The 72,089-nt window shown below is 39.3% G+C and overlaps 1 protein-coding gene across 4 annotated transcripts; it reads right to left on the bottom strand.

Annotated features, from left to right (window-relative positions):
* Positions 1-5,915: 5,915 nt before the first annotated feature.
* Positions 5,916-39,754, bottom strand: LOC106988798 (nuclear RNA export factor 2-like). 4 transcript variants are annotated; one of them, XM_053201468.1, is made up of 22 exons: positions 39,647-39,754; positions 38,424-38,521; positions 15,464-15,647; positions 15,078-15,231; positions 14,707-14,790; positions 14,482-14,586; positions 14,282-14,362; positions 14,092-14,161; positions 13,856-13,944; positions 13,628-13,735; positions 13,343-13,452; positions 11,380-11,416; positions 10,912-10,980; positions 10,771-10,826; positions 10,538-10,645; positions 10,354-10,412; positions 10,126-10,241; positions 9,991-10,033; positions 9,356-9,428; positions 8,664-8,846; positions 6,316-6,376; positions 5,916-6,176 (listed from the first exon to the last, which is right to left on the bottom strand). In XM_053201468.1, the coding sequence occupies exons 2-22, from the start codon at positions 38,491-38,493 to the stop codon at positions 6,132-6,134; spliced, it is 1,905 nt and encodes a 634-aa protein (XP_053057443.1). In that variant the 5' UTR covers positions 38,494-38,521; positions 39,647-39,754; the 3' UTR covers positions 5,916-6,131. The 4 variants fall into 4 exon arrangements, with proteins under 4 accessions (XP_053057443.1, XP_053057442.1, XP_026909629.1 ...); XM_053201467.1 differs by lacking the exon at positions 39,647-39,754 and adding an exon at positions 39,376-39,598; XM_027053828.2 differs by lacking the exons at positions 38,424-38,521; positions 39,647-39,754 and adding an exon at positions 18,314-18,393.
* Positions 39,755-72,089: the final 32,335 nt, after the last annotated feature.

A 72,089-nucleotide genomic window follows, 5' to 3' on the forward strand; every position in this document is an offset into this window, starting at 1 on the left:
AGATGTATATATGGCTTGATTTCTATAGGTCTAAGATATTCATTTTTACCACTATGCAATATTACACTGTAAGAATGAATCACAATGCATTTTTTTGTACCACTTTTGATGGACATTTTCTTTTTTCCTATAGTTTTCTCTCACAAACAATGCTGAAATGAACATTATTATAAATGAAGCCATGTGCTCACTTGCCAGATATTCTCTAGTTTCTTACTACTCAAAATGTGATCCATGCAGTAGCAGTTTCAGCATTACGTGGTGTATTAGTTAGGGTTTTTCAGACAGAGTCAATAGCATATGTGTGTGCATGCATGTGTGTATGAGTATACATTTTTTATTTTATTCTTTCAGTTTGAGACATTATTGACATACAGAACTGTAAAGTTTTTTTTTTTAATTTTTTTTTTCAACGTTTATTTATTTTTTTGGGACAGAGAGAGACAGAGCATGAATGGGGGAGGGGCAGAGAGAGAGGGAGACACAGAATCGGAAACAGGCTCCAGGCTCTGAGCCATCAGCCCAGAGCCTGACGCGGGGCTCGAACTCCCGGACCGCGAGATCGTGACCTGGCTGAAGTCGGACACTTAACCGACTGCGCCACCCAGGCGCCCCCAGAACTGTAAAGTTTAAGGTATGCAACATAATGACTTGACATATATATTGTGAAATGATTACTACAATAAGTTTACTTAACATCCATCCTGTCACACAGATATTGTAAAAAGAAAAAAAATGTTTTTTTTCTTGTAATGAAAACTTTGAGGATTTGCTCTCTTAGCAACTTCCAAATATACCATACAGCAGTGTTAACTATAGTCATCATGTTGTACATTATATGGCCACTACTTTTTAATGTTATAACTTGAAGTTTGTACCTTTTTTTCACTTTCATCCAATATTCCACCCCTTACCCCCACCCCCGGCTTCTGGAAACCACAAATCTGATCTTTTTTCTATGAGTTTGTTTGTGGTTTTTTTTCACATATAATTGAAGTCATACGGTATTTGTCTTTCTCTGTCTGACTTATTTCACTTAGAATAATGACTTCAAGGTATATCCATGTTGTCTCAAATGGCAGAGTTTCTTCTTTTTTATGGTTATACACACCACCAAGAGTAGACAAGTGTACACTAGCATTTATATTTCTTTGTCTTTTTGATGATAGCTATTCTAACATGTATGAGGTGATATATTGTGGTTTTGATTTGGATTTCTCTAAGTTCCTTTTCATGTATCTGTTGGCCACTTCTATCTTCTTTGGGAAAATGTCTATTTAGGCCTTTGCTCATTTTTTAATTGGATCGCTTGTTGTTATTGAGTTGCAAATGTATTTTATGTATTTTGGATACCCCTTATCATATATATGATTTGTAAAATTTTCTCCCATTGCATAGGTTGACTTTTTGTTTTGTTATTTATGTGTGTGTGTGTGTGTGTGTGTGTGCAGAAGCTTCTTAGTTTGACGTAGTTCCACTTGCTTATTTTTTATATTGTTGCTTGCCCTTAAGGTGTCATACCCAAGACATCATGGCCAAGACTCATGTCAAGAAGCTTTCTCCCTATGTTTACTTCTAGGAGTTTTATGGTTTTAGTCTTACAAAACTTATAGTAAAAGAGAGAAGTCTAGTTTTATTCTTTTATATGTGAATATCTAATTTTCCCAGCACCATTTATTGAAGAGATAGCTTATTCTCCATTGTGTATTCTTGGTTTGCTTGTCAAATATTGGTTGACTGTATATACTTGGGTTTATTTCTGGGCTCTCAATTCTGTTCTATTGGACTATGTGTCTGTTTTCATGCCAAATACCATATAGTTTTTATTGCTATAGCTTTGTGCTATAGCTTAAAATCAGGAAATGTATATCTCCCAGTTTGTTCTTCTTTCTTAGGATTGCTTTGGTTATTTAGCATCTTTTGTGGTTCCATATAAAGTTGAGGATTGTTTTTTCCATTTCCCTCACAAAAAATGCCATTAGAATCTTGATAGGGATAGCATTGAATATATGGCTTTGGGTAGTATGGACATTTTTACAATATTCTTTCCATCCATGAAACAGGATACCTTTACAATTATTTGTGTTTTCTTTGATTTCTTAAATCAGTGTTTGTAGTTTTCAGTGTAATGATCTTTCCCCTCCTTGGTTAAATTTATTCCTAAGTTTAATTGCTTTTGGTGCTACTGTAAATGGCATTGTTTTATATCTTTTTCAGAGAATTCACTGTTGGTGTATAGAAATGCTACTGAATTTTGTATGTTAATTTTGTATACTACCACTACTGAATTCATTGATTAGATCTAACAGCTTTGGGTGAAATCTTTAAGATTATCTCTGTATAAAATAATATCTTCAACGTTTATTTATTTTTGGGACAGAGAGAGACAGAGCATGAATGGGGGAGGGGCAGAGAGAGAGGGAGACACAGAATCGGAAACAGGCTCCAGGCTCTGAGCCATCAGCCCAGAGCCCCACGCGGGGCTCGAACTCACGGACCGCGAGATCGTGACCTGGCTGAAGTCGGACGCTTAACCGACTGCGCCACCCAGGTGCCCCTAAAATAATATCTTCAAATAGAGATAAATTCACTTATTTCTTTCCATTTTATGCCTTTTATTTCTTTTTAACACCTAATTTCTCTGGCAAGGACTTCTGTGCTATGTTGAGTAGAAGTGGTCAAAGTGGTCACTTTTGTGTTATACTTAATCTTTGAGAAAAAGGTTTTAACCTTTCACCTTTGAGAATTATGTTAGCTGTGGGCTTGTCATATATGGCCTTTGTTATGTTAAGTTCTTTCTATAACTAATTTGTTGTGAGTTTTTATCATGAATAGATGTTGGATTTTGTTAAATGCTTTTTCTGCATCTATTAAATTATCACATAATTTTTTCTTTTGTTCTACTGATGTGATGTATCACATTTACTGATTTACATATGTTGAACCATCTTTGCATCTCAGCGATAAATCCCATTTGATTATGGTGAATTATCCCTTAATGTGTTGCTGGAATTGGTTTGCTAATATTTTATTGATATTTTTTGCATCCAAATTCATCAAGGATATTGGCCTGCAGTTTTCTCTTCTGGTAGTGCCCTTTTCTAGTTTTGATATAAAAGTAATGCTGGCCTCATAAAATGAATTTGGGAGTGTTCTTTCATCTTCATTTTTTTGGAAGGGTTTGAGAAGGATTGACATTATTTTTTCCATAACTGGTAAAATTCACCAGTGAAGCCATCTGGTCCTGAACTTTTCTTCATTGGGAGATTTTTTTTCATGCTCATTCAATCTTCTTACTAGTAATTGGTCTGTTGAAATTTTTTTTAATTTCTTCCTAATTCCATCTTAGTAGGTTGTATGTTTCCAAGAATTTTTCCATTTCTTCTGGGTTGTCCAGTTTGTTGGTGTATAGTTGTTCATTCTTTGTTTTTAGTTAAGGAGTTCGCTGATGGTATTGTGGAACCTGACAAGCCCCAAAACTGCAAGAGAGGCTGGAAGGCTGGAGACCTAGGGAAGAGCTGCAGTTCAAGTTTGAAGATGGTTCCTTGGCAGAATTCCCTCTTCCTTCAAGGTCAGTCTTTTCTCAGGGCTTTCAAATGATTCGATGTGACCTACCCACATAATGAAGAGTAACCTGCTTTTCTCAAAGCCTACTGATTTAAATATTAATCTAATACCTATCCTCACAGAAAAATCCAGAATAATGTTTGACCAAATATGTGGGTACCACAGTCTAGGTAAGTTGACACATAAAATTAGCCATCACAGCTGGGATCCTGTTAAAACTGCAAAATTTCAGACCCTGACACAGACACTTGCCTTTCCTAACCCCTCCCCCCCCCCAAAATCATGCCATCTTACCATTACTACCTTTCTTTGATGCAAGTTAGGGTGCTACACACAGCACTTCTCCCTGCTTTATTTTATACTGCTGGGGTGTGGGACAGTGTCTAATTTTGCATGATCTAGGTCTAAGACTTCTGCTCTTGGATATAGTCACTGAAGGGGTGATGTGATCACATCCAATGACTGACTTTATCCAGCACAGAGGTTATAGGGTGATAGAAATAAGGAGCAGTGCCTGAAGATAAATTTTGTGATCATTAAAAAATGGTAACATTAAGGCCTTATACGGAGGCGAATAGAATCCATATTTAGGACGATTAAGCAGAAGTTATACACTAGAGCTAGGGGTGGACTTCCCAGGCATGGATCCTAGAGATGAGGGTATTAGTTCAAAGCAAGATCTGGGACAAAGTGTTGGAAGCAGAGTAACAAACTGGCATCAGAAGGATTTTTAGTGAAGGCACAGAAGTTACTTGGAGATAGAAAAAGTCATCATCAAGGCTGCTCTTCCTGGAGTTCCTGCAGCTGCTTCTGGGGTTCCTTTCCCACAGAGGCTTCTAGGTCATGATAGGGTACAGTGAGGGTTCCACCAGCCATCTCCAGCAGCAGCCTTTGTGATAAGTGCATCTTGGAGTTGTCCATAAACTTGATGCCTTTGTACCAAGGGACCAAAGGAATTGGGAGGATTGGCAGAAGAATGAGTGACTGGAGGACCATGGCATCTGAGTTAGCTAGGGGATGAGGCCAAGGATGTGGAAACCTAATGATGTATATATAATGATGTGGAGAGAATAAGTAAAGGGGCCATGAGATAGGTACCATGGTCCCTGCCCATGAGGGAACTCAGACAACTTGGAGAGCCTAATTTGAGTGAGATACTGAAATTTCTTGCTAACATGTGAGGCTGCCTCTGTTCCTCACAATGTGGCTGGAAGGTGTGCACTGCAGTCTCTGTCTTTGCACTTCTTGTCTTTGATCACTGAGACACTACATGGAATAACATGGAATTACTCCTTATGTAATAGCAATTATTCTCTTAGTTCACATTTCCAAGAAATTCACACACCACTATATGGGTTCCTCCTGTAAATGTACATAAAGAACTGTAAAGTGGAAGTGGTAGGAAATAACTTGTGTGAGACCTGATAATAGAGGCATAATTTGTAAACTGGTGGTACCTCACCTGTGTCATCACTTATAGGATGGCAACTTGAAATTTGTTACTGTTATTATTTTAATTTCAAAAATTTCAAAAATGCCTGCTGGTGGTCTAAAGTCCAAATGTTACAGAAGCATGGAAAATAAATTGTACAAGTGTCCCTTTCAACTCTTGCCTGCAATTCTGAACTTCCAATTGCCAGTCGTTGAGAAAGGTCCTACAGAACTGGCCATAATGTGAGATTCTATGCTACTGTTGTCTGTCTGGAATGAAGCAAAATGTCTGAATCCCCTCCCCACCCCAAGTACATGGATATAGAGCACCCTTGTCAGCTGTCTGAGAAATTAACTGGGGAGACAGTCTGACTCTCCCTCACTCTCAGGTGCTGAAGTGAGATCCCTCCTACAGTGCACTTTCAGAAAGGATGAGGGGGCAGTAGAGTGGATGGATGAGAAGACAAATGCAAGCATGGTGAGAGGTGTGAAAAGGCCCATTTCCCATTCACCTGTGTGCAAATCATAAAACTGTTGATGGTGTGCCTTTGAATGCATTCAAATGATCAGGAATAAGAAGTAAAATAGGTGAGTCCTCATCTTCCTTCCTTCCACAGCCCTCACTAGCCAGTAGGCAACCTTTGCAAAGCCCCTGTTGTTCCAGGTCACATGGCTGCTTCTGCATGCCTCCAGGTAGAGCATCTGATTGAACCACACTGTTTCCAAAGACCAATCCCTGAAAGCAGTGCGTGTCCCTTCTCATCAGAATTTATTGACACACTACCTATGAAGTCAAGCCTGGTGTACCTGCAAGGGGCCGCCAGTGTGAATAATGTGGAGGAGAGGGCAGGGCTTTTCAGTCCTGGACCCATTGCCTCATGCTTGGGGTAGGGGAAGAGCAATCTAGGACACACATACAACATGCAGCATCACTCTTTATTATGAAGATAAACAGAAATCACGAGTGGGGGAAATACACAGAACAACTAATACTTCAGGTGGTTATGTCACCTGGCCTGCTAGTTAAAGATAACTTTGGTTTCATGGTTAGCCTGGCCTCCATCCCCAGCCATGAACATGACCTTAGGCTGGAGTAAAGACAACCAAGATGATGCGGACATCCAAGGCTTCTTCTAGGTGATTTGCTTGAAGGCGTCCTCTGGGATCTTTCCCTCATTCTGAAGGGAAGGAGTTGGGACATCAGAAGAGCCAGATCCCAGAGTTTCATTCCCAGGCTACCCAGCCTCCACCTTCTTGGCCTTCCTGAAGGCCCAGAAACACCCATCTGTAACCAACCTAATGGATCCCAGACCTCACCTTGAGCATAGTGAAGACCTGACCAGCTCTGGTGTAGTTCCACTCATTGTCCTGAAGGCACCTGGAGTGGGAGAACAGATGACCTCCATTAGTACCACAGTACAGAGACGCTGACCATGCGATGCTAAATATATGCCACCTTTTTGCTGGTATTCATGTACCACCAGTATGAGCACTATGTGTAATGGTGAAGAAAGACCTAGTGAAAATGTCTATCACATTGACACAAAATGCCATGCCCACTAGACTTCAAAACAGAAAATTAGAGCTCTCCAAAGAACAAGGGAGTTTAATATATGTTGATAAAGAAAAACATTCAAGTAGATAAATGGAAATTTATTAAAAGTACAAGTTTCCAATCATTTTTTATTGAGATATAATGTACATACCATTGTGTTATTATTTTCGTGTACATACCATTTTAAAGTGTACAATTGTTTTCTTAGTATATCCACAAGATTGCTCAACCATCACCACTATTTAATTCCCAAATAATTTTATCACCTCAAAAAGAAACTCCCTAGACATTAGACATGGCTCCCTATTCCTCCCCTTTCCCCAGGCCCTGGAAACCACTAATCTGCTTTTGGTCCCTGTGGATTTGCCTATGCTGGACATTTCATAGAGATGGAATCATACACTATGTGACCTTTTGAGGCTGGCTTCTTTCTCTTAGCATAATGTTTTCAAGGTTCATCCATGTCATGGCATACATCAGAACTGTATTCTTTTCTATGACTGAATGATATTCTACCATATGAATGTACCAGCTTCGTTTATCCATTTACCAGCTAAAGGGCATTTGGGTTGTTTCCACTTTTTGGCTATTATAGATAATGCTGCTATTAACATTCCTGTACAAGTTTTAGAGTGAACATACCTTTATTTCTCTTGGTGTATACTTAACAGTGGGATTCCTGGTTTATATGGTAACTTCATTTAACATTTTAAGGAACTGCCAAAATGTTTTCCCTAACCACTGCTCCATTTTACACTCATACTTGTAATATATGAGAGTTCTAATTTACTCACATCCTCACCTATGCTGATCTTCCATTTCAGTGACTAAAGCCATCTTCATGACTGTGAAGTGGTATCTCATTGTTTTTGATTTGCATTCCCTAATGACTAATGATGTTAGGCATGTTTTCATGTACTTGTTGCCCATTTATTTGTATATCTTAAGATAAATTTTCATCAAACAATTTCCCCATTTTTAAATTGGGTTGTCTTCCTATCATTGAATTGTTAGTCTTTCAGGTATGCTCGATAGTAGACCTTATCACATATGAGATTTGCAAATATTTTCTACCATTCTGTAGGTTGTATTTATATTTTCTCAGCAGTGTCCTTTGATGCATGAAGGCTTTTAATTTTGATAAAGTCTAATTTATTTGTCTGTTTTTTATTTGGTTGCTTGTGTTTTCGTGTCATATATGAGACCATTATCTATTTTAAGTTCATGAAGGTTATACACTTATATTTTATTCTAAGAGTTTTTATAGTTACAGATCTTACATTAAATCTTTAATCAATTTGAGTTGATATGCGTGGTATGGGTCAAATTTATTTTATTTTATTTTATTTTATTTTATTTTATTTTATTTTATTTTTTTGCATGTGGATATCCAGGTGTCTCAGCATTATTTGTTGGGAAGATTTTTTTTTCTTCATTAATTTTTTTTTGGCACTTAGCTGGAAATCAATTGACTATAAATGTCAGGGTTTATTTCTGGAGTCTTAATTCTATTACATTGACCTATATGTCTACCCAAATTTTAGTACCATGCAATCTTGATTATAATACCTTACCAATGAATTTCAAAATTGTGAGGATTGGGAATTCTGAGTCTTCCAACTTTATTCTTCACTTTAAATATTGTTTTGGCTATTCTGAATTCATTGCATTTTAATGTGAATTTTAGGGTCACTTTATCAATTTCTGGAAAGCAGCAAACTGGGATTTTGATACGAATTATGTTGAATATGTACACCACCTTAAGTAGTATTTCTATCTTAAAAAGGTTTTCAATTCATGAACATAGCATGTCTATTCATTTTTTAGGTCTTCAGTTTATTCCAACATATTTGAATGAACTTGTGTACCGATATTCTAATAGTTTCTTAGTGAATTACCTAGGATTTTCCATATGCAAGGTCTTGTCATAGGAACATTATAATGTTTTAAAAGTTTTTAATATATATCATCATAAAATTAGGATACTTTATTCATAGGCCTTCTTTTTTGGGGAAGCAAAATATCCAAATACTTATTTTTCAAATTGCTTATGCATTCCTATTATTTATTCTCCCAGCTCCCTCTTATTCCCCTGTATACCCAATCTCACTTCTGAGACCACTCGGGTTTCATCCCAGACTGAGTGGAGAAAGCCTGCACCATTTCCTGCTGCTCCTTGGAGAGGATGAACACAGAGCTGGAAGTGGATGAGGACACTGGGATGGAGGACATACTCTGAGTCTCATTTGGGCTGGCATCTCTCACAAACAGCTCGTCATTCACGATGCATAGACTGGAGGAAAAATGGACCCTCAGACAACTGACAAATGGACAATCCCACACCCCTAACAATGACCCTGCTGCCACTGTCTCTCAGCAACCAGATTCCTTCCATACCCCTAACTGTGCCTGTCCCATAGCTTCCCTGGGTGGTAACTCTAGCCCTCCCACAGATGCACCTGTGGAGAGTTTGTCTACTAGCTTCACTAGATTTGTAAGTTTAAACCCAATGCATTTATTATGCAAAAACAGTCCAAGGGGCAGGATAGTCTAATACCATTTTCAGAGGAAGACGCTGTTTCACTGAAGGATTATGTGATTTGGCCAAGGTCACTCACCTAGTGAATGTTGGGGTCAGGAAAATAACACAATGCTTTGACTCCAGAGCCCACGCTCTTAACCACTAGGCAAGAATAATACTTTCCACAATACTGACAAAACCTCAAGGACATACAGTGCTACATTCCCAAACCCCTGAATCTCAGCTGAATGGGGTGTTTCTACACACAACACAGCACTCACCTGGAATTGTTGGTAGGTGTAGCAATAAAGGTGCGGGTGAAGGCACGAACAGAACCCTGAGACCTTCCTTCCACTTCAACAACAAACAACAAGCAACTGTTCAGTTCATTAGAACTGAACATGCTTCACATGCTTACATAGCATTCCCCAGTCAGAGTTTAACCTGATATTCATGTTGAAGGGTACAATTGTTCTATGAAAGTCAGGATGCCGGGAATGGGGAGGGCAATACGAACAGTCTGCTCCCAGTGACACAGACCTTTTTATGTGCTAGGCCCTGTGTAAATAACTTTATGAATTCATTTGATGCATTTTCACAGGCACACAAAAGATGGGTGTTATTAGCCCCATTTTGAAAATGAGGAAACTTGGAAGCTTAATTAATGGGCCCTCCTTCTCCGAGTGAGGATCTGGGATGAGAGCCATCAAGCTACATAGCCTGTGCCCCTAACACCTGAGATCTGCAGGGCAGATGGGCATGGACCCATGTCAGATCAGGATGGTTTGGGAGCTGAGTGAGTGGAGGCAAGAGAACACTGCAATATGAAGAGAAGTGGAAAGAAAGTTGAGAGGGAGCCCAACCAGAGGGAAGGGAGCAGTGGGGAATCTGCAGAAGGGGTCCAACATATACTCACCTTCCTTGAACACCCCATTGACAGAGAAGCAGAGCATCATCTCCTAAAAAGGAATAACCCAGGTGCTAAGTCACCTAAACTTCCTACCCAGCTGTGGCTTTCTAGAGCTGCCCTTGGGAGGAAGCCGGTGCTCACCGTATGGAACCACATGTCCACCACGAAGGAGCTGATGTCATGCTGAGTTTTGGGCAGTGTGCTGAGGGAGCACACAATGTCATGTTTTGTATGCTTCAGCAGCTGAATACGCAGATCTATAGGGGGGAAGAGAAACAAGTGAAGGTCAGGGGCTGCCACACCTTGTGCCTTATGATTACCCCCTCACCCCCCCCTTTCTCTGCACAATCTTCCCCATCAAACACGCACAGGGGTCCTTGATCTTCTTCATATTCCTGCTTTCCTTGAAGTACTTGCATAAGCTGCTTCTAGGGAGACAAAGAGGAAGAGGAGGTGATAGATAGTCTGGCCAGTGTGGGTGTTTCCAGGAGCTGTCCTTCATCCACCGGGGAGTCACACAACCCAGGATCAGAGTCTGAGCTTTTCTACTCACGGGGCTGGGTCTTTGGGGTTGAAGGGAATGGTCAGGGAGAAGCAGGCCTTGTAGTGGTAAGCACAGAGGAGACCTTGGCGGTCTTCAGAATCATAGATCAAATAGTACCTGTGGGGAAGCAATGAGGATAGTATATCTCTGGGGTCTGGACCTCAAATGAGACTTGAGAACCCCCATGAACAGACCTTTCTCAGCATCCAGTCCCCATTTCTTGTGGTCTCTAAAGTACTTACTGCTGAAGAAATTGCAGGATTAGACTCTTTAGTTTCTCAGATCCTCTGGAGCTTTCCTGTAATTAAAAGACATTTGAGACTATGTAGATGATAAAGCCTCCCTTGTAATACCCCAAATGTTGTTTGATCCTACTTCCTCACCTTGCTGGACTTTATTAAGTATGGGGCATCAGTGTCAATGATAATTGCAGGGGGTAACGTCTGGCCATCCTGGAGAAGGGAAGAGGAAGTCAGCAGTGGAGACCAGGGAGGTGGCCCTGGATACTTAGGGAAAAGGATGAGCCCAGGAGAGGATGAGGGTCAGAAGACAGGTGTGAAAGGGCACTAGAAATGCCCTTTCTTGCCAGGGGCAAGATTACAATGGGTGTCTTCATCATGGGGTCCTGGAAGTCTCTACTATTATATGCAACAATGTGTGTGTGTGTGTGTGTGTGTGTGTGTGTGTGTACATTTTTTCCAGGAAGAATATCCTTATCTTTTTCAGGAGTCCATGTTTCCTAGTGCATAAAGGTCATGGATACATGCAATCTAGACAAGACCAATGAGTTTGAGGGCAGATATGGAGATGATCAATGTTAGTAAGAGACAATGATGAGTGTAGGCACTTACCAGATGTAACAACTTGGGGAAACATTCCCTGATGGCACTGTCCAAGACCAAAAATAGAAAGAAGTGGTTGATAGCCTGGGGTTGCAATTCTTCATTTGTGTGAAAACACTGATGCCATAAACAAAGACCAATATGTTCTGCCCATCCAGAAGCCCTTTTTCCCATTTCAGCCTCTGATTTCAAGAGGTTTAGGTCCACTACTCTGCTGAGCACTAAATGTCTTCCATATGGACTCTCTGAAGGTAGAGAGTCCTCTATCTTATCTCTCTCTATCTAATCTATCTTATCTTATCTCTATCTTATCTCTCTCCACAGCTTCACATTCATATTCCCTACTGCTCTTCTTCCCTCCATCACTTTCTCTCTCTCTGTCTTGCTCTCTCTCTCCCTCTCTCTCCTCTCTTACCTACCTGCTGGGTATCTCCCACCTACACTGTCCTGACTCCCATCTCCAGTGCCACCAGGAGCAACATTTGGATCCCAGCCTCTGGGGCTCCCTTCCCCTCCCTGCCTCCCTTCCTTCCTCCAGGTCTCCACTGAAGACTCCAGACAGAAGAGGGAATGAGGTGGGAACCCATGGCTCTGCTACCTCACTAGGGGCCCAGCATTCTGCAGGATCATGACACCTCCCAGGGATGTCCCAGAATGCCAGGGCAGAGAGGTGAGTGAGGCGAGACCCAGGAGGCAGGGAAGGAGGGGGAGGGGGTGGGGGTTCAAGAAAGAAGAGGGAGTAAGGGGAGGAGGGGAAAGGTGAGAGAGACATAGGGGAGTAGTGACAAAGGAGGAAGAGAAAGCAAAGCAAAGTGAAAGGAAAAAAAGCTCCATTATGTTGGTGGGGGCCAGGGAGGAAGAGAGAAGAAGCGGGGAATGGCTCTGTAGCTGCAGCCCTCTCCTTCATCTGCCCTGGCTGGCCCTGGCACCTGAGGTAGGAATGGAAAACATGCAGGTGTTAGGCTGGGGGCCCATTGGATGCTGGTTGAAACTTTGTCACCTGTGTGAGCTCAGCTGGAGCTGGGTATGGGAAACGAGGCAGATACAGGGGAAGGAGGCCTTCCCCAGAAGGAGCAGGGGTCAAGCCCCAGCTCACCATGGGCCTGAGGGTCCATGTCCCCCTCTAATTGTCACTGCCTTCCCTCCTGATGGCCCCTGTGCACCTGTGCCTGTCTCAGTAGATTCCTTGCCTGTGGAATTATACCCATGTCAGGCTACCCAGGGCTCTTCTGAACGACCAGATGGGATGATGTGACATATGTGGGAGGTGGATAGGGGGCAGTGCCTCTGAGAGGCCTGTCCTTCTGTCTTCTCAAGCACTTCTGCCCTCTGCCTTCCATTCCTACCTTGGGAAGCCCTCTGTTCACTGGCAGTGGTCCAGTTCTTGCCCCTTGACTCAGGGAACCCTAGTTTCTCCCAAAGAAGGTTCAGCTCCTGGCATATGGCCAGAGAAATAGATGTAATGAGAGAAGCCATCCAGGGCCTTGAGGCACAAAGCCACCATGGAAACCTGGGACAGATGGGGAGACATTTCGTTTAAGAGAAGGAAAGCCCTTCTCAGAACAGTTGAAGAAAGCCCCATACCAACACAGAGGCAGGGAGGCCTGTCTCAGCATGAGGCTCAGGGCTGGAGGACCCTACTTAGTCCAGGTCACCAGCATCTGTTTCAAGGCTGCTTACCCCTGGTCCTGGTGAGGAGGGGGAGACCTGCTTCTTGGAGCACATCATAGGTGGGTATCAGAGAAAGCTAAGTGCAAAGTCAGAAACAGATGCCAGAGCATGTAAAGAGGTGAGCAGGTCAGAGGGATAAAAGATCTTTAAGTGAAGGTGAGGGACACAGACAGAGAAGGCAAGGCTTGTGATACTCCCAGAGGACTAAGGATGCCACCACCAGCAGAGGGGCACTGTCAGGGATAGTTCAGGACCCCATGGGTGAAGTTATCCAAGAAGGGTGACAGAGGTTCACACTGACCTTATGTAGGTGGACTGGTCTGGGAAGGTGTCGCACAAAGGGTTCCCTTCTAGCCAAAGCTCTTCAAGCTTCAGCCCTTTCATCTTGTTTAACTCCCACACCAAGGTCAGCTGAGAAATATGGGGAGGAAGCCGGGAAGGAGTCCCAGGGAAAGAGACACGGGGGCCCTTGCACCCCCAGCCCCCACCCTTCTACATAGGTACCTTCTCTTGCCTACTGTCATCACTCGGATGAGCACTACCACCCACCGTCACCCCCAACTTTGATCTGGCTCCCTCTTCCCACCTCATTTTTGGAGAGGTTCAGGATCTTGACTGTGGGGACCATCTGTATAATGTCAGACAGGCCATCCAGCTGGTATAGTTTGTTGTTGCTCAAGTTCAAGGACAACAGCTTTTGGTGAAGAAGAGTTAGAGTGACAGTTACTATCTAGGGCCTCAGAGACAAATCTGTCCTCCACCTCATAAGTTCCACCCCCTACTATTGATAACAGCACTGGGACTAAGGCCTTACCTCAGGGAAATTCTCTTCAATGATCTGCAGGGTGGCAGCCATGCAGTTTCTTCGATTCAGGATTATATCAATATCATGGCCCACCAAGTCTTCAGGAAGCCAAGAGGAGGCAAACAGAAGGCTGAGAGGGGTCCAGGGCCAGCATCAACACCTCCCCACGTTACCATTCCTCAGTCTCCCTCCCAGGCAGATCCCTGTGCCCTCACCTGCCCTAGCATTACTGCTATCAACTGTACCTGGGTCAAAGCGGAGACTCTGGAGGTCAAGAGCTTCATGGGAGACATCATAGCGTTTGTGCATGGTCAGCTGCAGAGAAAGGCAGAGAAAGCCACTCTGAGGCTCTGGTAGGGATAGGAAAATCGGGGGCTGGAGGAAGAGGAGGTGGGTCTGGGTGTGGGCATGCAATGGGCCTTGAGTCTGCATTACCTTTAGCTGCTTCATTTCTTCTGGCTTCAACTTATACCGCACAGAGTAGGGTACATTAGAGGGATTGACAAAGATCGATATCTGCAGGAAGGTGAGGTGCTCGGGTAAGCACCAATAACTCTGCTTCCAAAGAAGACCACCAGACCCTGGCCTGTCCTCCCACCCCGGGACTAGGTACAGGTAATGCCCTCAACACATACCTTTTGGCTCTCCTCATCACATATCTTGTAGCTGACATCTTTCAATGCAGAGGCAATGCCAGCATCCTGGACAAAGAACCGAGCTTGGTTTTTCACATAGTGAAACTACAGGAGAGGGAGGCAACAATAATTTTGAAGGATAGAGTCTACCTGCTCAGTGGGCTCCCCCCACCCCAGCCCCTCTTTCCCTGTGTCCACTCATATGTCTTCACCATCCTCTCTTACATCCACTGGAGTGAAAGGGACACTGCAATGGTCCTGGATTGACTTCACTAGCCATGTCTTCTCATACTTTCCCCCATAGGGAATCTAAAGATGAAAAGAAGGGATGGGAGTGAGGAGAGACAACACGGAATTAAAGCTGGAAAACAGACCCAACAGTGTTCTTTTCCAACTCTCTACTGAGCTGTACAGGACTTCTAAAGAAGGGACCACCAGCATTATTTCTTATTTTTGTGCAAAATACGGATTTTCTAAACCCTCTTTCTCTCCATTGGAAAACTCTCCTACAAATAATCGATGTAAAGTTGTTTAAAGTGGTATTCCTTTGATAAAGTTCCAGGATATTCTAGTGAAGATCTTGCCAGGACACTCACGGTGATCTTGAACCAGCTCCCTGGGGTTCCATCTTGTGTGTTCTCCCTCATTTCTCTCTTCAGAGGTTTTCTATCTCTCCACACAGTAACATGGATATGGCCTTCATTATGCCATTTCACTCTCCTCTTGTTCTGTTGGTTGCTATAGAAAGTGCTGCAGAAGGGAAGTGGAGAGGAGAATGGTGGCCATAAATGCTAAGAAAGTCTTCATTTATACACCCTTACCTCTCTGCCACCAGGACTACAAGTAGGATTGCTCAACCATTATTCCACTTTGAGCATTCTTCAATTTTCCAGTGAGAGAAGGAAAAGAAGAGCAAGTAGAGTGAAAGAGTTGCATAATCCCAGGGGTTGCTACATGCAAACCAGGCTGTATGGTCACTTACTGTCTTACTTGGGGGTACTCCTGGACATTCCTCATCATCACATTTCCATCATCCTCCTGGTGGTGTGAAAGCTGAGGCTCATATCCACCATGTTCATATTGGGGGTTACTCTTGCCAAAATTACCTCGCAAAGAACTCCAAACTCTCTGTCTTCCTTGAGGTGAGTTACCACCATCGTTGGATTCTAAAAGGGGGACAGAAATACAAGTTTGAAGATACACCAGTGGTCCACTTACCATGTACTATGTCTTAGGCTCACACCATAGTAGGGCAAGCAAAATGCCAACCTGCCCTAAGGGTCCAATCCCACAACCCCCAGAAAAGAAACTCCTCTGTTTGTCCAGACAGGAGAACCTTATTTTACAGATGGCACTATCAGGGGAGGAATCTTGGGGGAGGAGAAGGAGGTGACTGAGTAGGAGCAGGGGAAGAGGAAACTATATTGAACCCTTTAAAGAATGAAACAGGATTTATAAAAACAAACAAATAAAAACAATGTGTGATCCATGGGTTAGATTGCAAACCAGCCATACACCAGGAAGGCATCTGAATTGTGCCTTCTCTCAGGCTTAACACCCACACCAATACCACAGAGGCAATCTCTCTCATGCTTCCCAAATATAATCAGCCACCAAACTGATCCCGCTAACAATCAGCAAGCTGTTTCCTTTGCTGGTGTAGTACAAGCTTTAACGTCAAGAAAGACTGATGTAAACAGCCTCCTAAGTTGTCCCTCTCCCTCCAGCTTGCTGTCAACAATACTGAGTTTGAAACATCCAGAGTGAGCTTTCTTTTTGCCCAGCATGAAATGCCTTTCAGCTGAGAAGACAACTCTTTCTAAACTCAGCTCCTCTATAACAAGTATCTGAATGACAACGTGGAATAAGTCAACTACCATTTCCAAGTGTGTAGGGATTCTTTTTTTTTTCTATTATTGATTTCTAATTTAGGTCCATTATAGTCAGATAATGTATTCTGTGTGATTTCAATTCTTATAAAATTTGTGGAGGTTTGTTTGATGGTCTAGGAGATGATCTAGATTGATGAATGTTACATCGACATTGGGGGGGGAAATGCACTCTGCTGTCATTGGGTGGAGTGCTCTATTTATGTCATATAGATCCTGTTAATTTATTATGTTATTCAGATGTCCTATATCCTTGCTGGTTTTGTCTCTAGTAATTTTATACCTTGCTGAGTGGCGGGTGTTGAGGCCTCAACTATAATTATGTATGTGGTTATTTCTTCTTTCAGCTCTGTCAGGCTTTGCTTCATGTACTTTGAGGCTCTGTTGTTTGCTGCATATACTTTTAGGATCATGACTCCCCAGTGGATTGATCCTTTTATCATTATGTAACACCTCTTTCTGTCTCTTATCAATTTTCTTTGCTCTGATGCCTACTTTATTGGATAGCCACAGGTATACTTAGACTATGTTTTGGTGGTATTTCACCCTGTATTCACCCCTAGTTGTATTGATGTTCACCCCTCCCTCCACAAATACTCCCTGCCAACATATATCATTCACCACGTAAATTATAGATTTGGGAGTTTTCTGGCATCTACAGAAATATCAGTCCCAATTCCCTCTCCCACAGTGGATTCATTAAAGGTATTTTATTTGTACCATGTTAAACTCAAACACTGTACCAGCAGATAATAATACTAGTAGTTTGGGTGGGCAGTAGGGGGAGGATTAAGGTAACCAGACTGGTAGAAACCAGCTTCCTTTTGGATTCTAATATTTAAGGCTCTCTTGGTTTGTGTGTTGTACATTTTGTACCTCAATTACTCCATTCTGTCTCAGGGCACGATTATGAGTAAAAATCTGTTCACTGCTGATTGCTCCCTGATGTAGTGATTACGACCAGGCCTCAGATTTACTCCTCTGGGGAGTCATTGCTTTCACTCTGTGGCCTTGCTGTCAAGACAATCCTGCTACTCACAACCTTTGGGACTTTTCCTGTGTGGCACTGGAAGTGGAATTAAACATGGATAGAGCATTTGATCCAGAAATGCCAATGGCTCAGTCCTCAAAACTTGAAAGCAACCTGGAGTGCTCTCTCTCTCACACTCCATATCTAACAGATCAGGAAATTCTTTCACCCCCTCTCTCCAGTACATCCAGAATCTAGTCACTTCTTACCACCACCATTATTACCACCACCCTGGCCAAGACACCAACATCTATCTATCTCCTGGATTATACTGCCTTCCAGGTCCAGGTCACCAGCAGCAGAGCATAAGTCAAATCATTTGACTCCTCGCTCAAAACAATGTAACAATGGTTTGATGTCATCAACATGTTAAAAGACCATGAGTTCATAATGATACTAAACAATAACAACAACAAAGAGGAACCTTATTGATGACACTTGGAGAATGGCAGGAAACCAACTGGTTTTCCTGAAAATCCACCAATTAAAGGAAAAACTTAAATATTAAAAGGAGGAATAAGGGCCTGTGGTCAACGTATGGTGTATGGGGGCATCAGAGTCATTTTTGAGAAGTGACATTACTTCAGAAATAACATCGACAATGGGAAAGTGTAAAAGTGAGCTAGCTAACAGCTACAGCAATCCCCAGACTGACCAGTTAAGTTGGGTGCCTAAACAGGGACAGAGGCCTCCCTCATCAAGGTGATTCATACCAGAGCAATCTCGGGCATAGCCTTGTTTTGGGAATCTCACAGGAGAGTGGGCACGTGATTAAAAAGCCAGAGGGACCACGTGTACACACACGTGTGTGCACGCTCATATCCACTTACTGAAGGTTTTCATCTCAACACGATCCCTGTCTTGCCGTCGCTCTGTGAGAATCAAAGGCAATAACAGGAGTATCACAAATCACCTGGTAGCTCTCACCCAGGCTGCCTGAGTTACCCCTCAAGCTCCACCAAGCACCAACTGATCCTCCCTCCCATGGAGAAATGGTTGCGAGTATCATTTATGACATCATATGTATTCACATGGCTACTTCCTGTGTCAGTTTGGAATTCTGCCTACATCATTGCTAGGCCTCTGAGCACATGGCAATGGCATCCCTGCTATAGTATGTAAAGAACAGGATGAGAAGTAAATCAAAACTTGCCCTGAGGCAGCCAACATTTGCTCAGTGTTGGGCAGACTCATTAGATTTCTTTGACCTCCTCACAGAAACCCCATGATGACTGTATCTACAATTCCTTCTCAGACCACAAATGTTAGGCTCACAGGGGTTAAGTCCATTTCCCAGGATTTCTCAGTCAAGTTAGTGTCAGAACAGAGATTGTATCCTCACATTTTGGTCTGCCTCCTAAGTATTTGGTCGGCATCCTAAGTATTCCTCTAGCTACTATGCTGGTCCTAATTTAATGGTGAACTTTTGGGCCTCAAGGATAGATTTCTTTGAGCAGACAAGGGATGATGTTTTGTGAATAGGATCTAGTAACTCTTGCTTGGGGGTTGGGAGGGGGAGTGTCCAGGTGCCTTGGAACAAGTGGAGATATCTGTCTTGAACTAAATGGACAAATCTTTTTTAGATCACAGTTTTTACAGATTAGAAGTCACTTTGAGCTGTCAGTGTCTGGTATATAATGGGGCTTAATTAGTATTTGTTAAATGAATGTAGACAACAATGTAGATTTGGGATCAAGAAAGACACTTTGGAGAATCCATACATCTCAACCATTTCTACCCACATCTATTTATTCCATAAAAAATGGGCTGCAGAACTGTTTCATAACCTGTTTGTATAACTAACATCTTTTGAACTTTTCTTATGCAGAACCAGTATTTTTTCATTAGTGTACAGTTAGAAATAGAGCTAATTACCCCCCTCTTGATTAATGCTAAAACTACTGATTTTCTTAGGGAGGGTTTTGTAACTGGTGACAGAAATGAGGAGACGTTTCCCTTAAATCCAGCACAGATAGCTTCCTGAGTATGTGGTATGTGTAGTATGATTGTTCTGGACCTACATTCATGTCTGTGTGTGTTAAGCCTTTTGGTACCATTATCGTCCTTGTCTCAGAGAAAACTAAGAATGTGTGTGTGTGTGTGTGTGCGCGCACGTGTACATGGGCATGTGTTAATATTATCTGTTTTAAATTTGCATAATTAGATTACACATACATATATTTCATATCATGTTGGAAAATGCATTGCCACAGAAAACTGGACCCTAATGTACATTTTCTTTTCATGTATTATGCATTATATATGGCCAATTTTTCCTTCTTGTTTTTTTTTAAATCTTGTCATTTTAACATTTGAATTGATTTTCAAATTTAAAGTCTTAGATTTCTGTATACAAGGTATTCCTAATGGTGGAGGCCAAATAACCCAGTGTAGCATGGCTTGGGATTTAGGGTGGTTCCAAGATTTGAGTCCATGTTCTACAGCTTCCTAGAAGAAGCACATAAATATCTTAAATTATAAGAGACAATTTCCTACAGATATTTATACCAATATACTTCTCCACTAATAGTGCAGGAGAGTCTGATTTCCTAGAGTATGCTCAACCATTCAAAAGTCATTCTTACACTTTGACCCAGACATTTCACTTAAACTTTATCATACAAAATATTCTCTGCTGGAATATATGCTTATAATTATATGGCTGTGCTTTACAGGCTCTTTGACACAGAAAAACAATGGGACCAGAGAGTGGTTGATATTGACAGAAGAGGGGGTAGAAATGATTGTCCCTGGAATCAAGGGCAGATGGGAAGTAAGGGACATGGATACCCTACATGCAGAGCAAAAAAGCCAAGGGATGGATGTACGGGCCAGAAAGGTGAGGGTGATCATTGGTAAGAAAATGAAACACAACTGGAAAAAGCCTCTGAGGACCTGAATTCATCCTGGCAATATGCACCTCTCTGGAAACCTTCCTTTCTCTCCATGTATAACTTGTCTGTTACTTCATCTTCAAGCCAAACAGTTCCCACACAGAGAAATAGTTCCCACACAGACAGAGAAAGGAGAGATGGTACAGGGGAACAGCATGCAGTGATGAGTCTCTTGGACAGAAGGCTGGAGCTCAGGGAATGTTGTTCCCAGACACAACACCCATCATTGCCCACTGTACTTTTTGAGTCTTGTCCCAGTGCTCATTTCAGCCCTAACATGGAGTCACACATTACTGGTTTGGGGCATAGGATCTGAGGTCAAATTAATCAAGATTTGAATTGTGGTGCTAAATTCTATGGTCCAGGGAAAGTAACTTTGACTTCATGGTGACTCACCTTATTTTTTTTTCCTCTTACATTCAAAATAGTCACAGTTTTGCCTCATAAGATAATTGTGACAATTGAGTTAATATATGAAAATATATATAAAACACCTGGAGAAATGCCTGTGGCCCAATAAGCATGGTAAGTAAGTTAGCTACTACTATGTCATTACTGAGTACAAAATCTGGTATTTAGTAAAGGATGAATGTGTGTTATTTGCATTTATTGTTATTAGTCTTCTGGGAAATGAGAAAGAAAATGGAAGGGTGTATGGGAAAAGATTGTGGTGCCATCTATTAATGTATTTTACCAAGTAGCAACAGTAAAACGGGATAGCCCTGGTGAGAAATGATCTGACATACTGATTAAGAGAACCAAAGTAAAAAGCTTAGACTCTGAAACAGGCATACAAAAAGTTTTGAAGGGGGATTTACATTCCCAGTTTCTACATTTTTGCTAAAAATGTATTATTATTCGAAAAATGGTTCAGCTTTAAGTGTTAGGCTAAGTAAGTAAGATAGAATACTTCTGGAACCTTATATGACACTATATGAAAGAAAAAATATCAGGATATAAAACTGTATATTACAGAGTGATGTAAGAAACATGGCTGACCAGGAAGCTACAGGTCTTCCTTCTGCCACACAGACATTGAGTTAACAGCAATATACGAACCGGAATACCTTTGTAAGAACTCTGGAGATCAACTGAGAAGATACGGCATTCAGGCCATTATAAAACCAAGAAGGGATTTTTGCTAAAGGGGTAGGAAAATTCATGTTGTTTTGCAGTACTGTTCATGCCCATCTGCCTATGTGACAAACCATGAAACGACTGGGAGAAACTCCCCCTTATTCTCTTTCCTTCATTAGTATGGAAACAAAAGTAGACCATGTATCCAACATTCTGGCTTGTTAGGGGGATGATCCAGGACTAATTTCTGCTTTGTTTAGATTAGAAAACTTACTTGACTTGCATCAGAATTTAGAAAGTGCTGAAAACAGAGGTGAGCAGTAAGTTAGAGGTTCAGTTTCACAGGCAGATGATAGGGAGAGTAAAAGAGATCAGAAAAGTTATGAAAGGTCTTAGAGCTTTCAGCAAGGTTGACTTTAGTGAAGGTCATCCCCTGGATGAAGCCTGTATACAACAACTGGCAGAGATAGTTGTTTTTTCTAATGATCAAGTCTCAGGAAAAATTACAAGGCCTACAAAGAAACAGGGAAACATGGCCCAATTAAAAGAACAAAACTCCAGAAACTGACTCTAAAACAAAAAGCAGATCCATGAGCTGTCTGACAAAGACTTATAAAATAACTGTAAGAAAGATCCTCAATGAACTAACAGTGAAAACAGATAGACAATTTGATGAAACAGGAAAAAAATATCTGAACAAAATGAGATCATCAATAAAGTGATAAAAACTTAAAAAGCAGAAATTCTAAAGCTGAAAAATAGAAGAACAACTGAAAACTTTGTAAGAGGAGTTCAACAGTAGAATTGGTCAGGCAGATGAGATAATTAGTGAATATGAATACAGGTCATTTGAAATCAGTGAGTCAGAATAGCAAGAAGAAAAAAGAATAAAGAAAAGTAAGGAGAACACATGGGACTTATGATACATTATAAAGAAGAGCAATATGTGTAGGAGGGGAATCCAAGAAAGAAAAGAAAGGGACAGAGATCTCACTTGCAAAAATAATGGCCCCAAACTTCTCAAATCTGAGGAGAGAAAGGGACATGAAGATTCAAGAAGCTGAAGAAACTCAAATTAGGATGAATTCAAAAAGAATTACACTAAGATATATTATCAAATTGTCTAAAGTCAAAGACAATGAGAGAATCTTGTAAGCATCAAGAGAAAAGCAGTTCATCATGTGCAAGTGAACTTTTTATAATATTATCAGTTGATTTGTCAGCCAAAACTTTGTAAGCTAGAAGGGAATGAGATGATACATTATAAGTACTGAGGTAAATAAGAAAGGAATTGTCAACCAAGAATACTGTACCTGGAAAAATTGTCCTTCACAAGTGAAGGAGAAATTAAGACTTTCCAGATAAATGAAAGCTGAGGGAGTTCATTATCACTAGAATTGCTGTATAAGAAATGCTAAAAGGAGTCCAATTTAAAATGAAAAAAATAGTAGAAAGAAAATAGTAAGCTGTATGAAAATAATATGTTCTGCAGTAAAGTTTAATACATGCACAAATATAGTAACCTGTACTATTGTAACTTTGGTGCATTTCATGACAATAAGAATTTACATGACAAAAATATTTTTAAAAACCTACAAATCTATGTTAATTAATATAGAATATATAAAGATATGATGTGCAATCTCAATAGCATAAAGTAGGGAAGGTGGAGGTGTAAAGCAGTAAAATTTTTGTATGTAATTGAAGTTAAACTGTTACCAACTCAAAACAAATGCTATAACTTTAAGATGTCTTATGTAATTACAATGATAACCACAAGGAAAATACCTACAGAATATACACAAAAGCAAATGAGAAGGTAATCAAAGAATATCACTACAAAACATCAATTAAATACAGAGGAAGACAGTGAGAAATGAAAGTAGGGACAAAAAAGCTACAAGGCATACAGAAAACAATGAAGAAAATGGCAGTAGTAAGCCCTTCCCCATCAGTTATCACTTTAAATTTAAATGTATTTATTTCCCCAATCATAAGACACAGATAGGCTGAATGGATTGAAAAAAACATGATCCAACTATATGGTGTCTACAAGAGACTCACTTTGGATCTAAGGACATACATAAGTTGAAAGCAAAAGGATGGAAAAAGATATTCCATGAAAATGGTAACAAAAAGAGGGCAGCAATGACTATTCTAATACCAGAAAAAATATACATTAAGTCAAAAACTGTCAGAAGAGACAAGGAAAACATTATGTAATAATAAAAGGATTAATTCACCAAGAAACTATAACAGTTATAAATACTAAACTACAGACTCTCTAAATACATGAAGCAAACTGATAGAATTGAAGAGGGAAATAGCAACACAATAGTAGGAAACCTTACTACCTACCTTTCAATGATGGATACAACAGTCAGAGAAAAGATCAATAAGGAAATAGAGGACTTGAGCAACAGTATAGATTAATTGGGCCAAACGTATACAAAATGCTCCCCCAACAGCATACGTTCTTCACAAGTGCACATGGAACATTCTCCAGGATAGACTGCATGTAAGGCCATAAAATAAGTCTTAGCAAATTCAAGAAGACTGAAATAATACAAAGCATCTCTTTCAGACACAATGGAATGAAACTAGAGATCAATAGTATGAAAAGAACTGGAAAATACATGATTGTATTGAAATTAACACATTCATAAATAACCAATGGATCAAATAAGAAGTCACAAAGGAAATTAGAAAGTACTTTGAGACAAATTAAAATGAAAATACAACATTTCAAAGCTTATGGGATGCAGCATGAGCAGTGCTAAAAGGAAAGTTTATAGCTTTAAATGTGTACATTAAAAAGATGAATGATCCCAAATCAACAACATACTTTTATAGTTCAAGAAATTAGAAAAAGGGTAAGCTGAACCCAAAACTAGCAGAAAAAAGTAAATAAATAAAAGCAAGTAATAATGAAATAGAGAAAACAAAAACAATAGAGGGAGGAGGAGTTAAGATGGTGGAGATGTAGGGGGACCCTAGACTTGCCTCCTTCCTCAAACAAAGCTGTATTGAGGTCAGATTACTTGAAACACCCAGGAAATTGATCTATGGAGTGGCAGAAGGATCTCCACAGTGGGAGGGAGACAGCTTGGCAAGTGTGAGGTATGTGGATGTAAATTGGGGGAGAGGAAAACAGTGTTGCTGTGGAGTGGAGGGAACCCTTTCTGTAGAGGGACAAAAGGGAGAGAAGAAGGGAGGTGTTGAGATAGTGCTGCATCGAGTTAGCATAACAGGAAAACCTCCTGGGACCACGAAATGGGGAGCAAGAAGTACTGAAGTACTGAGGGTCCCAGTTCTTTTTTGCAAACAGCATCTGGAGCTCAATGAGGTTTGGGAAGCATGTGACTTTCTCCAGAGCAGAGCTGTGGTGCATGCCCCTGGAGAGCAGGGAGCTGGCTCTGGAGTGCACAGCATGGTGTAGAGATCTCCAGGTGGACTTGGAAAGAACAGTCCCCTTCCCAGAGTACTTTTTGGAAGGGGGTTTATTGCCTTCTCAAGGACAAAAGAGCCTGCAGGTGCCAAAGGCCTTCCATCAGAAGGGTGGCGAGGCTCTACTCCAGGGGAACGGGAACAGATCTATGCCATGCCGAGTCCTTTAAGACTTTGGATTTTGAATCCAGGCTGAGTGCCAAAGTAAAAGAACAGGAGAGTTGTGGCGCAGGGCAAACTAACTGTCCTTGCCATTCTGTGAGGACTGCCTGAACAGCAGGGGTTGAGATCCCCAGTCAGGGGAGAGATTGGGGTGGCACCATTTTCCCCCCAATACCAGCACAGTGGGACTTCAGAGAGCAACACAGCAGCCTCTAATGTAGGCGGAACCCACTTACACCAAACCTTGCTCCTCCATGCCTGGCAACTGCTTATTTACTGGTGCAAGACTGACTGAGCCAATGCAGCTAGCCTCTCCTCTAGACCAGCACAGCCAGCACCTCCCAGGCACCAACAGACAACTCTTTTTTTTCTTTTTATCCTCCTTTTTTTTTTCTTTTGGAATCAGGTGCATAGTTCCTTTTCTTTCCTTTTCTTTTTTCTTTTCTTTTCTTTTCTTTTCTTTTCTTTTCTTTTCTTTTCTTCTTTTCCTTGTCATTTACTTTTCTTTGTCATTTACTTTTCTCTTGTTTTTGGACCAGGCTTTTTTTATTGTTTTCTTTTTCTTTCTTTTCTGCTTTTTTTTTTTTTTTTTTTGCTTTTTGTTGCCTTTTTTTTCCTTTGGAATCAGCCTTATAGTTTTTTGATTATCTTTTTTTTTGTTCCCTTTATTTTTCTCTTTTTATGGAATCAGGCTTCCTGACTCCTTTTTTTCCAGGTTTAAATCAACAAATAAATCAAAGCACACCTAGTTATTTAACTAGCCAAATAATCCACCACTGGAAGCAAGGAGCAGCTCTGCAGAGAACTGACTCATGGTAAAGAGCAACCAAAATGCAACAGCAGAGGGCACACAGCATAAAAAAGAAACACTTCCTGAAATGCCAGGCCCTGGAGAACATATGACCATTTTTTAATATAGTTGTGCATTCAGGTACGGGAAACATAACAAGTTTTTAAAATATGAAAAGACGGAAACTTAGCCAAAATGACAAGACAGGAATTATCCCCAAAAGAAAGGTCAAGAAGAATTCACAGCCAGGGACTTGCTCAAAACAGATATAAGAAATATATCTGAACAAGAATTTAGAACAGCAGTCATAAGACTACTAGCTAGGCTTGAAAAAAAGCATAGAAGACACCAGAGAAACCCTTGCTGCAGAGATCAAAGACCTAAGAACTAGTCAGCATGAATTAAAAAATGATATAAGTGAGATGCAAAATAAACTGGATACAGTGACAGTGAGGATTGCAGAAGCAGAGGAGAGAATAGGTGAAATAGAATATAAAATTATGGAAAATAATGAAGGTGAAATAAGAGAGAAAAGAAATTACAAGAGCATGAGGGGAGACTTAGAGAACTAACTGATTCCATGAAATGAAACAATATCCATATCATAGCAGTATCAGAAGAGGAAGAGTGAGAAAAAGGGGCAGAAGGTTTATTTAAAGAAATTATAGCTCAGAACTTCCCTAGTCTGGGGAGGGACACAGGCCTCCAAGTACAAGAGGTACAGAGATCTCCCTTTAAAATCAACAAATAAAGGTCAACACCACAACATACAATAGTGACACTTGCAAAATACAAAGATAAAGAGAATTCTGAAAGCAGCTATGGAGAGAATGTTCTAAGTCTACAAGAGTAGACACATAAGGTTAGCCACAGACCTGTCCACTGAAACTTGGCAGGCCAGAAAGGAGTGGTAGAAAATATTCAACATGCTGAATGGGAAATATATGCAGCCAAGAATTCTTTATCCAGCAAAGTTGCCATTCAGAATAGAAGTAGAGATAAAGAGTTTCCCAGACAAACAAAAACTATAGGAGTTTGTGACCACTAAACCAGCCCTGCAAGAAATTCTAAGGGGGACTCTCTGAGTGGGGAAAAAAAGAAGACCAAAGCAACAAAGACTACAAAATATCAGAGAACATCATCAGAAATGCCAACTAGAGATAACACAATGGCACTAAATTCCTATATTTTAATAATAACTCTGAATGTAAATGGACTAAATGCTCCAATAAAAAGATATAGGGTAGGGGCACCTGGGTGGTTCAGTTGGTTGAGCGTCTGACTTTGGCTCAGGTCATAATCTCACAGTTTGTGGGTTTGAGCTCTGTGTCGGGCTCTGTGCTGACAGCTTGGAGCCTGGAACCTGCTTCGGATTCTGTCTCCCTCTCTCTGCCTCTTCCTTGCTCAATGCTCTCTGTCTCTCAGGGAATAAATAAACATTAAAAAAAAAGATATAGGGTATCAGAATGGATAAGAAAACAAGACCCATCTATCTGCTGCCTACAAGAGACTCATTTTAGACCTAATGATACCTGCAGATTGCAAGAGAGGGGATGGAGAACTGGAGGTCAAAAGAAAGCCAGAGTAGGAGATGCACCAACATGACAGAGAAGTCGTCCCTCAAACACAGCAGTGTTAAGGCCAGAGGACTTTGAATTCCAAGAGTCTGGCTGCAGAGTGACAGAGATGTCTCCAGGGACCCACGGGGACAACCTGGCAGGCTATAGGTGTTTGCAAATTGGGAGAGATAAAACGGGCTGCATAGGCATGGAGGGGAGGGATCCCCTTCTGTGAAGAGACAAAGGGAAGAGAAAGGGTGTGGAAGTGTAGGACTGTATTTGGACAAGAGAAAAACCACGGAGAGGGGATCAGAAAAAAAACGGAGAAAGATCCAATCTCTAACTGCAGGGCTTTCTTCAGACTGGGGACAGCTGTTCTGTGTGAGCACCTGGGGAGGAGGGGAGCCAGTCCTCTCCCCAGTTACTAGTCCAGAGGCACAGTCCGCAGTGGGAGAAAGCAATCCCCTCCCTTGAGTGCTGTGGGAAGAAGGTATGCAGGTTCAAAGGACAAAGGACCCTACCTGCGCCCTCTAGCCAGAGGCCATTTATCGGCTGGGCTAGCAGCACTCCCTTGGAACCGCATGTGTGCAGAGCGGAACCTGTTAAGACATCTGGGTTTGAATCCCAGATGAACTCCAGGGAGGTACCAGAGACTGTGGGTGGGGAAAAAAAAGAGCCCCGTAGACTGTGGGTGGGGAAAAAAAAGAGCCCCGGAGACTGTGGGTGGGGAAAAAAAAGAGCCCGCTCTCGCCCCTGAGGAGAGACTGGATTGTTGCCATTTTTCTCCCAATCACCAACAAGGTGGGGCTTCAGGGAAAGGAAAACATGTCCATAGTGGAGGCAGGACCTGCCTACACCAAACCGCACCCCTCCACACCTGGTAAATGTGTATCTACATGAATGAGATTGATGCTGACCATCCAGACAACCCCTCCTCCAGGTCACTGCTACCACGGGTTCCAAGGCACCCAGCGGTTTTGCATTTTCTGATTTAATTCTTGGGCAATTCTTATTTTATATACAATACATATTAATATTAATATTAATATATATAAGTATATATTAATATTAATATATAAGTATATATTAATATTAATATATAAGTATATATTAATATTAATATATATAAGTATATATTAATATATATCTTCCTTTTCTCCTTCTTATTTCTTCCCTTCTCTAGTCGGGTCATTCCGGCTGTTGGTTTGTTTCAGCAGACATATTTAATCTTTTCTCTTTATACCTGTTCTCTATCTCCTTCTTTATTTTCCTCTCTCTCTCTGGATTAAGCTGTATAGTTTCTCTGCCTGATCATTTTTCTTTTCTTTTCTTTTTCCTTCCTCTGTCATTTCTCTCTTTGTATGGGATATGGTCTTTTCCACCACTGCCTCCACCTTTTTTCTTTTGTAAGAAAATATTTTTTCCAAGGATACTTCAATGAACAAATCAAAGAGGACCTGGTGGAGGGTCCAAAACATCACTACGAGTAGGGAGATAAAGCAATCAGAGTCACAACAACAGACAGCATGCAACACACTCCAAAACACAGCTCCTGAAGGGCCAGGCCCTGGACAGCATATGATCTCTCCTTAATACAGTAGTGCTCACAGGTGCAGGACACATAACAAGCTTTTAAAACACATAAGGGACAGAAAACTAGCCAAGATGATGAAATGGAAAAATTCTCCTCAAAAGAAATTCCAGGAAGAAATGACAGCTAAGGAATTTCTCAAAACAGATATAAACAATATATTTGATCAAAATTTAGAATAATAGTCATAAGATTAATCACTGGGCTTGATAAAAAGCATAGAGTAGAGCAGAGAATCTATTGCTGCAGATATCAAGGAACTAAACAATAGTTATGATGAATTAAGAAATTCCGTAAATGAGGTACAAAATAAACTAGAAGTGGTGACAGTGACGATTGAAGAAGCAGAGGGGAAATTAAGTGAAATAGAAGATAAAATTATGGAAAAAGATGGAGCTGAGAAAAAGAGAGATAAAAAAATTCCAGACCACGAGGGAAGAATTAGAGAACTTAGTGGTTCAATGAAACATAATAATATCCATCTCATAGGAGTTCCAGAAGAAGAGAAAGAAAGCAGCAAATTATAGCTAAGAACTTCCCCAATCTGGGTAAGGAAACAGACAAGGAAATCCAGGAGGCACAGAGAACTCCCTTCAGATGTAACAGGAATCAATCTTCAGCATGACATATCATAATGAAACTGGCAAAATACAAAGATAAAGAGAGAATTCTGAAAGCAGCTAGGGACAAATGGGACTTAACCTACAAGGGTAGACACATAAGGGTTGTAGCAGACCTATCTACTGAAACTTGGCAAGCCAGAAGGAAGTGGCAAGAAATATTCAATGTGCTGAATAGGAAAAATATGCAGCCAAGAATCCTTTATCCAGCAAGGTTGTTATTCAGAATAGAAGGAGAGATAAAAGTTTTCTCAGACAAATAAAAACTGAAGGAGTTCATCACCACTAAACCAGCCCTAAAAGAGATCCTAAGGGTGTATCTGTGAGTGGAATGTTGCAAAGACTACAAAGGAGCAGAGACATCACCACAAGCATGAAACGTACAGATAACACAATACCACTAAATCCATATCTTTCAATAATAACGCTGAGTGTAAATGTACTAAATGCTCCAATCAAAAGATATAGGGTATCAGAATGGATAAAAACCAAGATCCATCTATTTATTTGCTGCCTACAAGACACCCATTTTAGACCTGAGGACACCTTCAGATTGAAAGTTAGGGTATGCTACTGGAAGTCAAAAGAAAGCTGGAATAGCCATAGTTTTATCAGACAAACTAGATTTTAAACTAAATGTTGTAACAAGAGATGAAGAAGGGTATTATATCATAATTAACAGGGTCTATCCATCAAGAAGAGCTAACAATTATAAATGTTTATGCATCCAATTTGAAAGCACCCAAATATATAAAATAATTAATCACAAACATAAGCAATAGTATTGATAAGAATACGGCAATTGCAGGTGACTTTAATATTCCACTTACAACAATGGACAGATCATCTAAGCAGAAAATAAATAAAGAAACAATGGCCCTGAATGATACACTGGACCAGATGGACTTGACAGATATATTCAGAACTTTTCATCCTAAAGCAGAAGAATACACATTCTTCTCGAGTGCACATGGAACATTCTCCAAGATAGATCACATACTGAGTCACAAAACAGCCCTCAATAAATATAAAAGAATTGAAATCATACCATGCACATTTTCAGATCACAACGGTATGAAACTTGAAATCAACCACAAGAAAAAATCTGGAAAGCCCTCAAATACATGCAGGTTAAAGAACATCCTACTGAAGAATGAAGGGATTAACCAGAAAATTAAAGGAGAAATTAAAAAATGCATGGAAGCAAATGAAAATGAAAACATGACAGTCCAAACCCTTTAGGATGTTGCAAAGGCAGTCCTAAGAGGAAAGTACATTGCAATTCAGACCTATCTCAAGAAGCAAGAAAGGTCCCAAATACAAAATCTAACCTTACCCCTAAAGGAGCTAGAAAAGGACCAGCAAATAAAGCCCAAATCCAGCAAAAGAAGGGAAATAATAAAGATTATGGCAGAAATAAACAATACCAGAACAAAATTAAAAACCCCAGTAGAACAGATTAATGAACCTAAAAGCTGGTCTTTTGAAAAAACAAACAAAATTGATAAACCCAAAAAAACAAATAATCCAGTGAAGAAATGGGCAGAAGAAATGAACATTCTTCCAAAGAAGACATCCAGATGGCTTAACAGACACATGAAAAGATGCTCAAAATCACTCATCATCAAGGAAATACAAATCAAAAACACAATGACATACCACCTCATATCTGTCAGAATGGCTAAAATTAACAACTCAGGAAACAACAGATGTTGGTGGATGCAGAGAAAGGGGAACACTTTTGCACTGTTGGTGGGAATACAGACTGGTGCAGCCACTGTGGAAAACAGTATGGAGGTTCCTCAAAAAATTAAAAATAGAGCTACCTTACAATCCAGCAATTGCTCGACTAGGTATTTATCTAAAGGATACAAAAATGCTGACTCATAGGAGCACATGCACCCCAATGTTTATAGCAGCATTATCAACAATAAATAGGAAACTATGGAAAGAGTCCAAATGTCCATCAACTGATGACATGGATGTCATGGATGTCTGTGGAGATTATATGTATATATAATCACACACAATGGAATACTACTTGATGAAAAAGAACAAATATTGCCATTTGCAACAATGTGGATGGAAAACCATAATTATTATGCTAAGTGAAGTAAATCAGTCAGAGAAAGACAAATATATGTTTTCATTCATATGTGGAATTTAAGAAACAGAATAGATGAACATAGAGGAAGGGAAAGAAAAATAAGATAAAAACAGAGGGGGAGGCAAACCATAAGAGACTCTTAAATACAGAGAACAAACTGAAGGTTGCTGGATGGGAGGCAGGTGGGGGGGATAGGCTAATGAGTGATGGGCATTAAGGAGGACACCTGTTGGGATGAGCACTGGGTGTGATACATAAGAGATGAATCACTGGGTTCTACTCCTGAAGCAAAGACTACATTGTAGGTTAACTAACTTTAATTTAAATTTAAAAAAGCCCCACAATGAGATATTTGTATATACCTATTAAAATGGTGATAATAAAAAGTACCATGTGCTCAGAAATTCCAGAGCAACCAGAACTCTCCTACACTGTTCGTGAAATGCAAAATGGTACAGTCACCCTGGAAAACAGTTTAGCAGTTTCCTAGGAAGTTACACATACGCTTACCATATGACACAGCAATCCCACTCCTGAGTGTTTACCTCAGAGAGAAAAAAACTTAGGTACAAATTAAAAGGAGCTACTCATAATCACTAAAACATAAATGTCCTCCAATGAGCAAATAGATAAACTATGGTTACTTTATAGAATACATGATAAGTGGGGGAAAAAACTATTGATACATGTAACAATTTGTATAAATCTCAAAGGCATTTTGCTAAGTGAAAGAAGCCAGTCTCAAAAGGTTAAATGCTATATAATTCCATTTAAATAACATTCTCAAAGAAAATTATAATGATAAAGAATCAGTAGTTGCCAGGCATTGGGGTTTGGGACGGCATGACTATAGACTTACAGCATGAGGGAGGTTTTTGGAGTGACAGAATTGTTTTGTATCCAGTGGAGATGGTTATAAAATCTACACATGGGTTAAAATTTGTAGAACTGTACACCAAAAAATAAACTCAATGTATTATTCTTTTAAATAATAAAAGAAAAGAAAAAAATTGATAACTTCTTGCCATACTTCTCAAAAAGAAAAGAAAGAACCCAAATAGATAAAGTTACAAATGAAAGAGGGGAGATCACAACCAACACTACAGAAATACAATTATAAGAGAATACTATGAAGAATTATATGCCAACAAACTGGACAATGTGGAAGAAATGGACAGAGTCCTAGAAACTCACACACTACCAAAACTCAAACAGGAAGAAATAGAAAATTTGAACACGTCCATAACCACCAAAGAAATTGAATCAGTAATCAAAAATCTCCCAACAAACAAGAGTCCTGGGCCAGATGGCTTCCCAGGGGAATTCCACGAGACATTTAAAGGAGACTAAATACCTATTGTTCTCAAACTGTTCCAAAAAATAGAAATGGAAGGAAAGCTTCCAAACTCATTCTATGAAGCCAGCATTACCTTGATTCTCAAACCAAAGACCCCACTAAAAAGGAGAATTATAGGCCAATATCCCTGATCAACATGGCAACAAAAATTCTCAACAAGATACTAGCAAATTGAATTCAACAGTACATTAAAAGAATTATTCACCATGATCCTTTCTTGAGAAAAACAATAGAAAAAAATCAATGAAACTAAGTTGTTTTTTGAAAAGATAAAATTGACAAACCTTTAGATAAGACTCACTAAAAACATAAAGATTCCAATAACTAAAAAAAAGGAAAGGTGGACATTACAACTGATACTACAGAAATGAAAATAATTATAACAATATACTATGAACAATTGCATGCCAGTGAATTGGAAAGCTTAGAAGAAATGTATCCCTAGAAAAACACAAAATACCAAGACTGAATCATAACGATCATCTATATCTATATGTATATCTGTATCTATATCTATATACACAATGGAATACTAAGTGGTGATCAAAAAGAATGAAATCTTGCTATTTGCAGCAATATGGATGGAAATAGAGTGTATTATGCTAAGTGAAATAATCAGCCAGCCAAAGACAAATATAATATGGTTTCACTCATTTGTGGAATTTAAGAAACAAGAGATGAACATAGGGGAAAGGAAGGAAAAATAAGATAAAAACAGAGGGGGAAGCAAACCATAATAGACTCTTAAATACAGAGAACAAACAAGCAGTTTGCTTGGGAGGTGGGTGGAAGGATGGGCTAAATGGTGATGGGCACTAGGGACACACTTGAGATGAGCACTGGATGTTGGAGGAAATGATGGATCACTGGGTTCTACTCCTGGGACCAGTACTACACTGTATGTTAACTTGAATTTAAATTAAAAAAAGAAAATCTGAACAGATCAATAATGACCAAAGAGAGTGATTCAATTATCAAAAAATTCCCAATAAGGTAAAGCCCAGGACCAGAGGCCTTCACTAGAGAATTCTCTCAAATATTTAAAGAATGAATGCCAAATGAAACTTTTCAAAAATATTGATGAAGGAACACTTCTAAGTGTACTCTGTAAGACCAGCATTACCCTTATAATAAAGCCAGACTGACACTATAAGAAAACTATAGACCAATAACCCCTGGTGAATACTGGTGCAAAATCTTCAAAAAAATATGAACAAACCAAATTCAACAGCACATTAAAAGGTTTATACATTGGGGTCCCTGGGTGGCTCAGTCGGTTGGGCGTCCGACTTCGGCTCAGGTCATGATCTCACAGCTCGTGGGTGGGTGCGAGCCCCGCATCAGGCTCTGTGCTGACATCTTGGAGCCTGGAGACTGCTTCGGATTCTGTGTCTCCCTCCCTCTCTCCTCCTCCCCTGCTCACACTCTGTGTCTCTCTTTCTCTCTCAAAAATAAATAAACATTTAAAAAAGGTTTTAAAAAGTAAAAAAAAAAAACACATTTGACAAACTAGGAATAGAAGGAAACATCATTAATCAGCAGAGGGATGTAAATAAAAAACACAGTGAAATATCACCCATACCCATTAGGATGGCTACAAAAAAACACACACATAAAGTGTTAGCAAAGTATGTGAAGAAATAGGAACCCTTATGCACTATTGGTGGGAGTGCAAAAACAGTACAGCCTCTATGGAAAATAGTATGGAGATTCCTCAAAAAATTAAAAATAGAACTACAATATGACTCAGCAATCCCAATTCTGGGTGTATATATTCACAGAATTGAAAGCAGAGTCTCAAAGAGATATTTGCACACCCATGTTCATAGCATTATTCAGAAAAAGCCAAGAAATAGATGGTAAACTGTTCATTGATGGATCAATAGGTAAACAAATTCTGCTGTAAACAAATTCTGCTGTATACATACAGTAGAATATTATTCAGACTTAAAAAGGAAGGAAATCCTGTCACATGCTACAAGATGGATGAAACTTGACAACATTATGCTAAATTAAATAAGCTGGTCACAATAAGACAAATACTGTAGGATTCCACTCTTATGAGACATCTAGTCAAATTCATAGACATGGATAGTAGAATGGTAGTTACCAGGGGCTGGGGGAAGAGGGCAAAGAGTTTCAGTTTTGCAAGATAAAAAAGTTCTGGAGATCGGTTTCACAACAATGTGAGTACACTTAACAGTACTGAACTATACACTTAGAAATGGTTATGATGGTAAATTTTATGTTATGTGTTTTTTTACCAAAATTTAAAAAATGTACATCATATTACTCAGAAGTAAATATTAGTGGAAATTTATATTCTGATTTATAAATAAAAACTAAAGAAGTCAAGGTATAAGAACATAAGAATGTCAACTGCGTTTATAAATGGGTGGTTGGAATGTGGAATATTTATACTTTCATGTCCACGCTATACTTGTACATAAGGCTGGGTTTGGGTTTTGTCAGGTGCTTGGGGAGAAGCACTACTCCTGTTGACTCATTACACAGCACAATAGAAACAATTTATTATTTATAATCAGATCCCCCTTCCTTCTCTGTGATTAACAAGCTGCAACACTTTGGATGATTCACCCAATTTATCCTGATCCCAAACTACTTATATGTAAAAGTCAGCGATTAGAGTTAGCCACCACCTTGATCAAGATATAAAGCATATTCCACACTTTAAGAGGTTCCCAATTAGTCTCTTCATCTCTTAGCTCCATGTAAACCTTGACCTGCATTCTGTCACTATATATTAGTTTTGCCTGCTCTAGAATCTCATATAAATGGAATCATACATCCTGTATGCCTTTGTCTCTGGCTTCTTCAAGTCAGCATAATGTTTTTGAGATTCACCCATGTTTTTGTCTTTTTAATTGCTGAGTAATATCCCATTGTATGTACCTGTTTACCTTTGATATTGTTTTAAAGAGATATCAGGAAGAAGTCAAAGTATTTATATTAAATTAGCAATTTTTCTTGATCAGTTTTCTATTATTTTATAATGATATAATTTCTTTCTTTACCACTCCTTTATCTCTCTAAAAATATTATCTTCAGGTCCTGTTCAGCCTTTTCTATTTTTTTATTCCCTTAGTGAAAATAATTTAATTTACTGAATTTGTTCTGTCTCTTCCACCTTTACCTTGGATTGTGACTGTCTCCTGCAAAGAAAGCTTCACTGCCATTCTTCATTGTGCTTGTGGGTGCTTGGCTTTCACCTATACCTTGTTCTGGCCTTGCCACTGGTTTAGCTTCCTTCCTGACCCACCACTGGTGATCCCTGATTTCCCACTGTATTTTCCCATTTCCTTTCTTTTTTTAAAAAAGAGATTCTTCTCTTTTTCTTACATGGGAATTTTTACTTCATATCTCCAGCATAACTATGTATTTATTACTGTTTCCATGATATATGTATTTATTAATGTAACATTATTGTTCCAAAACCACAAATATATATTTTCAAATTAAATATTTTTAAATACTTGCACTCTCATCATTTAAATCATTCAGATAGTTCTGAACCTTGTTCACATGCTAAAGCCACTAGGGGAGATTGAAAAAACTTACTAGCACCAGGCTACACCTATAACACTTAAAGCAGAATTGGAATCAGACTAGGCAACTACATTTTTAAAACTCTCCACATGACTGCAGTGTGCAACCAAGATTGAAAACCACTGTGTTAAAGTATCAGTTTTTTGGTTTAGGCTTGCCAGAAGATCCTAAGAATGACTTCCATCTCATTTGCTGATCTTTCACTCAGTGATGTTTTGGAGACCTAGTGGTTCCATTAACATAGAGCAGGGAATTGGCAAACAGGTCCATGGACCAAACCTATCCTGTTGCCTGTTTCTGTGGGCCCTGTAAGCTAATAATGGCTTTTACATATTTCAGTGGTTGAAAAATCAGTTCCCACAACTAAGCCACACCATAAACAAATGGATTCCTGAGAAAAAAACCCTACAATCTTCCTGGGCTTAGCCAAAGGCACTTCCAACCACTTACCAGTTACTGTGCACTAGCTTTAAGAACACTTGCTCTAAGCCAGAGTTCAAGAAACTTTTCCTGGAAAGGATCAGTTCATAAATATTGAGGCTCTGCAGACTTTTCACTCTTTGATGGAGCTAGTCAAATCTGTTGCTGTTGGCCAAAAGCTGTGTTCTAATATAATTTTATGTATGCCATGGACATGTAGAATTTCAAATAATTTTCACATGTAATAAAATATTATTTTAAATTGAAGAAATAGAAAATAATAATATAAAGAGTATTCTTTTTTAAACTTCTTTAACGTTTTATCTTATTTTTTTGAGAGACAGAGAGAGACAGAGGACAAGCAGGGAGGGGCAGACAAAGAGGGAGACACAGAATCCAAAGCAGGCTCTAGGCTCTGAGTTGTCAGCACAGAGCCCGCCACAGGGCTCAAATCCATGAATGGGAGATCATGACCTGAGCCAAAGTCAGACACACAACTGACTGAGCCACCCAGGCATCCCTAAAGAGTATTCTTTTTTAATAGAAAGCAGATTCTTGACAAAAATGCACGAAAAGGCAAAATTACTATTCAATCCTAATTAGCTATAGAAATGCAAAAAATTAGAAATAATAGCAAACCAAATCCAGCAATGGCTAAAACACATAATACAACATTATAAAGTTGTGTTTATCCCAAGCTTGCAATGTCAGATTAACATTAGGAGATCCATAATATAATCCAACACATTAATAAGATAAAGGAGCAGGAAAAGGATAATCATCACAAAGATTTCAGGAAAAAAGGCATACCATAAAATCCAATAACCAATCAAGATTAAGCAACAACAATTCTCAGCTAGCCAGGAATAGAGAGATATTTCTTTAAACAGATAAAAGGTTTTTTTTAAACTAGAACAAACACCATACATGATAGTGAAACATTAAAAGCATTCCATATTAAATCAAGAGGCAAAGAACACTCATATAATCAGTTCTGTTCAACATCTTACTGAGTATCCTAGGCAGTGAGTGAGTGCAGTAACCAAAATAAATACATACACACATGTATACATAAATTATTAAATGTGTAATAGTGAAGAAACAAAACCATCTTCATAAAAGACTGAAGAGAATCTACAGAAAATTATAATAGAGATTAACCATGTTATTGGATGTAATACTAATATACACAAAAGAATTATAACAAACAGAAAATAATATTTCATTGTGAATATATCATTTACAATAGCAAAAAGATTTGGTTCTGTAAAATATAGTATGAATTGGCTCACTTTGCAACCCTTCCACTTGTAAACTCCATGATGTTCTGTTATAGCAGCCTGAATGGGCTAACACTACCTCTCTCTTTGATATTCAAATTGCATATTAGCATAGTTATCCTAAAAATATGACAATATAAAAATCTTTTTACCTTCATTTCTGTATGTCTCACATTTTTTTAATGGAAGAACACATTTTTGTTGTTGCTGTCTTTCAGACATAGTGTTTTGTAGATCAAACTTGGAAGTGCTGAAATGAGAGAAAAAATAAAGTGGATATACTATAATAAAAATATTACACGTGAAGATATTCTTTAACCATCTATCAAACCATACTTAAAAACACCATAAATGTAAACGCAATCCTTTATTTGCTGAATTCAACTCATTAACTAACACCTACATTGTCTTTATGAAATGTCTCACCTGTAATTTTACTTAATATGCTTTTCTAAAATAAATTGCTGTTTCCACATGAAGGAAACGAGGGAGGGAGAGGGTTTTCAAGGAGTCTAACAAGCAATGGATAGAAAATCAGGAGGAATATCAGAAGTTAATAGTGTCTGGTTAGATTAGTTTAAGCCATTTAGAAAGTCCTAGCACAAAAATATATGTGCCCAATATGTACTTTGAAAAACTGCTGAACTACAAAATAATATAAGAAATATATTTTAAAACTTCATATAGTGGCTACTTTCACACTTAAAAATATTTTTTATTATACTTGATCTTTCACACTTTTATTCAAAAAATGTCCAATTCTTAAAAGAAGTCTCCTTCCCTATTTTCTAGAGAATCAAGTAACAGAAATTAAAATCAGATTTGGAATTGTCTATACAAATTAGCATCTAGGAGGTCTCCAGGGTCCTTGATAACAATATGGTCAGATGATGGCAGATGAATCCATTACACTGCACACACAGTTAATATGCAGGGCGATAATCAAGAGTATGGCTTTGGTGTGGGGGTGGGGAAGAGGAACGTGAAGGAGGTCCCACCGCGTTTCTAGAGACTAGCCATTGAGAGCAGTCCATGAACCCCTGCCGCATCCTTTCGTTTCAATTCTCCGAGTAAACATCTAGTACTTGCTGCTGCCCCACCTACCCGAGTACTTTTTGCCACGGCACGGTATACAAGTTGGTGAAAACACTGGGATCTGAACCAGAGTCTCCCGAAAAGTTTCCCATTTGTCAGGGTGCAAACCACAATTTTAAAAGACTTCTGCGTGTATAGGTCTGACTTCTCAGAAAGCTAAGTTGAATAACACTTCAGGAGATTCTCCACACACTTAAAAGCACAGACAGACACTCGCACACGACCGTAGGGGGATCACATGACTGCAGGATCCCTGTAACCCACAGCTGTTGGGGTCTACCTGACTTCCAGGGCCTTGACTGGAAGGGTCCGTTTGGCGGAAAAATCTAAGCTACCTCAGGTTCAGGAGCCCTCGATTTTCCCGTGACTGAGAACGCTGAGCCTCACGTGACCATTGGATATAAGTGACCAACAGTGATTGGATAGCTGCAGTGTTCACGTGACTGCAAGGGTTTGCCTGTCATGTGATGGTAGGAGCAACATGGCTGCTGACTCATAGATCTGAAGAGTTTGGCAGTCCATGAACTTGTGTGATAGAGACAACTAAACCTGACATGTGACCATAGCATTCCATACGACCATCGGAACAGGATACCCACATGACTTCCAGATCTTAGGCTTCCACATGCCATTAGCTACTCAGGGTCACATGACAGTAAGAATACACGTGATGGGCAGGATTTAGGAGTCCATGATGCTGTAGTGACTTGAAGAGCTGAATCTACCACATGATCATAGTGGCAACTGGTCCAGAGAGACCAGGTAAACTCAGGGTTTAGAAGCCCATGGTATTGACATTACCAGTAGGTTTGGGCTTGCCACATAATTGTAGTGTCCACATGATGACAACATTCACGTGACCACAGCCTCAGGAACCCATGATGATCACTGCTTTGTGACAGTTGGGCACAATGACAGTAAGCGTCTCCCAATCTGCATGTTTCAGGAGAACATGCTCTTCATGAGACCTGGAGATCTGATTGCCCACATTCTTCGGCTCCCTAGTGATGGTGGTGATGACAAGTGACCTTCCTCAGCACACAAGCTTGGGCTTTTACCTGCCTCATCCTTCTTTAATATGCCAATTCTATGTTATTTTTCTAATATATGAAATTTAACACATAAGTTAATACATAACAATGAAATAGGTCCTCCACAAAGCCATAACAATTGTCATATTGTACAGATTACTTCAAAAGCGTAAGGAGTGGTTACAGGTAAGCATTGGTGACAATTTTATTCAAGTGTAAAGGAAATGAGAGCAAACCAAATAGGTGAGTTTTAGCTGTGAATTTGATAAAAAGGCATAATAATTACTATATGTCAAGGACTTAAATGTTAACTCATTTAATAGTGGTAATTCTATGGAGTAGGTACTATATTATTCCAGTTTTCATTGATGAGGAAGTTGAAGCACAAATGTGTTAAATCACTTGCTTAAGAAATCAGAATTTAGGGGCACCTAGCTGGCTCAGTCAGTTAAGCATCCGATTTCGGCTCAGGTCATGCTCTCCCAATTCATGAGTTCAAGCCCCATGTCAGGCTTTGTGATGATAGCTCAGAGCCTGGAGCCTGCTTCAGATATTGTGTCTCCCCCTCTCTCTCTGTCCCTTCCCTGTTGGTGTGTGCTCTCTCTCTTTAAAAAATAAATAAACATTAAAAAAATCAGAATTTATATGTGTCAAGACAGGGATTGCTCCCAGGAACTCTCCATCCAGAGTTTGTATTCTGATCACCCACCAGATTCTCAAAAGAAAGTTAATATTAATTCAATCTTCCTTATTCAGACTATCTGGAAAGCCATCCACAGTTTGTCAAAAGTCGAGATAATGGAGGAAATTCCATTGAAATAGTTTCAAGTACTACCAGTTACTAGAACTAATCAAAGAAAGTTGAAGCTAATTAAGACCTTTAGATTTATTTTAATACAGAAATAAAAATGTATTAATACATGAAATATTTGTTTATATAATAGGTGGTATAAAATGATACATGCTAGTTGAAAACATCTTTTAAATAAAACCCAAAAAAGAAATATTGCAGAGTTTAAAAATCATGCCTGGCTCTTGCCTGAATACAAAAATTAAAAATGAGTGGAATTAGGTATTACTGCATTTATACTTTTAGCTTTCCGAGAAAGAACAGAGAGAGGGGAAGAAGAATATACAATGTAGTTTTTTTTTGCAGTTTTATGAATACCATTTTTGCTGATTTGTGTAAAACTGAAGCTTTGTATGTATATCCACAGACAATTTGATGTGATCTTTCCAGTTTGCTGATTTAGGCAAACTTAATGCTATGAAACCAATGGAATTATTTTGCTGGGTCCTTGTAATGTAGCATAGTTACATAAATAAACTGAAGAAAATTTAACAGATCAAATTTTGCAGCATGGGTAAATTTGAATATTTTAGAAAGGACAACAGACTGTGTGTTTGTAGTTCTAAGATTACTGAAGGAAGTTGTGATTTTTTTGAGTGACTATACTTGTGCAAATTGGTGCACTATATATAATTTTGAAAAATTATTTATGGGACACATGTAAATGCAGGTTATGAAAATGGAGCCATATATTTACAATAGAACCTATTATAACACTTCAAATTGGATTTAGGAAGCATCTATATACAGTCACAGGATGGAATCTGACATCAAGACCTGATGCTTGTCCCAACCTTAGTTTCTATAATTATCTATAGATAGATGAATCACAGTCTAAGACACAGAAGAATTAAATCTAGCCTATTTATGCTCAAATGAGAATTACACATGTTGATGGTGATTGAGATCAGCTTCTTTCACCTTTCAATGAAAGTTGTTCAGATCAGTTGTCTTCCAAAGACAAACACTATAGTTCTAATTATAGCTTTTCCTCAGAAGAATCAGATTTTCTCCTGTCAGACCTGATAGTCATATCATTTATTTTTTTCTCTGAAATTACTACCAGGAATTTTTAGGATTAAAAAAATTAGTTACATCAATGCGTGCCTGTCAGCACTCTCTAAAATATACACTGGGGAGGGGGCTAAGCCTGTGGATAAACATCTGTATGAACACAGCTTACATGTGCTAGGCAGTTTATGCACTGCATTTATCAGGTGCTGAATTTATTTAGGTGAAGCAGATTGATAAACTATTCTTTTTGAACATTATTTGGCAAGATTTACTGGGAACAACTCTTACTTCTTTTATATTTCTGTTTTGTGGTGAACATTTTGGAGGTTAGTGCTAGTGGCTTTTGGAGGAATGGCTTTACCTAACACAGAAAGATGGGAAAGGGGAATAACAGTTGTGATCAGTTAAATTAAACATAAATACTCTAATGCTTTTGGTTCAAAACAAATAGGTAAAACTGAACTAGAAGTCCCATGTGAATTTACTTTCAGAAAGTAAAATTGACTACCTGATAACATTATACAAGGGAATTAATCAGATGTGGAAATATATTTATAGAAATTGATATCAAAACATGTTTTCTTTGTTCCTTTAAGAAATTTATTATTTAACTTGAACTAACTTTACTGTCAGTGTCAAGCAATGGGAAAGAAGAGAACCAGTTGTAGATAATGCTCAGTGTCAAAGTGCTCAATATGCTCCCCTCCCCCAACATTAATGTATAATTCAAAAGCTACAGATAATGAGCTTATTCCTGAGGACTTCCACAGCATGGAAATAGAAAAAAATTATATCTACATTGAAAACACAAATAGAAAAAATTACACCCACAATTAAAACTTCTTTTTTTTCAATATATGAAGTTTATTGTCAAGTTGGTTTCCATACAACACACAGTGCTCCTCCCAAAAGGTGCCCTCCTCAATACCCATCACCCACCCTCCCCTCTCTCCCACCCCCCATCAACCCTCAGTTTGTTCTCAGTTTTTAAGAGTCTCTTATGCTTTGGCTGTCTTCCACTCTAACCTCTTTTTTTTTCTTCCCCTCCCCCATGGGTTTCTGTTAAGTTTCTCAGGATCCACATAAGAGTGAAACCATATGGTATCTGTCTTTCTCTGTATGGCTTATTTCACTCAGCATCACACTCTCCAGTTCCATCCACGTTGCTACAAAAGGCCATATTTCATTCTTTCTCATTGCCACTTAGTATTCCATTGTGTATATAAACCACAATTTCTTGGTCCATTCATCAGTTGATGGACATTTAGGCTCTTTCCATAATTTGGCTATTGTTGAGAGTGCTGCTATAAACATTGGGGTACAAGTGCCCCTATGCATCAGTACTCCTGTATCCCTTGGGTAAATTCCTAACAGTGCTATTGCTGGGTCATAGGGTAGGTCTATTTTTAATTTTTTGAGGAAGTGCCACACTGTTTTCCAGAGTGGCTGCACCAATTTGCATTCCCACCAACAGTGCAAGTGGGTTCCCATTTCTCCACATCCTCTCCAGCATCTATAGTCTCCTGATTTGTTCATTTTGGCCACTCTGACTGGCGTGAGGTGATATCTCAGTGTGCTTTTGATTTGTATTTCCCTGATGAGGAGCGACGTTGAGCATCTTTTCACGCCTGTTGGCCATCCGGATGTCTTCTTTAGAGAAGTCTATTCATGTTTTCTGCCCATTTCTTCACTGGGTTATTTGTTTTTTGGGTGTGGAGTTTGGTGAGCTCGTTATAGATTTTGGATACTAGCCCTTTGTCTGATATGTCATTTGAAAATATCTTTTTCCATTCTGTTGGTTGCCTTTTAGTTTTTTGGTTGTTTCCTTTGCTGTGCATAAGATTTTATCTTCATAAGGTCCCAGTAGTTCATTTTTGCTTTTAATTCCCTTGCCTTTGGGGATGTGTCAAGTAAGAAATTGCTACGGCTGAGGTCAGAGAGGTCTTTTTTTGCTTTCTCCTCTAGGGTTTTGATGGCTTCCTGTCTCACATTCAGGTCCTTTATCCATTTTGAGTTTATTTTTGTGAATCGTGTGAGAAAGTGGTCTAGTTTCAATCTTTTGCATGTTGCTGTCCAGTTCTCCCAGCACCATTTGTTAAAGAGACTGTCTTTTTTCCTTTGGATGTTCTTTCCTGCTTTGTCAAAGATGAGTTGGGCATACGTTTGTGGGTCTGGTTCTGGGGTTTCTGTTCTATTCCATTGGTCTATGTGTCTGTTTTTGTGCCAATACCATGCTGTCTTGATGATGACAGCTTTGTAGTACAGGCTAAAGTCTGGGATTGTGATGCCTCCTGCTTTGGTCTTCTTCTTCAAAATTACTTTGGCTATTCAGGGCCTTTTGTGGTTCCATATGAATTTTAGGAATGCCTGTTCTAGTTTCGAGAAGAATGCTGGTGCAATTTTGATTGGGATTGCATTGAATGTGTAGATAGCTTTGGGTAGTATTGACATTTTGACAATATTTATTCTTCCAATCCATGAGCATGGAATGTGTTTCCATTTCTTTATATCTTCTTCAATTTCCTTCATAAGCTTTCTATAGTTTTCAGCATACAGATCTTTGACATCTTTGGTTAGGTTTATTCCTAGGTATTTTAGGCTTCTTGGTGCAATTGTGAATGGGATCAGTTTCTTTATTTGTCTTTCTGTTGCTTCATTATTAGTGTATAAGAATGCAACTGATTTCTGTACATTGATTTTGTATCCTGCAACTTTGCTAAATTCATGTATCAGTTCTAGCAGACTTCTGGTGGAGTCTATCGGATTTTCCATGTATAATATCATGTCATCTGCAAAAAGTGAAAGCTTAACTTCATCTTTGCCAATTTTGATGCCTTTGATTTCCTTTTGTTGTCTGATGGCTGATGCTAGAACTTCCAACACTATGTTAAACAACAGTGGTGAGAGTGGGCATCCCTGTCGTGTTCCTGATCTCAGGGAAAAAGCTCTCAGTTTTTCCCCATTGAGGATGATGTTAGCTGTGGGCTTTTCATAAATGGCTTTTATGATCTTTAAGTATGTTCCTTCTAGCCCGACTTTCTCGAGGGTTTTTATTAACAAAGGTTGCTGAATTTGTCAAATGCCTTTTCTGCATCGATTGACAGGATCATATGGTTCTTCTCTTTTCTTTTATTAATGTGATGTGTCACGTTGATTGATTTGCGAATGTTGAACCAGCCCTGCATCCCAGGAATGAATCCCACTTGATCATGGTGAATAATTCTTTTTATATGCTGTTGAATTAGATTTGCTAGTATCTTATTGAGAATTTTTGCATCCATATTCAGCAGGGATATTGGCCTGTAGTTCTCTTTTTTTTACTGGGTCTCTGTTTGGTTTAGGAATCAAAGTAACACTGGCTTCATAGAATGAGCCTGGAAGTTTCCTTCCCTTTCTATTTCTTGGAATAGCTTGAGAAGGATAGGTATTATGTCTGCTTTAAACGTCTGGTAGAACTCCCCTGGGAAGCCATCTGGTCCTGGACTCTTATTTGTTGGGAGATTTTTGATGACTGATTCAATTTCTTTGCTGGTTATGGGTCTGTTCAAGCTTTCTATTTCCTCCTGATTGAGTTTTGGAAGAGTGTGGGTGTTTAGGAATTTGTCCATTTCTTCCAGGTTGTCCAGTTTGTTGGCATATAATTTTTCATAGTATTCCCTGATAATTGCTTGTATCTCTGAGGGATTGGTTGTAATAATTCCAATTTCATTCATGATTTTATCTATTTGGGTCATCTCCCTTTTCTTTTTGAGAAGCCTGCCTAGAGGTTTATCAATTTTGTTTCTTTTTTCAAAAAACCAACTCTTGGTTTCGTTGATCTGCTCTACAGTTTTTTTAGATTCTATATTGTTTATTTTTGCTCTGATCTTTATTATTTCTCATCTTCTGCTGGGTTTAGGCTGTCTTTGATGTTCTGCTTCTATTTCCTTTAAGTGTGCTGTTAGATTTGGATTTGGGATTTTTCTTGTTTCTTGAGATAGGCCTGGATTGCAATATATTTTCCTCTCAGGACTGCCTTCGCTGCATCCCAAAGCGTTTGGATTGTTTTATTTTCATTTTCATTTGTTTCCATATATTTTTAAATTTCTTCTCTAATTGCCTGGTTGACCCATTCATTCTTTAGTAGGGTGTTCTTTAACCACCATGCTTTTGGAAGTTTTCTTGACATTTTCCTGTGGTTGATTTCAAGCTTCATATTATTGTCATCTGAAAGTATGCATGGTATGATTTCAATTCTTGTATACTTAGGAAGTGCTGTTTTGTGACCCAGTATGTGATCTATTATGGAGAATGTTCCAGGTGCACTCGAGAAGAAAGTATATTCTGTTGCTTTGGGATGCAGAGTTCTAAATATATCTGTCAAGTCCATCTGATCCAATGTCTCATTCAGGGCCCTTGTTTCTTTATTGATTCTGTATCTAGATGATCTATCCATTTCTGTAAGTGGAGTGTTAAAGTCCCCTGCAGTTACCACATTCTTATCAATAAGGTTGCTTATGTTTATGAGTAATTGTTTTATATATTTGGGGGCTTCTGTATTTGGCGCATAGACATTTATAATTGTTAGCTCTTCCTGATGGATAGACCCTGTGATTATTATATAATGCCCTTCTTCATCTCTTGTTACAGCTTTTAATTTAAAGTCTAGTTTTCTGATATAAGTATGACTACTCCAGCTTTCTTTTGACTTCCAGTGGCATGATAAATAGTTCTCCATCCCCTCACTTTCAATCTGAATGTGTCCTCAGGTCTAAAATGAGTCTCTTGTAGACAGCAAATAGATGGGTCTTGTTTTTTTAATCCATTCTGATACCCTATGTCTTTTGGTTGGTGCATTTAGTCCATTTACATTCAGTGTTATTATAGAAAGATATGGGTTTAGAGTCATTGTGATGTCCGTAGGTTTCATGCTTGTAGCGATGTCTCTGGTACTTTGTCTCACAGGATTCCCCTTAGGATCTCTTGTAGGGCTGGTTTAGTGGTGACGAATTCCTTCAGTTTTTGTTTGTTTGGGAAGACCTTTATCTCTCCTTCTATTCTAAATGACAGACTAGCTGGATAAAGGATTCTCGGCTGAATATTTTTCCTGTTCATTTCATTGAAGATTTCCTGCCATTCCTTTCTGGTCTGCCAAGTTTCAGTAGAGAGATCGGTCACGAGTCTTATAGGTCTCCCTTTATATGTTAGAGCATGTTTCTCCCTAGCTGCTTTCAGAATTTTCTCTTTATCCTTGTATTTTGCCAGTTTCACTATGATATGTCATGCAGAAGATCGATTAAAGTTATGTCTGAAGGGAGTTCTCTGTGCCTCTTGGATTTCAATGCCTTTTTCGTTCCCCAGATCAGGGAAGTTCTCAGCTATGATTTCTTCAAGTACACCCTCAGCATCTTTTCCTCTTTCTTCCTCCTCTGGAATACGAATTATGCGTATATTTTTTCTCTTTAGTGCATCACTTAGTTCTCTAATTTTCTCCTCATACTCCTGGATTTTTTTTATCTCTCTTTTTCTCAGCTTCTTCTTTTTCCATAATTTTATCTTCTAGTTCACCTATTCTCTCCTCTGCCTCTTCTATCTGAGCTGTGGTCATCTCCATTTTATTTTGCAGCTAATTAATAGCATTTTTTAGCTCCTCTTGGCTGTTCTGTAGTCCCTTGATCTCTGTAGCAAGAGATTCTCTGCTGTCCCTTATACTGTTTTCAAGCCCAGCAATTAATTTTATGAATATTATTCTAAATTCACTTTCTGTTATATTGTTTAAATCATTTTTGATCAGTTCATTAGCTGTTGTTATTTCCTGGATGTTTTTTTGAGGGGAATTGTTCCGTTCGGTCATTTTGGATAGTCCCTGGAGTGGTGCGGAACTGCAGGGCAGTTCCCCTCTGCTGTCTTGAATAACTTGCATTGGTGAGCACGGTCACAGTCAGACCTGATGTCTGCCCCCAGCCCACCACTGGGGCCACAGTCAGACTGGTGTGTGCCTTCTCTTTCCCTCTCCCAGGGGCAGGATTCACTGTGGGGTGACGTTGCCCATCTGGGCTACATGCACACTGCCAGGCTTGTGGTGCTGAGGATCTGGTGTATTAGCTGGGGTGGATCAGCAAGGTGCACAGGGGCAGGAGGGGCAGGCTCAGCTCGCTTTTCCTTCAGAGATCTGCTTTGGGAGGGGCCCTGTTTGCTCCGGAAGAGAGTCAGACCCGCCAGAGGGATGGATCTTCAGAAGCACAGAGTTGGGTGTTTGCGCAGTGCAAGCAAGTTCACTGGCAGGAACTGGTTCCCTTTGGGACTTTGGCTGGGGGATGGGTGAAGGAGATGGTGCTGGCGAGCACCTTTGTTCCCGCCAAGGGGCTCAACAACTCTCCCTCCCATTGTCCTCCAGCCCTCCCGTTCTCCAAGCAGAGCTGTTAGCTTATAACCTTCCAGATGCCAAGTCCTGCTTGCTGTCGGAACACATTCTGTCCGGCCCCTCCGCTTTTGCAAGCCAGACTCGCGGGCTCTACTTGGCCGGCGGGCCGCCCCTCCACCCTGGCTCCCTCCCGCCAGTCCGTGGAGCGAGCACCGCCTCGCCGCCCTTCCTACCCTCTTCTGTGGGCCTCTCATCTGGGCTTGGCTCCAGAGACTCCGTTCTGCTAATCCTCTGGTGGTTTTTTGGGTTATTTAGGCAGGTGTAGGTGGAATCTAAGTGGTCAGCAGGACACTCGGTGAGCCCAGCGTCCTCCTACGCCGCCATCTTCCCAGCTGCTGTTTCTTTTATTAAAAACATCAATAAATATGTTGACTGTTATAAAATGACTGATTGGCCAGGTTTCTCAGTTGGCTTAGTCAATCATGAGATCAGTAACAAACGAAACAACCAACATGATTATTTTTATTTATTTATTTTGGAAATAACACTTAACATGAGATCTATCTTCTTAACAGATCATGTACCAACACAGTATGGTTATCTGGAGGCACAATGTTGTACATCAGCTCTCTAGTGTTTATTCATCTTACATAATTGAAATTTATACATGTTGATTAGCAGTAACTCCCCATTTCTCCCTCCTCCTCCCTAGCCCCTGATAACCACCATTCTCTTCTTTGAATATATGAGATTGATTATTTTAGATGCCACATATAAGGGTCATCATGCAATATTTATCTTTCTGTGACTGGCTTATCTCACTTAGCAAAATGTCCTCAGGTTTCCTCTATGTTGTTGCATATGGCAGGATTTTCTTCTTCCCTAAAGTTTCATAATATTCCATTGTATGTATATATCACATTTCTTTATTCATTTATCTTTCTATGCACCTTTTGGTTGTTTCCACATCTTGGCTATTGTGAATAATACTGCAATGAACATGGACTGCTAATATCTCTTCAAGATCCTGATTTTAATTATTTTCAATAAATATTCAGAAGTGAGATCTCTGTATCACATGGTTGTCCTTTTTTTATATTTTAAATTTTTTTCCCATTAAAAATTTATTTACCTTGATTGTAATTTAAACAGATTGCATTTTTCTTATATTGATCATATTATATACAATACATTGGACTGATTATATATATGTACATTATATATATGTGTATATGTAATGTATTATATATATACATATATAATATACATATATATATTTATTACATATTTATTATATATATAATTTATTGTCAAGTTGGCTAACATACAGTGTGTAAAGGGTGCTCTTGGTTTTTGGGGTAGACTCCTTTGATGGTCGTCTTGTTTTTAATTTTTGAGCAACCTCCAACTGTTTGCCATAGAGACTGAATTATTTTGCATTCCCAGCAACAGTGTACAAGGGTTCCAGTCTTTTCACATACTCATTAACATTTGTCTTTTGTTTTTTGTTTTTTTTGATCATAGCCATTATAATATATTTGGTGTGATCTCATTGTGGTTTTAATTTGCATTTCTCTGATGATTAGTGACTTTGAGCATCTTTTCAGATACCTGTTGGCCATTTGTGTTTTCTTTGGAGAAATGTTTACTCAAGTTTTTAACACAAAGGAAGATAGCAAAAGAGAAAAATAAGGATAAAAGAACTATAAGACAAACAAAACAGTTTTTCAAATGGCAATAGTAAACCCTTCCCTATAAATAATTATTTTAAATATAAATGAATTAAACTGAAAAGACATAAAGTCATTGAATGAATAAATTACAAGATCCAACTATATTCTGTCTATAAGTGACTCACTTTATTAATTTTTTAATATAATTTATTGTCAAATTGCCTAACATACAATGTGTAAAGTGTGCTCTTGTTTTTTGGGGTAGATTCCCGTGGTTCATTGCTTACATACAACACCCAGTGCTCATCCCAACAAGTGCCCTCTTCAATGCCCATCACCCATTTTCCCCTCTTCCCCACCACCCCATCAACCTTCAGATTGTTCTTTGTATTTAAGAGTAAGGGACTCACTTTAGATTTAAGGACCCACATAGGTGGAAGTAAAGGCACAGAAAAAAATATTCCATGCAAATGGTAATAAAAAGAGAGCAAAATGGCTATAATTATATCAGACAAAATAGATTTTAAGTCAGTCAATAGCCATCAGGAAAAAAGAATATTATATAATGATAAAAGGATCAATTCACCAGGAAGATATAACAATTATATATGCATACCACACCAGAGCACTTAAATATATAAAACAGACCTTGGCAGAAAGGATAAATTGAGAGCAAAACACTCATAGTAGGAGACTTCAATACCTAACTTTTAATACTGGATAGATCAAACAAACAGAGAATTTTTAAAAAGTAGTAGATTTGAATAACACCATGGACAAACAGACATACACAGAATTTTTTTTAACTTTACTTTTTATTTTTTAAAATTTACATCCAAGTTAGTTAGCATATAGTGAAGCAATGATTTCAGGAGTATATTCCTTAATGCCCCTTACCCATTTAGCCCATCTCCCCTCCAACAACCCCTCCAGTAACCCTCAGTTTGTTCTCCATATTTATGAGTCTTTTCTGGTTTGTCCCCCTCCCTGTTTTTATATTATTTTTGCTTCCTTTCCCTTATGTTCATCTGTTTTGTCTCTTAAAGTCCTCATATGAATAAAGTCATATGATTTTTGTCTTTCTCTGACTAATTTCACTTAGCATAATACCCTCCAGTTCCATCCACGTAGTTGCAAATGGCAGAATTTCATTCTTTTTGATTGCAGAGTAATACTCCATTGTATATATATACCACATCTTCTTTATCCGTTCATCCATTGATGGACATTTTGGCTCTTTCCATACTTTGATTATTGTTGATAGTGCTGCTATAAACATGGGGGTGCATGTGTCCCTTTGAAATAGCACACCTGTATCCTGTGGATAAATGCCTAGTAGTGCAATTGCTGGGTCGTAAGGTAGTTCTATTTTTAGTTTTTTGAGAAAACTCCATACTGTTTTCCAGAGTGGCTGCACCAGCTTGCATTCCTACCAAAAATGCAAAAGAGATCCTCTTTCTCCACATCCTCACCAACATCTGTTGCCTGAGTTGTTAATATTAGCCATTCTGACAGGTGTAAGGTGGTATCTCGTGGTTTTGATTTGTATTTCCCTGATGATGAGTGATGTTAAGCATTTTTTCATGTGTCGGTTGGCCATCTGGAGACATACCCAGAATTTTTAACTCAACAACAGATTTTACATTCTTCTCAAGCATCCATGGAACGTTATCCAGAATAGATCACATGTTAGGTTACAAAGCAAGTCTTAATGAATTTAAGAACACTGAAATCATACCAATTATCTTTTCTGACCACAATGTAATGAAACTAGAAATCAATTGCAGAAATGGCCAAAGTGTACAGAATGAAAATTTTCTTAATTAAAAAATAAAAATAAAAAATAGCACAAAGAAAATTGCAAAATTCATAAATAGGTAGAAATTAAACAACACAGTTTTGCACAACCAATTAGCCAAAGAAAACATTAAAAATGAAATATAAAAGTATCTGGAAAAAAATGAAAACAAAATCGCAACATATTAAAACTTATAGAATATAGCAAAAGCAGTACTACAGGAAAATTTATAGTGAAAATGTCTACATTAAAAAAAAGATCTTAACTAAACAACCTAACTCTACATCTCAAAGAACTATAACAAAGAACAAACTAAAGAGTAAACATGATTAAACTAGTTTGACTTTGTAGATGCAGCCTGAGACAAAATGTGAGCAAAAAAACACAAACAAAATACACCACACAATTTATCTAAATGATATAAAGCATGTTTATTAAAAGTTTAAATTTTTATCTCTTGGTATTTGGTTTTCATATCTGTATATTTTCAGATTGGATTGTTATCTTATTTTAAATTTTCTTTTACATGCATATTTTGTGTTTAAGACAAATATTCCTATTAACCTACAGGCATACCTCGTTTTATTGCATTTTGCTTTATTGTGCTTCACATACACTGTGATTTTTACAAATTGAATATTTGTGGCAACTTGTGTCACATTTTGGCAGTTTTCCAACATTACTTTCTCACTTCAGGACTCTGTGTTCCATTTTGATAATTCTCACAATGTTATAACTTTTTCATTATTATTTTATTATGGTGATTTGTGATCAGTGATTATGACTCACTGCTCAGATGGTGGTTAACATTTTTTAGCAATAAATTATTTTTAATTTTTTTTTGAGAGAGAGGGAGACCGCAAGTGGGGGAGGGGCAGAGGGAGAGGGAGAGAGAATCTCAAGCAGGCTCCATGCCCAGAGTAAAGCCTAATGTGGGAATTGATCTTACAATCATGAGATCATGACCTGAGCCAAAATCAAGACTAGGACGCTTAACTGACTGAGCCACCCAGGTGCCCCAGCAATAAAGTACTTTTAAATTAAGATGTGCAATTTTTTTTTACATAATGCTATTGCACACTTACTAGACTTTAGTTTAGTATAAACATACCTTTTATATCCATTGTGAAACCAAAAAATTCATTTGACTCACTTTATTGAGATATTCACTTTATTGTGTTCTGGAAGCAATCCTGCAATGTTTGAGGTGTGCTAGTATTTACAAGTACATGTGCTAATGGAAGATATTGTTTGATTTTAGTACATTTATATGAGGCTGACTTTCTTCTAAAAGCCCAGAGCTTTTAAAGATATTCCATATTAAAATCCAATGATGCTCTTTTTTTAAGTTTGTTTGTTTGTTTGTTTATTTATTTATTTATTTATTTTGAGAGAGAGAGAGACAGTGTGATTGGGGAAGGGGCAGAGAGAGGAGAGAGAGATCCCACAAACTGTGAAATCATGACTTAAGCTGAAATCAAGAGTTGGATGGTTAACCAACTGGGCCACCCAGGCGCCCCTAATAATGCCCTTTAAAGAAATTTGTTGATGACTATGAATGGTAACAATGTTCTTTGTTCCTGTCTTTCATATCTTTATGAAATTTGTGTTATATGTTTACAGAATGGTAAAACTTGATAAAACAATAAAGATGAAGAATTCATTCCCTTATAGTAAAACTATCCTGACACAATAATATCTAAGTACAATAGTGAAGAAAAGGCCCTGCTAAAAACTTGAGAAAGAAAATGAGATTTAAGCTTGTCCACACTGGGTGTCTTTGAGATTCTTCCAAAATTTATGCTGCATGAGTGAGAGCTTTAGTGCTTTGTAACTACCCATTAACTAATTCTTTTTTTTTTTGAGAGAGAGGGAGAGAGAGAGAGAGAGAGAGAGAGATTGCACAAGCGCGGGAGGGGCAGAGAGAGAGACACAGAATGTGAAGCAGGTTCCAGGCTCTGAGCTGTCAGCACAGAGCCCGATGTGGGGCTCGAACCCACAAACTGCAAGATCATGACCTAAGCCTAAGTCGGACCTCAACCGACTGAGCCACCCAGGCTCCTCCGCCCTTATTCACTAATCAATGTAGGTATTTCCTGAATAGAAATACCTGTCTTCATTACCTGGATAGACAGTATTTGGAAACAAGTAAATATTTAACTATTATAGGTATTACTATACTCATATTCATAAATGTGCTTTGAGTTGGTGCCTACAGGTTACATCTTTGTTTACCTGCACAATATTCATTCCTCACTGTTCTAATGGACTCAGATTTTCATTATTGCACTTCTTCTCTCCTACAGTCATGTGTTTGGGTGGAAATTGACCACTAGCTCTAAGGGTGGGTCCAGACTGTCTAAGTGAACTCAATAAACTTATGCCCCTGGTCACAGTGATTGGTTCAAGATTGAGCCTGTATCTTTATACCTCTGAGCCATTGTATCGACTAACCTTGAAGTCGCCTCTACTTCTGGACTCTCAGTTATATAAGCAAATGAATTTTCCTTGTTGTGTAAACAAAAATGACTTTTACTATCTGTTTCTAGTAACTTTGTTACTTATTGCTTTATATATTTTTGAAGCTATGTCATCAGGTAAATATAAATTCATAATTTTTATATTTTAATAAATTTTCTTTTTTTAAAAAAAATTCCAATGTGTATATATTTGTTAGAGACAGAGATAGAGCACGAGTAGGGAAGGCGCAGAGAGAGAGGGAGACACAGAATCCAAAGCAGGCTCCAGTCTCTGAGCTGCCAGCACAGAGCCCCATGCACGGCTCAAACCCAGGAACCATGAGATAGTGACCTGAGCCGAAGTCGGACACTTAACCGACTGAGTCACCCAGGCGCCCCCAATTTTCTCTTTTTTTTCTTAAAGTTTATTTATTTTTGAGAGAGAGATCATGAGTGGGGGAGGGGCAGAGAGAGAGGGAGACACAGAATCTGAAGCAGGTTCCAGGCTCTGAGCTGTCAGCATAGAGCCCGATGCAGGCCCCAAACTCACAAATCATGAGATGATGACCTGAGCTGAAGTTGGACGCTTAGCTGACTGAGCCACCCAGACACCCCAATAAATTTTCTTTTTATGATTATATAGTAGCCTTCTTTATTTCAAATAATGCTTGATCTCTATTTTGCCTGACACTAATACAAATAAACCGTGTTTCTCTTGGTTTCACAGGTCATTGATAGTTTTGATCATCACTTTATTTTCATCCTTTCTGTGACAGGCTATTGTGCCTGCTTTATAACTTGCAAAACTCTGCAACCCGTTCATAATGCTTATTTTAGACTGTCAGGCTGACATAACAAAAATGCCACACACTAGGTGGTTTAGCAACCGAAATTTGTTTCTCGAGCCCAAATGTCTATCAACTGAATGGATAAAGAAGATGTGGCATGTATGTGTGTATACACACACACACACACACACACACACACACTAGACTATTACTTGGCCATCAAAAGAATAAAAACCTTGCCATTTGCAACAATATGGATGGAGCTAGAGAGTAATATGCTAAGTGCAATAAGTCAGTCAGAGAAAGACATACCATATGATTTCACTCATATGTAGAATTTAAAAAACAAAGCAGATAAAAAAAAAAGAGGTTAGAGTGGGAGAGAGCCAAAGCATAAGAGACTGTTAAAAACTGAGAACAAACTGAGGGTTGATGGGTGGTGGGAGGGAGGAGGGGTGGGTGATGGGTATTGAGGAGGGCACCTTTTGGGATGAGCACTGGGTGTTGTATGGAAACCAATTTGACAATAAATTTCATATATTAAAAAAAATAAAAAATAAAAAAAACATTGCACAAAAAGTAAAAAAAATTAAAAAAAACAAAGCAGATTAACATAGAGAAAGGGAAGGAAAAATAAGATAAAAACAGAAAGGGAGTTAAACGTGAAGAGATTCTCAAATACAGAGAACAAACAGGGTTGCTGGAGGGGAGGTGGATGAGGGGATAGGCTAAATGGGTGATGGGCACTAAGGAGGCCACTTTTTGGGATGAGCCCTGGCTGTTATATGTTAAATGATGATTCACTGGGATCTACTCCTAACACCAATACTACATAGTATGTTAACTTCCTTGAATTTAAATTTAAAAAATTGTTTTGCTTAAAAAAAAGAAATATGATCACAAAGGATTTATCCCAGCAATAAAAGCATAGTGGGCATTGAGAAAAATCTATCCATGAACTGCTTATTCCTGGAAAGTTGAATTCAAATGCTTTTTTGCTTCCAATAGAAAACATCCTCAAGTGAAGAAAAGGTGGGAAAAAAGGACTTCAAACAAAAAAAATCTCAGCAAAATTTTGGAACCTGGAAAACAGATTGATCTGTAATAAATCCTAAGCAGACCATAGAAACTAAACACCAAGTCTTTAAGAAATAAATTTCAGAAACGTAAAAGGCTCAGAAACTGGTAGTAGTAAGTATCTTCCAAGGTAGACACCAGAGTGTGGATCTAATTACTGGAGGATTCGTGAAAAACATCTGAAAAAGAACATTTAATCTCCTCCATATTTTGTGCAATCTGAAACAGTTCAGATTTCTATCTGAGGCTCAACATCAACCCCAGTTTTCTTTAGACCTTCACTCTATGTTACTGGTCCCTGTAATAACCATTGAACATCATCCTACAACAGTTTATCCATTTTGTGGCCATTGTTGTGGGGTGAAGTTGAAATTAAGTTGCCAAAAAAAGACCAGAGCAATCTACATCTTCTCTTTTTAGGACTGGAAGACAGCCAATTGAACAGGCACAACACGGGGCAAGAACAGGGTAGGAGTAGGAAGCAGTAGGCACCTGTCAAAATCCATGCAGTGTTTTTAAAACCTCTCTGAAGAACACTGGAGCATCTTCTGCCACTGTACTTGTGGCAAGTTTGAAACTGCTCTCTGTTTCTTCAGAATTAATCCATTTCTCTGAAGGTAAAGTCCATATTTAACCATTCAACTTCAGTTGAAATAATTTGCAATAATGGGCAGCAACCTTATTGAAGCAGAATATTATTGAGACACTTAGGGGCACCTTTGTTTTTGACCCAACTTTGACAGCAGGTGCTGAAATACATTTCCCATGCCTCAATCAAAGATAAATTTAATTACAAAAAATATTCAAGGTGCCTTTTATTGATATTCTCAGGGGAACAAAAGAATAAGTTACTGGGTACATTGCACAATAAAACTTCATCAAACTTTTTTCATCAGGCTGTCTTGCTTCCTTTCCCTGCAGTCTTAAGAGATAGAAGAGAATCAGCCCCTGTCCTTCTTGAACAATCTCCTCTCCAACTCTGTGTCCTAAGTGGAGCCATTTACATCTCTTAGCTTCTTATGACCGAATACTCACATATACATCACCCTGTTCTCGCACATATAGAATCATTTTTTATATCCCCTCTCTAAAGTACGAGAGAGTTGCATATAATAAATGTGTTTTTTTTCATTGTCATATAGATTTTCTCATTTCCTTCTCATAGTTTCCAATATAGCTCTTACTTACCACACAGATTTTTCAGCCCATGGCTCACAGTGTCTCTTTTCAACAGATGTTTTAGGCTGGTGCTGTGATGATCCTGACTAGTGCCAACAATTTCAGCAAGCTCATCTTTTGCCTATGAGATATGAAGTGTGTTCACTGCTGCCAAGTCTTGGCCAGATCAGAGCTGATTGTCCAAGAAGTCTTTTCTTTCATACCAGTTTTTACCAAGGTTTGGGGTGGGGCTGTGTTTGTTGGGGTCTTCCATGTACAAGATAAGGATAGAATGGGCAATTATTTTTCTAAAGCTCATTCCTAAGATTTGCAGAGAGTGAAAACTTAGGGGCCTGGTTACTTAATTGTGAAATGTGAAACAGAGAATGTGCATTTGAAGTAGGTTTTTGGGAAACAGCTGTCTTAGGTTATGAGTTCATTCTTTTATCCAACCAATAATTATTTTAACAGACTTTTTGACATATAATAGACATGCAATTAACTGTATATATTTAAATTGTACAACTTGTTAAGTTTTGACACATGAATGAAATCATATCATCACTTCTATAAAGATAATGAACATATTAATTAAACTCCCCAAATTGCTCATACTCCTTTCTAATTCTTCCTCACTCCCTCTTGTACCCATTTGACCATCCTTAGGCAAGCACTGATTTGCTTTGTTACTATAAATCATTAATGTTCTAGACTTTTATATACATGGAAAAATACAGGTATATATTCTTTTTCTTCTAGATTATTTGATTTTTCACAATTAGCTTGAGATTCATCCATGTTGTTAAGTGTATCAATAGTTTGTTCCTTTTATTGCTTAACAGTACTCAACAATTTGTTTTTCCATTTACCAAGTGGTAGGTGTTTCACTTGTTTCTAGTTTTGAGCTATTATGAATAAAGTTATTATGAAACTTATGTACAAGTCTTTGGTTGGAATTATTTTTTCATTTCTCTTGAATAATTATCTAGGAGTAGAATGGATATATTATATGGTAGGTATAGTATAAGTTTAACTTTTTAAAAATTTCCAAACTCTTCTTCAAAGTGGTTGTACCATTTTACATTCTCACTCAACAATAATTATTAAGGTTCTACCATGCTATAGGCACTCTTCCGGATGCTAGAAAGATAGCATTAAGAAAAGCAGACAAATATGCAAGTTATCATTTAGAAGAGCTGAAGGGGGTCCTGAGGTAGTCTCAAGAAACAATCTTTGAGATTAAATTTAGTATGCTAGATATTTATTACCAAGTTCTATAAGGATTAAAAACTATAGATTGGAGAAAGAACTAGGATTAGGCCAAGGGAAAAGTCAATCTATGATGCAAGTCTAGTCATAGCTTTTGTCCACTCCATGTGGCGTTGAGGAGCTAAAATGTCCCACGAGATTTGTCAGGCATTGGGCCTAAATGGCTGGGCCTTTATACCCTACCTCCATCAGTGAGCAACACCATAGGGAGGGCATGACTATGGGCAAGACAGCTCTCTCCAGCAGAGGTTATCCCTGAAACCACTGATAGCTGAAGGCTATCTGCTGATATCAATTCCCAGAGGGTGAGCAACAAATCATCCTTTGAATGGGATATCTAGAGAACATGACTCTGAGTTCCTCACTGTCTACCCTTTGTTCTGATTGAATCCACTTCTCCACATATGCCCAGAAAGCAGATTCTCTAGGATCCAATGGGTCTATATTACTGAGGGAAATTTAGAATATAATAATTACCAACCCATATCATTGCATCTAGTCTTGCGGCCACAACCAATACCAATCTTTTTCTTCCACTACACATTCTAGATTCCCTTCATCTTCAGCTCCTAATTCTTATGGTTATGATAGGTTATGAGTGGCATTATATAGACCCTCATCCTTGGTCAACTTATTCTTCCCTAGCCTATGTTTCTCCATTGTCCTTTTACTGTCAAAACTGGGCAGCAGAGTATTAAGAAGCTATCAATGGATTGCTTGGTAGCCAAACATATTTCCTCCTTCCCTCAATGTGTAATAATGTCCATACCCTCTCCTGATGATAAAAAGTTCATTGCCTCTGCCAGGATGGTGACTTCTCTTCTTGCAGGATAGTTGATAAACCCAAGGAGGACAAAGTGCACAAGTGGGAGTTGTAGCTTATAATTCAATAACCCAGAGTTAGAGAAATCAGGCACCCAAATTTTGCTAACCTGGTCAATTGGAATGATACCAAATTATGGGTCCTGCTTATACTCCCTTATTTTTTAGATCCACATACTATCTTTTTTGAGGACCAGAACCACATAAAAGTCTTTTACTCATGGTGTATACTGAGTCTTAGAGGATGACTCCCAATGCTATTAAAATATTGCCTTTAAATGGAACCTCACCTGGGCCTTCAGCAATCCATTCCAATCCTCTATTAGGCTGCAGCTTCTGGTGGTGCAAAGTGTCATATGACCAGTGAATTCCATGTTTGTGGGTTCATTTCCACACATTATTGCTATAAAGTGGATCTCTTAGTTTGATATAATGTTTTCTGAGAATTCCATGGCAGTGGATCAAACACTATACTTTTAGATAAAGGTGATGGCAGACACCCTGCAGGCAAACCATTACCCATACTATGTGTGTATGTCTTTCAAAAGAGTCATTGGCTTTTTCAGAGTGAAAAGGTCCAATCTATTCAGCCAGTCCCATATTTGGGGCTCAACACTGGTTTCTGTTGCAGAAAGATTAAACATTCAACAGTAGCAAAGTTGTATCCACCTAGATAAGTCAAGACTCATACTGTTAGGATCGGACATAGCCTCCATCTCTCACACTGTGGCCACGTTGTACATGTTACCATCAATATGAATAAACATAGACATTAAAAATTTATTAACCCATGTACTTTGTCTATACATCCCCCCGCCACACGCACACACACCATTTTCTAGGGCTTCCCCCAATCCCTAAATGAACTCATGCTCCCCCCAAAATCCTCTTTTTCTCTGGACTAAAACAAATATCACATGCTTCCTGATAAGGCTTGTCACCACCAAATGATTTAAGATATCTGAAAAGAAGGAAATATTTCTCTTGTCAGGTTAAAAAATAAAAACAGAGTTGTTGAGAAGATATGGAGTACTTGCTTTACTAATCCCTTATTTATACTGAAGTTCCTATTCTCTGATTAGGTGACAGCCAATAAATCTTATAATGACATCATAAGCATGTTAGCGGAATGCTGGCTTTCTACATATCCCACAGACATCTCTTTTGGAAGATATATGTGCATTTTATTACTTATATTCCAAAGATAATTCCAAATATTTTAAGACAAATAATTATGGGCATTTCAGATTGGTGAGATTTCTGGGGACAAGAAAGTCATGTGCCCTGGATTGACTTTCCCCTGACATTTTACATTGATGGGAAGCTTCCTGCCCCAAATGTATTTGCATTAGAGTCAGGCATTTCCCAATGGATATTCTCACCAAAGTGACATCCCTCAAGAACTGTTATAGTCATTGAAACTTCCCCTTTACTTCCTTATATTTTTGTCTAACTTAGGTATTGCATTTCTTTCTAACAACATGATGAACTTCATGAAGAAAGTGACAAGGATCTTAGAAGCCTACATATCGATGTTCGATATGTCCACTGTAGTGGTTATATATGTAAATGAATTTATCCAAATTTATTAAATTATACACCTACAATGGGTGCACTATATTGAACATAAGTTATAGCTCAGTAGGTTGATTTTTAAAATGTCTTTGTATTCCTTCCAGAATCTAGAGCTGAGTCCTGCTGATATGTGGAATCAAATATTTTGATTGAATTATTTTGTTAAATTGTACAGTTGTTTTGTTTTTTCCATAGCCAAGAATATTCTCAGAAGCTCCAGACTTATATATCCAACAACATGACCCCACTCAGATTTTTCATAGGCTCCACAAACAACATGACCAAAACAGAACGGTCAATTTCCCGGCATTGCACTAAACCTGACCCTCCACTCAATTCTTCATCTAAAAAAACCACTCTAACCCAGGTGCAAAAATCAACATTCCAAGAGACACACTTGATTCCTTTATATGCCCTTCACCACAAGCATGGATTTCACCAGAAAGTTCAATACTTCTGGAATACATCTCATTTCAAACTCCTTCTCACCCTTTCCATTGCTAAGACCCTGGTCCATGCCACAGTAACTTCTCACTCTTGTGTTTGTAGTAGTCTCTTATCTCAGCTCCTTGCTCCTACTATTTCAGTCTGTTCTACAAAGAACATTTAGAGTCAGCTTTAATAAAGTAAATTTTAATAATATTCATTCCTTTCTTAGTGGCTCCATCTTAATAACAACAAAACCCAGACTGCTTACCATGGCCCATAAAGCCTTCTGTGATCTGGCCCCTCCTACCACTCTGAACTCATTTCCTAACACTGTTTTCCTAATGCACACTGGCATTCAAGCTTTTTCTTAAATGTGTCAACCTTGTTCATACTTTAGGACCTTTCTTCTTGCTGCTCCCTCTGATGTTCCCTCAGTTCAAGTATCTTTCCAAAGCTGACTGCTTCTTGCTATTTGAGTATCAGATTAAATCATTTCTTCAGAAAAATTTTTCCTGCCCTTCCCACCCTAGTGGCTCTCTATAATATTTCCCCATATTATTTTCTTAATAACACTTTTTTTCCCCTGAGTGTATCAAACCCTCTAAAATGTAAGTTCAATGGGAACCAGGACCGTGTCTGTCAGGTTCTCTGCTTTAATCTCTAGTACTTATCACAGTGTCTCTCATATCATTAGCAGCCAATAAATATTTGTTTAATGAATGAATGAGTAAATGAATGACATTGATTAAACATATGTATGCTAAGTTGTGGTGAGCCAGGCAGTCTGGGACAGGGGATCTGGGAGGATGGGAGAGTGAGCATAGGTGTCTCTCAAACAGCAATTTTGTTTGAACCCAAGAAAGTTGTGGTTGGAAAATTAGGTAGAATGGACACAATAATTGAGGGAGTGCTTCTATCTGCCTTGGGCATAAAAGTGTAGTATATATTTTATACTGATTATTCTTTTAAATTATAGAATCCAAATTTTGGGGAGGACAATAGTGTTCACAGCAAAGTACCTCATTTGTTGCTTCCTTTGCAGCTATGTGTGGCCCCAATACCAACTTCTGCCAAACAAGGTGATTGCAAAATTGTTATGTGGTAGTTATAGGAAGGCAGCTAAAAGGCAGCTGAATTTCTCAGACCAAAGTATTTCGTACACCATCTGTTGCAGACTGAATTGTGTCTCATTCAAATTCCTGTTGAAGCTCTAACATTTTGTACCTCAGAACATGATTGGATTTGAAGATAGGGCCTTTAAAGAGGAGATTAAGATAAAATGAGGCCATTAGGGTAGGCCCTAATGCAATCTGATTGGTGTTCCTATGAGAGGAGTTTAAGATATACAGAGAGATACCATGGCTATGTATGCACAGAAAGATGAGTATGTGAAGAAGGAACAAGAGAGTGGTGACCATCTGAGAAGTTTCAGAAGAAACTAGTGCTACAGATACTTAGATTTGGGCTTTCTAGTTTCCAGAACAGTGAGAAAGAAATTTCTGTTGTTTAAGCCACTCAGTCTGTGGAATCTTGTTATGACAATCTTATCAAACTAATATACCATTAGATAAGGTTTTTGATTTTGACAGCTCATTAGAATCAACTAGGGAACCTTAAAAATACTGATGACTGGATCTACCCTTAGAAATTCTGATTAAATTTGTTGAGTCTGGGCATTGAATGGGATATTAATGTATATCCAGGGTTGAAAACCACAGGTTTACAAGTATAATGTTTTGCATCCTATAGAGGAGGCAGAGATATTGGATCCTGAATCATGTATAAGGCATTCCTCCTCCCCATATCTCCTTCCACTGTTTTTTCCCACCCCACAGCTTCCCTTTTTTCCTGTTCTATCCAGATCCCCCAAGATAGACCCAGATATTCTCCCACCTTTTGTTGTTGGGATAAGTTTAGGAATTCTCGGAGCTTGTACCAATGGGTTAACAAGGCTTAGGATGAAAATTCGAGAATAGGTAATCAGGTCGAAAGTGCCCCCAGCAAAGAACAAAAGTGTAGAGCAAAAAAGCTGCTTCCATAGGATGAAAGCATACAGAATAGGTAAACAGGTAAACAGGGTGATAGACAAATACAGCAGGGTGAAATTGCCTGGAGCTGATTAGCCAAAAAAAAAAAAAAAAAAAAAAGGGTGCTTTCTTGACCCTGAGGTAGCATGCTCTATCTGTCTTAACCCCTAGGCAATTTGGTGCCTTCCATAAACAATGATCTGCTTGGCACCAGGTTTTTGTTTTATATTGACCCAAACCCCTAACACCGCATATCTTTGAAATCCCCTTTCTCTCACACACTTGAGTTAATGATCACTGTTTCATTGTCTCTTTTTGTATGTCTATCATGTTTGTAAGCCTTATAATCCTAATAAATGTGGAGCAAGGACCCTTACTCGGGGCTCTTGTCTCCTCCCAGACATTAGCCTCTCTCATATTCAATTCTGTATTCACTCTCTTGTTGGACAAGAGAGAATTCCAGACTCAAAGTCTGTGACACTTTGTTTGTTACAAATCCAAGAAAAGTCTCAAGGAGAATTGCATTTTCTTATTCTTCCTATTATCCTGAGGCAGGGCTCAGAAACCACCTTCTGGCCTCTTAATCCCATTAAGACAATGGGCAAAACACAAGAGCATAGATTTTAATGATGGAAAATAGGCATATGAAAAGGTATTTAACATCTTTAATCATCATGGAAATACACAATAAAATATTAAATACACTTATCAGAATGGCTAAAAAATAGTGACAACACCAAATGCAGACAAGTATATGGATAAACTGAGTCACTAAGGTATTGCTAGTGAGAATGCAAAATGGTACAGGCACTCTGGAAAACAATTTGGCAGGTTTTTTTCTTCCCAAACTAATCATGTAATTACTGGATAATACAGCAATTGTTGTCTAGTAAATTTACCCAGAGAAATTAAAATTTGTGTTCACACAAAAACCTGTACATAAATATTTTATTTATAATAGTTAAAAAGTGGAAACAGCCCAGAGGTCCTTCAACAGGTGAATAGTTAAACAAACAGTGGTAAATCCATACCATGGGATACTCTAGCAATAAAAAGGAACAGATTATCAATACACTTAACAACTTGGATGGCTCTCAGGGGAATTATGCTGAGTGAAAGAAATCCATTTCAAAAGGTTATGTCCTATATGATTCCATTTATATGAAAAATTTGAAATTGCAAGAGTATTCGACAGAGGTTAGGGATGTGGGGCCAAGGAGAAAGTGGATCTGGCTATGAAGGGTAGCATGAGAGAATCTTGTGATGACACAGCTTTGTATTTTGTTTGTGGAGATAGTTACAAAACCTATCTAGCTGGTAAAAGTGCATGAAATTATACACATATATTATACACAAACACTCTAACACACAAACAAGTGCATGTAAAACTGGTGAAATCTCAGTAATCTTTGTGGACTGTACCAATGTCCATTTCTGGGTTTTGATATTGTACTGTAGCAATGTAACATGTTATCACTTACAGTAGGTGAATGAAATGTATATGTTATCTCTCTGCAAATTTTTTTGACTTTTTGATAAATCAATAAGTATTTCAAAATCAAAAATTTAAAAATAACATAGGGCTTGTGGGAAAAATACGATTAACTACACAACACCCAAAAACTGCCAGTGACACATTAAAAATAACTTAACAAAAATGTTAGCATGATTTTAAATCTGTTAAATGATTAAGAAATCCATAAATACTGCAATAAATATGGCACTTTACTTGAAAAAGATGTTAACTTTGTTTATAGAAATTAATATAAGAAGTGTCTCAGCTTGTGAGTTACTGTGAATTGGTGGAGGAAAGGTAGTCAGGATACAGGGACCAAAACTCGGACTTTATTTATTATTATTTTTTTAGTGTTTACTTATTTTTTGAAAGAGATACAGTGTGAGTGGGGGAAGTTCAGAGAGAGAGGAGACACAGAATCTGAAGCAGACTCCAGGCTCCAAGCTGTCATCACAGATCCTGATGCGGGCCTTAAACCCACAAGCCATGAGATGATGAACTGAGCTGAAGTCGGCTGATTAACTGACTGAGCCACCCAAGCATCCCCAAAGCTTGGATTTTAGGGCAGTCAAAAAATGGAGTACTTACTCTATAATTTTCAAGCACTGTGGAGGCCTGATATAAATGCTAGAAACTGCTAGAAATGAGTAGGTGAGATAAGATCTTTTGGTCATTGGTTCATGTTTGGGGCAGGGGGTGAGCAATCTCGGACACACAACATATAACATGCAATATCACTCTTTAACATGCAAATAAACAAGGATCATGAGTGGGGAAAATACAGAGCAACTAGCAAGTCTACATGGTAAACTTTGGCTTCATGGTCTGCCAAGCCCAAACATAGTCATAGATGTGACCCCAGGTTGGAGGAATGATATAACAAATATAAGGATGAAAATGAGAAGATATAAGGGCTCCTTTACAAGGCTTTGTTTTCAAGATTCTAGGTCACTGAGTGAAGGCTTCCTCTGGGATCTTGCCCTTGGCCTGGAAAAAGTGAAGAGAAAGAATTAGGCTATTAGCAGAGCCAGGAACCCTAAATTTCATCCCCAGGACACCTGACTCCTGTCCACTTAGCCTTCCTGAAAACCTAAAGATGTATTTTCTTTTATCTCTGAATTCTCAGACATCACTTTTTGATGACGAAAGAGTTTTGTAGTTCTGGTATGGTCTAGTTATTGTACTGAAAGCACCTTTTGTGGGAGAGAACATATGACCTCCCTTAGGATCAAAATGGAGACACTTTGACCACATAATGTCACTTCTAAATCTATGCTACAGAAATGGTCCTCCAAGTTTACCAAATTGTATGTACCAGAATGAGCAGGTGGCACTGCATATAATACTGGTGAAGTATCAAAAAGGTAAATGTCTATCAATAATAGCTTATGGCCTATTGGGATTAAATTGTTTAATGTACAGAAGAAAAAAGTATATTTTAATCTATACTGAGATGGTACTAATAATAAATAAATAATAAAAAACAATAAACTAACAAAAGAAGTTTCAAAATAGTATGTACAGTATGAAAACTTTTACTATATATATATATATGTATGTATGTATATGTATAAAATTAGGGAGTTTTTCACATGTGAAATTTTGTAAGAAACAAAAATAGATTTAAAACAATTACCTGCAAGTTCCTTCTATTCACTTTTCTGCTCCTCCCAGGTATCTGCTGTCGCCATAAACACCCAGAACTCACTTCTTTTTTAATTTTTAATTATATATTTTTAAATTTACATCCAAATTAGTTAGCATATAGTGCAACAATGATTTCAGGAGTAGATTCCTTAGTGCCCCTTACCCATTTAGCCTATCCCCCCTCCCACAACCCCTCCAGCAACCCTCAGTTTGTTCTCATATTTATGAGTCTCTTCTGTTTTGTCCCCCTCCCTGATTTTATATTATTTTTGTTTCTCTTCCCTTACATTCATCTGTGTTGTCTCTTAAAGTCCTCATATGAGTGAAGTCATATGCTTTTTGTCTTTCTCTGACTGACTAACTTCACTTAGCATAATACACTCTAGTTCCATCCATGTAGTTGCAAATGGCAAGATTTCATTCTTTCTGATTGCCGAGTAATACTCCATTGTATATATATACCACATCTTCTTTTTGTTTTTAACATGCTCTGTCTAGCTTCTCTAGAAATGACTTTATTTTGTTTATTTTTATTTTTTATTTTTATTTTTATTTTTTAATATGAAATTTATTGTCAAATTGGTTTCCATACAACACCCAGTGCTCATCCCAACAGGTGCCCTCCTCAATAATCCTCACCCACCTTCCCCTCCCTGCAACCCCCCATCAACCCTCAGTTCTCAGTTTTTAAGAGTCTCTTATGGTTTGGCTCCCTCACTTTCTAACCTTTTTTCTTTTCTTTTCCCTCCCCCATGGTCTTCAGTTAAGTTTATCAGGATCTACATAAGAGTGAAAACATATGGTATCTGTCTTTCTCTGTATGACTTATTTCATTAGCATAACACTCTCCAGTTCCATCCACTTTGCTGCAAAACGCTATATTTCATTCTTTCTCATTGCCAAGTAGTATTCCATTGTGTATATAAACCATAATTTTTTTATCCATTCATCAGTTGATGGACATTTAGGCTCTTTCCATACTTTGGCTATTGTTGATAGTGCTGCTATAAACATTGGGGCACATGTGTCCCTTTGAAACAGCCCACCTGTATCCCTTGGATAAATACTTAGTAGCCAGCACTCACTTCTGAGACCACTTGAGTGTCATCCCAGGCTGGGTGGAGAAAGCTGCACCATTTCCTGTGCATCCTGGGAGACAGTGGGAATGGAGTTGCAGGAAATTCTGGGCAATGGGAGGGAGAATGCACTCTGAGTTTCTTTTGGGTTGGTGCCCTCCCAAAACAGCTGGTCATTCATGATGCACAGACTGTAGGAAAAAATGGGCTCTCATACAACTGACAGAAGGACAACCCCACAACCCCAACAATAACTTGTTCCCACTGCCATTCAGCAGTCATATTCCTTCCATACACCTACTGTGTCTGCCCCCCCACCCCAATTCCTTGGCTGGTAACACAAGCCCTCCCACAGAGTCAACCCTTCACTACATTTAGAGGTTTATATCCAAGCCAAGAACAACTTTATACCAATGTTTGCTTTGTACAACAGCCCAAGGAGTAGACAATCTAATCTTCATTTTCAGAAGAAGACACTGAATCACAGAGAGGTCATTTGACTTAACCAAGGTAATACCCCTAGTGAGTGTTGGGGTCAGGAAGATAACCCATGCTTCGATTCCAGAATTCATGCCCTTAACCACTAGGGTAGGCACTTTGAGTCTACCTATTTTCTTTCCACAATATTGAGAAAATCCCAAGGACTGCACTGCTACATTCCCACACCCTTGAACACAGGTTGGGCTAGGTGTTCCACCCAAAATAAACACTCACCTGGAATTGCTCGCAGTGAAGGTCCATATAAAGGCATGAACAGAAACCTGAGATATTCTTTCCACTTCAACAGAAAACAACAGGCAATATTCCCTTAGAGTCACATATGCTTCACATGCTCACACAACATTCTTCAGTTAGGGTCTGACTGGATATTCACGCTGAGGGGGACAATTGTTCTCTTGGAATCAGGGTGTTCTGAATGGGAAAGGCAATCTATTCCCAGTGACAGGGGCCCTACTATGTGCTGGGGTCAGTGAAACAACCATTTCAAAAATGCATTTTATGCATTTTCCACAGTTGCCCAAGAGATGGATATCATGAGCTATCTTAGCAAATGAGGAAACTTACAGGTTCAGAGCCCAAGGTCACAGAGTAAGGATCTAAGGTGAGAGCTGCCAAATTCCACAGACTGTGTCCCTAATGCCCAAGCTGTGTGGGGCAGACAGGCATAGACCTGGTTCAGACCAGGATGGTTTGAAGGCAGAGTGGAGATAAGAGAACACAGTAGGAATAGGAATAGAAGTGAAGGCCTCAGGGAGGCTGGGAAAGTTCTGAGAGGGAGTCCAACCAGCAGGGAAGGAGCAGAGGGGCAGCAAAGGAGGAGGTTCTACACACACTCACCTTCCTTGAACACCCTGTTGACAGACAAGCAGAGCATCATCTCCTAAAAGGGAAGAGCCCACGTGCTAAGTCACCTAAACTTCCTACCCACCTGTGGCTTTCTGGGGGCTGCCCTTGGGAGGAAGCAGATGCTCACCATCTGGAACCATATGTCCATCACGAAGGAGCTGAGGTCATACTGAGTTTTGGGAAGCATACACAGGGACCACACTATGCCACATTTTGTATGCTTCAGCAGCTGAACACACAGATCTATGGGGGGAGGAGAAGAAAGTGAAGGTCAGGGGTTGCCATACCCCTGTGGGGTCCTGTGATTACACCCTCACATCCCCTTTCCCTGCCCAATCTTTCCCATCACACATGCACAGGGGTCCTTGACATTCTTCATATTCCTGTTTTCCTTGAGGTACTCACACAAGCTCCTTCTAGGGAGAGAAAGAAGAACCGGAGGTGGTGGTCTGGCCACTGTGCATGTTTTGAGGAGCTGCCCTTCGTCCACCGGGGAGTCACACAACCCAGGATCAGAGTCTGAGCTTTTCTACTCATGGGGCGGGGTCTTCAGGGTTGAAGGGAATGGCCAGGGAGAAGCAGGCCTTGTAGTGGTAAGCACAGAGGAGACCTTGGCGGTCTTCAGAGTCATAGATCAAATAGTACCTGTGGGGAAGCAATGAGTACAGTGTATCTGTGGGGTCTGGACCTCAAATTAGATTTCAGGACCCAGTCAGCAGTTCTGAGCTTGGGTGGCCTCAACCATCCTAGTCCTCCCCCTTCTCAGGCTCCCAGGAGTACTTAGTGCTGCAGGAATTGCAGGACCAGACTCTTCAGTGCATTGGATCCAAAGAAGCTTCCCTGAAATCACAACAGCCTTCACGACCATGGCTGATACCCCTTCCTCACACTCCACCCCAAACCTTGCTTGATCTGCCCTCCTCATCTTGCAGGTTGGTAACCTCTTGTGGTCTGCAATACCAATGCTGGTTGATTAAGGTGACTCCTGGCCAACTTTTGGAAAGGAAGAGGAAGTGAGTGGTGCAGACCAGGAGCTGATGCTGGACAATCAGGGAAAGAATGGGCCCAGGAGAGGGTGAGGGTCAGAGGTCAGATGTGAAACGGACCTGGAAATTACTTGGGCAAGACTAAATTTGGGATCACTGTCTTGGGGTCCCTGATGCCTGTGGAGAACGTGGTTGAAGGAGATCTGGAGCCCTTGCTGGGTTTCCACATGGATCTGAACCTCCATGAGGAGGGTAATGAAAATTGTAACTTCTGCAAGACCTAAATGGCCTCAGGGCAGATTTAGGGTAGCATCAGTGCCAGTAAAGGAGTCAATGATCAAGGAATACACCTACTAGGCATAATAACTTGGGAAACAATTCCAGGATGGAGCTGCAGAAATCCGGATAAAACAGAAAAGTCAGTGAAACTTTGCTGGTGTCCTTCATCATGGGAGCAAGGAAACTTACACCTGACACATGTCCCACATACACTGCAGTGTCCCAGGCTTGCAAAACCTTTGGCACCTCCTTTGTGGACTGACCTAGAGGAAAAGCACATACTCTCTCCCTGCTTCTCTCTCATTCCATTCCTCTGTCCCATCCCCCTTCTCCCTCTCTTCCCCTGTGGGTACCTTCCACCTAGACCATCCTTACTCCCATCTCCAGTGTCACCAGAAGCAACATTTGGGTCCCACATCTAGGGCTGCCTTCGCCTCCCTGCCTCCCTTTCTTCCTCCAGATCCCCACTGAAGACTCCAGACAGAAGAGCAAGTGGGGTGGGAGCCTAGGGCCATACTACCTCATGAGGGGCCCAACATTCTGCAGGACCACAACACCCCCAGGGATGGCTCAGAATGCTGGGACAGGGGGGTGAGTGAGGCAAGACCCAGGAAGCAAGGAGGGGGATGAAGACAGAAGAGAGAGTGAAAGTAAGAGGGGAGAGGTGAGAGAGACATAGGGGAATAGAGACAAAGGAGGAGGAGAAAACAAAGCAAAGGGAAAAGAAACAAGTTTTAACATGGTGGTGGGGCCAGGGAGGAAGTGAGAAGAAGGGGGAAGTGGCCCCGTAGATGCAGCCCTTTCCTTCATCTGCCCTGGCTGACCCTGGCACTTGAGGCAGGAATAGAAAATAGGCAAGTGTTAGTCTGGGGGCCCATTGGATGCTGGTGGAAACTTTCTCACCTGTGTGAGCTCAGCTGGAGCCGGGTATGGGGAACAAGGCAGCTACAGGGGAAGGAGACCTTCCCCAGAAGGAGCAGAGGGTCAAGCTCCAGCTCAGCATGGGGCTGAGGATCTGTTGTCCCCTCTTATGATCACTGTCTTCCCTCCTGATGGCCCCAGTGCATCTGTGCTTGTCTCAGTTGGTTCTTTGCTTGTGGGATTATAACCATGTTGGACTACCCAGGATTCCTCTGAAGGACCAGTCAGGGTGATGTGACATGTGTGGGGGGTGGGGAAGGGGCAGTGCATCTGAGAGGCCTGTCCTTCTGTCTCCTCAAACACTTCTGCCCTCTGCCTCAGGAATCCCTCTGCTCCCTGGAAGTCTCCCACTTTTGGCCCCCTGAGTCAGGGAACCCTGGTTTCTCTCAAGGAGAGCCCAGTTCCTGGCATTGGGTCAGAGGAATGGATGTCATGATGGCATCTCCCCAGGACCTCGGCCCTCAGCGTGGGCAGGAAAGCCACTGTAGCTTCCTGGATTTGATGAAGGGTGGGGGTGGGTGCGGTACATTTGGTTCAAGGAAAGGAGGGTACCTCTCAGAACAAGAGAAAGAATCCCTGCTTCAGCAGGGAGGCAAGAATGGCTGCCTCAGCATGAGGCCCTGGGCTGGATGGAGGAC

Source organism: Acinonyx jubatus, chromosome X (genome assembly GCF_027475565.1).
Source record: "Acinonyx jubatus isolate Ajub_Pintada_27869175 chromosome X, VMU_Ajub_asm_v1.0, whole genome shotgun sequence".
In the NCBI taxonomy this organism is placed as follows: Eukaryota; Metazoa; Chordata; class Mammalia; order Carnivora; family Felidae; genus Acinonyx; species Acinonyx jubatus.

What these genes read in the sequence shown, in the direction of transcription:
- LOC106988798 (XM_053201467.1), bottom strand. Translation starts at nt 39,458, where the DNA reads ATGGGAAACTTTTCGGGAGACTCTGGTTCAGATCCCAGTGTTTTCACC. An exon ending in TCCCTTTCACTCCAGTGGAT is followed by an intron (nt 14,587 to 14,706) that starts GTAAGAGAGGAT and finishes CCTCTCCTGTAG; the next exon opens with TTTCACTATGTGAAAAACCA. An exon ending in TCCCCAAGTTGTTACATCTG is followed by an intron (nt 10,981 to 11,379) that starts GTAAGTGCCTAC and finishes TCCCTTCTCCAG; the next exon opens with GATGGCCAGACGTTACCCCC.